Raw genomic sequence first — 71887 nt, 5'->3', positions numbered from 1 at the left:
TTCACAGCTTTGGAATCAGAATGTTTCTTACTATCATTTGTTTCTTAGAATTTTAGTTGGAAGCATCGTATCAACCTTAGCTTCTTCTGCCCTTCATATCTAAGATCCTGGCAGACGGGCTTATCATCGCCTGCATTCCCGGCCCCAACACACCCGCACCCAGAAAAGTGACATCACAGCTCAAACACAAATCCTGCAGATGAAAACATCCGGCCTGCCCCACCATGCCCTGGACTTTGGCAGTTGACAAACCAATAAACACCCACGGAATCAACAGTCGATCTTTTAGTGCCTTCCTCTTAAATAAAAACCAATACCTAAGAGTCACCAGACTTCTGGGGAACCTCTAACAGAACACAGAGCAAAACCTATGGCAACAAAGACAAACAAGAAAAGGAAAAATTACAGAACTCACAAGAAGGGAGAGATGGGAGGGGGCAAAAGAAAGCTTCAAATGAACCATAAGTAACACTTTGAAGGAAGACAGAAGAAGATGTCATATTCTTGAAGAAAGGAAGACAAAGACACGGGTCAGGAGGCAGGATCTGGTCCCGTGGGCTTACCCAGCTCATCAGGACTCACCTGGGGGACTCCCACGTGGTTACCGTCGGACGTTGGCAGAGACTGGAGTCACTGGAAGCTTCAGTGGATGGACACACAAGAAGCCATTTCTCTGCTACAACTGTGCCTGGCTGCTAGTGGAATGGCCTGAGAATGGCCAGGCATCGCTTTCTGTCCACACAGCAGCCCCACATGCTGACTTGCACTTCCTCACACCAGACCAACATCTTCCCCCAGAGCAGGTGTTGGAGGGACTCAGGTTAAAACTCAAGACTCCTTACAACATAGCCTCAGAAGACCCAGAGTATCGCTTCTACCACATTCTTGGTCAGCCTAGCCCCAATTCAAGAGGAGAAAACCAAGAGAAATCATGAAAGCCGAGAGGTTTAATTCATTGGGTGCCATCTTTTTTTGTGAGCTCCCACATCAACCCAATGAAGTAACGCAAGAAAAACGTTGTGTTGGGTGAGAAGGTGTATGTAAACATAATTGCATGGTGGAGAGCAATATTCAGGTCCTAGTAACCAAGTAAACACTAGACACTGATTTAACTCAACAGCAGGCATGCCAGGCTGAGAGAACATGGCTGGGGCTGTGGTGTGGGGTTAGGTGGGGCGCAGAACGCAGGTCAGGAGGAAGTGGTGAGGGGAGGCAGCTCGGGCCCACACAGGTGCAGGGCTAGTACCTGAGGGCAATGTTCTACAAGTCGGCACCCTCTAAGACCTGCTTCGTGCTAACCCCTGCCCAGGCAACAAGGGAAGAATTTCCTTATGATTGCACCTGTCATGTAAGCAACCAACAGATAATGATTACACTCAAAACCCAAGGATGTGGGTACATAGTCTCAATTCTGGAAGGGGAAAAATGTTCTGGAGATGGAAAGTGGTGATGGTTGTACAACAATGTGATTGTATTTAGTGCCTCCATCCCAAAATGTTTAACCACTGAACAATGGTTACAATGGTACATTTAGTTATGCATGTCGTGTACATACATCCTCATATGTAATATTTAAAAATGGTTTTAAAAGCAGCCAACAGAAATTAAAATACAATGAAGGGAAAGAATCAAGGAATAGGTAATGTGTGTTATTTAGAAGGAATAAAGGTAAACAGTAGGGCACCTGGGTGTCTCAGTCAGTTAAGCGTCTGCCTTTGGCTCAGGTCGTGATCCCAGGGTCCTGGGATGGAGCCCCGTATTGGGCTCCCTGCTCCGCCGGGAGTCTGCTTCTCCCTCTGCCTCTGCCCCTCCCCCAATTCATGCTTGCACTCTCTCTCTCAAATAAATAAATAATATCCTTTTTTAAAAAAAAAAGGTAAACAGTGAAATAGTTAAAAGCAGTTTTCTGTGGGGGGAGACAGTCAGGACTAGGGAAGGAGATTATGGTTTCTTATTCTAAAACGCAATGCACTTGTTAAACTTTTTAAACCATTTCCACATATTAATTTGATAAAAATACAAATGTACCCTAAATGTTAAAAACTATGCCATTTTGAATAGTAAGGGAAATAACCTGGTTTACAAACTTAATCCTGAGGGAAAACAAATGTCCTGGATATTCTAGAACAGGACTAGTTTCAGATACGTGGTTCCCTTTTCACCAGAGATCTACTCTTCCTCTTGTGGATGCTACTTCCTTCTCAGGGAAAGGGATCTTCCTTCTGGAAGCACCTCTGTAGCTGGGGGACCCTCACAGAAATAAGCAGATGTGAGCATGCGGGCACAATAGAGCAACTTATAGGAGCCGTAGGGAGTATTTAGAAAAAAGGCAGATCCTTCCCGGGGAAATAAAATGCCTTTGCTCATAAATTCCAAGTTGCACCTGTTCCTTAAAAATGGCAGAAGAGAAGATAACTCTGCATAAACTTGCTGTAGGAGACACCGTTGTGGTCAGTTGCGGGCCGTCGACCAGTTCCCAACACAGAGTATACTCAATAAAATAGAAGTTTCCTCTAATGAACTTGAATTTTACTATATATGCTTGGCTTTGTGAATTACACCCAAAAGACCTGTGGAGGGTTTTATTGATAATCATATTATTAAGTGTCACACAGAGGGAAGAACAAATTCTTTCTGGATTGATTTACCCCCAAAAAAGTAGTATCTTAAAGAGGATTGCCAGTCAGAAGTTGTACGTTATGAATAACTTAGTCAGATTGAAACTTTCTCCATTCACTTAGCACAGTCATAAAAGTTTTTCTTGCCTCAATCTGGAGGACTTAAAGCATAACATCCCAAATATATAAATTTTACGATAGCCTAGCACCATTAATTTTTATTGTTGTAAGAGTGCATTTCCAGGGAGGCATAAACAAAGGGCATAACAGGAAGCTACATTTGGCTGGTTTGAGCGTCTGTATTATCTGCTCACAAACCTGTAAGCATTTTCAATTCCAAGGACAATGTGGTTTTGATCAATAAACGGAAATTCTACTTTTCTTTCATGAGTTGTAATCACTAGAACCCAACGCTGTTCCCGTCCTGGCTTGGATGGGACGAGCACACTCCACTCTGTTTTTTTTGTGGAATGTGGCTATGAAACCAAAACAAAATCCGTGATGCAGTTTTTTGAGGACACTTAATAGTGAATGGTGTCACCTCACACCGTTTAGGATGGCCACTATTGAAGGAACGGGAGACGAGAAGCGTTGGCGAGGGCGTGGAGAACTTGGAACCCTCCTGCACCATTGCTGGAAAGGTAAAATGGTACCGTCATTATGGAAAACAGCATGGAGATTCCTTAAAAAACCCTCTCATTCAGCAATGCCACTTCTGGGTACATATCGAAAGAATTCAAAGCACGATCTCAAAAAATTATTTGTTCATTCATGTTCATTGCAGCATTATTCCACAATAACCAAGAGGTGGAAGCAACCCAAACATCTATTTATTGATTAGCCTATAGACAAAATATGATACATACATAACATAGAATATCATGGAGCCTTTAAAGAGCAGGAGATCCCAACACAGGCTTCAACATAGATGAACCTTAAGAACATTACAGTACGTATGTCACAGAAAGACAGATACTGCAGGATTCCACTTACATAAAGCATCTAAAGCTCGTAAAGTCAGGCTCATAGAGACAGAAAGTGGAACAGTGGCTGCCAGGGGCTGGGGCTGGGAAGGGAGAGTTCATGTTTAATGGGGAAGAGTTTAAGTTTTGCGAGATGGAACGAGTTCTGAAGTCAGCTGCCCCAAATGTGAAATATACTGAACACTCCTGACCTTCATAATGAACTGAAGGCTGAGATGGTTAACTTAATGTTGTGTATTTTTACCATCGTAAAAAAATATAACTAACTCAATAAGTAAAGGTAGTTGGCAGATTGGAGAAGACCAAAATTCAGAGTACCACTGAGCCAGTGGGAGGAGAAAATGGGAGTTTCTATTTCTCCTCTAACATCCCCAGCTTGAAGTCAAGGCATCCCGATGCCCAGACGTGGGCACTTGGGCACAGAAGCAGACCTAGGCCACGCAGGACAGGGTGTTGTCACCACGGCCCCAGCTTTCTGGCCACAGGACACAGAGGGGAGCGATGCAAAGCCAGAGAGTACCAGGGGGACTGGGGAAGGGAGGGAGCACACGAACAAGACCCCACAGAGCTGTTTATGAACTTTTGATCAGCCTCACACCAGAGGTCGCACACGTGTGGACTCAATCCTAATAGGAAAACAAAGACTTTGAGAGTAAATCAAAGGACTGACCAGCACACGGGTCCCAGACTGTCCGGATAGCAATGCAGAGCCTTTCCAAACTGGACCGACATGAGAGCCAACACGCACACAGGCTGGTAGGAACCCGAAGCCTGAATCCAAGGAGGTGGACCATCCACTGGAGGGAACACGGCAGCATTCCAGAGAGAGTATCCACCAGACACAGCTTCGTAACAGGAGACGCAAAGCGTGCAGGATACAATACTGGCTGAGCGTGGATGCGGCTTCAGGATTCTCCACAATGTATCACATCTCACAGCACTGAACATCCGGGGAGAGTCTCTGTTACTGTGTATGCCCCGTAAAGACATTGAAATGCCAATACAATATTGGTCTTAGTCTGTTCCGGCTGCTCTCAGGAAATCCCACAGCCTGGCCGGGGTATCAGGAAATCCCACAGCCTGGCCGGGGTACCAACAAGAGTTTCTGGAGGCTGAACATCTGTGATCAGGTGTCTGCATGATCCAGATCTGCTTCTGGGGAAATGGCCATGTTTTGCCATCACTGCACAGGTTGGAAGGGGCGAGGGAGCTCTGTGGGGTCCCCTTTTATAAGGGTGCTAGTCCCATTCACCTCCTGCACCTCCTAAGGGACATGTGTCAGATTCCGCCTCGGAGCCCATCACCTCGAGGGTTAGTGATGGCAGGATGAAGCCCTCCAGCTAAGCGAGCCCTTGCTTGGAGGGTGACTTCTCTCCGCGGCACTGCCATCCATTCGGAGTAATGTCAGAATTTCTAAAAACTTTCCAAACCAACCATTCGGAGCAATGTCAGAATTTCTAAAATGCTACGGAGGACACGTGTCCTAGGCACAAGTCTGATTTTCTACCTAGGATGCATGCAAACCGTGGAGTCAGGGTAGGAAAAGGCGGTGCTTCACAAAAGAGAGAAAAACGAAGAAGCGAAGCCTTCCTTTCATTACTGTTCTTGGGGGTCTTCACTAAAATTATTGAAATTCCTTAGTAAACTGGCAAACAAATACAGCACAGCCCAGTATTAGAATTTGGACATTATTAACTTTCTAGACTCACAGGGATTCCTGCTAAGCCCCTGAATGTTGCATTTTAACCTCAAGGATGTGTTTGGTTCATCCTGAACAACCTTTCCTTACAGGATATTTGCCTCAAAACCAGTCATGGCTCAGAGAGAAATCATGGCAAGAAAGAAAAATATCCCATGGTTTTTGTTTGCCTGTATTTTAACTGCAGGACGCCATCTGCTGACCATACACTTCTGACTTTTTTTTTTTTTTTTACCATTCCCGTTGATTATATTAAGTGAATTCATAATCAAGAAAAATTATTTGGATTATGCACATCAGCTTCCATCCCAAGATTTGGCCAAGCTGACTTACCATGACACCTTTGGAAGTAAAATCATGAGAATAATAGTGTTTTTAACCTGAAAAGAACACCCATCTCAATTCGGCAAGGGGACAATGCGACGCACCTGCTCAGACACAGGTGTGAGCAGCACCTAGGTAAGGAGGTAAGCACAGACGCAAGTAACTATGTGCCTGTAGATTAAGAGCTCAAAAATGTCCGTTCCTTTTAACCAAAATACACCCATGGAAGGACCAGAGATGTGGGCAAATACCCACGGGAGTGGCTGCTTACACGGGCTTATTTGTAATGCTCTTTCCTACACCTGCAGAGAGGTAAACACATACACACAATATGCAAGCCTTATGGTTTTCGATTAAAATTTAAAAATTCAAGAATGATGTGGGAAAACGTGTATGAGACAATGGTAGGTGAAACAAATGCAGAACCTAAACAGAATTTGCAGTATAATCCCAACTAAGTGCAAAACAGATTTATACATCAACTTAAAAGAAACAATTTAAAAGAAGCTATGTATATGGTAAAAGGATTGCAGTTGAATTATAGTTTCTTGTTATGATGTTTTCATATTTCCAAAAACATATAAGTATCTTTCACTCCTGTAATCAGGTAATGTAGGTATTTAGTGGAAGCATGTGTTTTTACTGAAAACAAATGTTGCAGATGGAAAAATAAAATTGCATACTTTGCTTCCTCCTAGTGGACATGGGAGAAATTGCACCTAGAAGCTAACTTTTTCATAAAAGGTAAACCACTTCAAAGCAAAACCAAGAAGGGGGTGGTAGAGCAGACGGGAGGAAAAGACAACAGGACTGAACACTATGTGCGCAGCAGCTGAACTCAAATACACCAAGCCTCAAATTGTCATTTTAAGTAGAATTGTACTGCTAAGTATTTATGCATACTACACAATCTGTTCAAAAAGCTAAACTCTACATGCTACTCTGATTTGACCCTGGATTCCCTCTACTTTCTCTTCCAGGACCCCCTGCTCCCCACTTCCCAGCATCTGTAGCCCATGCTCCCCACTGGCCGCCCCGGTCTGCCCTGACCTCAGCAAGATTAGCTGATCCTGGAGGATCACATGCTCTGTGTCGTTGGAAATAAAGCCCGTATCTCTTTCAGTTCTGTTTTTACTTTATGCATGATGTGCTCCTATGTCAGGTGCCTAGCTGTTTGTAATTGTTAGGTCTTGGTGGATTGACCCCTTTATCATTATATGATGACCTTCTTTGTCTCTTTTTACCGTTTTTTTAGTTCAAAGTCTATTTTGCCTGACGTACCTAGAGCTACCCCCGTTTGCTTGTTTTGTTTATTTGTTTGTTTGGTTGGTTGGTTACCATTTGCTTAAAATATCTTTTCCCTCCCAGTCTACGTGTGTCTTTAGAGCTAAAGGGAGTCTCTTATAGGCAGTACATTGTTGGATCTTGTTTTCTTAACCATTCAAGTAACACATTCCTTCCCAAGATGTAGGGGTCACGTCAGGACTGAGCCTTTCCCTTGTGTTGCTGAGCGGCCCCCTTCCCTCCCTACACTCGCACCACTGCACTCTCTCAGGCTTCTGCAGCTGGCCACTGGCCATGCCCTTTACCTGGAATACCTTTCCACCTTATCCACCTGGAAAAATCCTAGGCACAGCCTCCTTCTCCTCTGTGAAAACCAGGCATCTAGAGAAATGCAGATTTTTTTCCTTATCGTGATGGAATCTTCAGATATGATCTTTCCAATGACTAGTACTTGGGCAAATATATATGCATATCTGTATGTAGATAAAGATCTCGATCTCGATCTAAACATCCACCTCAGTCTAGAGATAAGATATGGAAGCCAAGAGAAAGGATTGGAAGCTTGGCCGCTGAGAGTGTGCATCCATAGGTATTTTTGGAAAGCTCTTTTCTAATTAGTGCTGCACACGATCTCAGAAATTTGGCATCGTTTATTCCTTGACTTTTTAGTGCAATTCACAAGTACGACTACCTAGGTCTGAAGCGTTATGGTTCTTGTGGAAAAGTTTTAAATGACTGATTTCAGTGTATTTCATAGATACAGGACTGGTCTGAGTCTTTCTGTGTCTTGTGTTCATTTGGGCAGTTTAGATGGGTGTGCTCATCGTCCAGGTGGTAATGCAAATCAGTTCAACCACTGGAAAACCATCGGAATTACCGCGTCTGTAAGAGGGACACTCCGTAGACACAGCCAGTCTCACTCCCCGCGACACGCCCTAACGCTGACTGATGCTGTCGTCTGTCAGACACTCTGCCGGGAGTTGGAGAAATCTTAACTCCTTAATACTTCCTAAGAACCATGTAGGTATCATTTTTCCCGTTTATGGAACAATGAACTAGCCGGCTAGCTTAAAGTCACACTGTTAGTGGCAACAAGGGGAGATGTCAACTGAAATCCACTCAGCATCCAAGTCCAAGGAGAGCACACACTGCTCTCACTCTGTTTGTTGTTGCCGTCCTAACACACGACACGTGACAGGGCTATGGTCCCGCACCCGTGTCATCTGTCCCGAGACCCCTGCGGCTGCACAGGGAGGGCTGTCTCTTGGCCTTCGGGTGGAGCAGACCGGCGGTGCTAAGGAGGGGATGATTTGTGAGCAGCCTGCAGCCACGGACAATGGAAGTCAGAGAACTGTCCCCTTTTCTGTGTCGGAGGTGGATCGCCGGGAGCATGTTCCACATCGTCACCGGGAAGTCCCCACCAGGACTGAGCCCTGGCTTCCTTCTTCCCGCGCATCCCCACCCCACTTTCCACCCCCCTTGTGCGCCTACCTGGGGTGGCCTTCCAAAGAAACCACTTGCACCGGGGATCTCTCCAAGTGTGTGCAGGGGCCCAACCCAAGAAGACACCCTTATAAAAAGAGAGTGGCCAGCTCCCTAGATGGCCATGGAAACGATCTTAAATCACTGCGCATTACCTAAAATTAGTGATGTCAGGACCATTACTCATCATGCATGGAGGAAATAGCAGTCACCTCTCAAGTTACTTCCCTTCCTTCTTAAAATGCTTCCTCTAGAAGTTTGTGAACATGCCTACAATTTCTACTCTTGAAATTTATTATTTTGACCTTAAAGGAGTAGTTTTCAAAGCACCAAGCAGTGGTTTGAAAGAAACACAGATTTGTTCTTTTTTTTTTTAAGAAATTAAGCAGAACCCCAATGTTTAATCTAGAAAAAAGCAGAGATTCTCTGTTGGAAAAGGGGGTGAGAACTCAGGATTCTGTGTGCCAGACATTCACTCCCCTAGTATTTCTCGAAAAAACCCATAAGCTCCAGGGTATAAAGTCAGAATAGCTCTGAGTTCGGGAATTGAATTCCCAAGAAGCTCTTTTTTTTTTTTTTCTTAATGTGGTATGGCTGGGAGAGGAAGTACCTTCACTTGTTAAATATAAAACTCCAAAGGACGGGGCTAGAACTTTGGCCAGGGCGTTGGTGGGATTCTAACCAGGAGCTTGGTTCTCCCTCTGCCCCACCCTGCAGGGTCGGTGTTACCATAACAAGTTACAGATAAGACACAGAGGCCAAGGGCTAAGAAGTGAACACAGGTTAAAACAGGTTCGTTTTAATGAATGGGTTTATAACGGAGGAGTTGAGATTTGGGTCTATTCCTTGCAGTTTCAACACTCGTATGCTTTATATAATCCACTTCCAGGAGCCAACCATCAGTGAAAGCAGAGGGCAAAGGCCATTGGAGTTACCTTTCTGTTGGATTGTTGGAGCAGACAAGAAACAAAGACTGAGTTAGAATGTTTCAGCTGACGAGGACAGTTTCAACCCAGAGCGACAATGATCCTGGGCAGCCCTCCTCCCTCCTCTCCTCCCTAACCTTTCCAGCAAGGAAAGGCAGCTCAGAAAAGCCAGAGGCTCCAGTGCTCCATGTTTCCTTTTCTACCTGTTTGTGTCCACCTGGCTTATGTGCAACTGCTCTGCATGGCCTGTCTGCACCCATCATCTGTCCCCGGACATCCCCGCCCCTTGCTGTGTAGCGCTTGGAATGAAATGGTAAAAAGCAACAGAGACAGCAGGGAGACAAGTGGGGACAGTAGCTGAGACAGTCCAGGCAGGAGGCATGTGGCTGGCTGTGAACACCGGAGTAGAGAGGGGCCTGTGGGAGTGGAGCTGAGAACACCTGCGGATGAGCGGAATGGAGGGGTGTGGGAGGTGAGGCAAACCTAGGATCCAAGGATGGCGTCAGCGTCGGGCTTCTGGCGGGGTCCAGGAGCTGCCGGGTGGTGCAGACAACAAGGTTGGGAGGAAAACAGTGGGGCAGGTGAAGAACAGAGCCCCGCCCTTTGCAGACGCCCCCAGGCGAGGACGGAAAGACACCAGGCAGGCAGGCAGGGGGCTGCCACTGCAGAGAAGGGAGGTGGAGAGAACTGGTCCTTGAGATGAGTGGTATTTAACCAGAAGATGATGGGGAGTCGATGATGTGGGGAAGGAGGAGACAATTGCTCCAGCAAAGTCCCTTGCGAGGGGGCTGAGGGTTTAGAGCACCCAGAGCACGAGGGCCCAGAGCAACCAGAGGGGAGGTGCGCCGAACACGCCCCAGCCTTCGGAGGGACCAGGGGCTCATCTGCCACCACAGCCAGGAGGTAGGAAGGCTGTGAGCCCGGGATGAGGAGGCGGAAGGAGCCGTGTGCAGCGCTGTGCGGGACTGCAGAGAGCAAGCGCCCGGCGCTCCGGGCTCCTGGCAGACTGCACACGCCCTGGAAGAGGCAGGCAAGAATGCAGGGGTGATTCGGTTTCCCTCACCCGCCCAGGGAATTGGATGCAGATTTGGAACCGCGGGACAGCCACCCAGTTGCTAAGAGGAGAGGCACTGCACCCCTGTCGCGCGGCCACCCCCCGAGGCTGCTGGGGCTGCTGGGGCTGCGAGGGATGGGGCCCGGGCTTGTGCAGGGAGGGAGAGCCCTCTGTCCCTCTGTGCCTCCTGGTCCACCTCCTCCTCCAGCCTTCTTGCTGCCCCGACCTCATTCCTCTTTGCTTTGGGAGCCTCTTCGGAATATCCTCATAAATGGAATCTGCCAAAACTTCACCAGTCCTAGGGTTTCCCCTGAACACCACTGGCCAGGCCTCTCCTGCTGGCTTCATCATCTGGGCTGGCCTCTCCCCCATCCTCCCGTGGTCCCTGCGGGTGTGTGAAGTGGGGGACAGCAACGCTGGCCTCCCTGCTCTTCCCAAACGTGACCGTCCCTCCTCGGCTTCCTGAACTCGCTCCATCTTCCCTTGAGCTTTGGAAGCCTGCAGACAGCGTCCCTTTCCCCAGCTCAGAGTTCTCCCTGTCTTTCCAGGTCCAGGTTAAACACCGGCCCAGAGAGCAGTGGCCTGTGTTTTGTGCTCCGAGTTTGCAAGGCACCTGTGCAAAGATCACATTGATGTGCTTCCAGTGCATTTCTGCACGATAGACCCTTATAACTGCAGAAAGAACTCAGCACGGGTCCTATCCAGCTTGGGAGTGCAGGTTTGAAAGGCCTTGATATTTCCAGGTGATCCATCCAGAGGAATGAGCAAATGCAGGCTCCCCAGGGCCTGGGGGGGTGGGGCCGCTGGCTGGTGGACAAAGCCACGGGTCAAGGCTCTGTGGTGGTCACAGAGGATGGGAGTCTGTGAGGCCGACATCTGGAATTCAGTCGTTGTGAGAGCAGCTAGATTGTGGGTGGTCAACAATCAGGAACAAAGAGGAGCAGATTTCTAACCTGACAGAAATAGCAGCTGATAACTGATGAATGATGTCAACTTTGATTTCCTGGGAGATATTGTCCTTTTCATGTGTTGTTTATTGTTTGCCCCCAGAATGCACACCTGAAGACATGTTAAAGGGGATGTTTTTAGAATATTCGGAACAATTTGAAACTGCGTTCTATTTTTGAATCCCTACATCTTTCTGCAACCGGAAAAAAGCTCTCATGTCAACCAGCAGGAGTCTTCCAGATTCAACAAGCAAAGCAGCCACTTTTTACGCAAATTGTTTTTTATAGATCTCAGCTTACTAGTTCTGTGGACGATGAGAACTGTGGTCCACACCAGGGTCAAAGCACCTTGTCGCAGGCAGAAAAGACCTACACGTCCCACTTCCGTCTCCACCTGTGGGGCAGGACAGTGATTGGAACTGTTTCTCAATTTGTGGGGACAAGTCACACTGACCTGGGTGCATCCTGTCACTCTACTCAGCTCTGTATGTGAGACACTGTCCCTGCCCTGTACCTGAGGCACTGGCCAGATTATACTGTTTATCAAACCCAAACCCTTGGTATTGATAACCTAAGGAACCCCCTGAGCCCCTCCTCTCATTAGTGGGGCTTCTCATTCAAGCAGAATAGAGGGACCATTACCAACCCTGGATGGCAGCCGGCTCTGAAATCGCATGCAATCTTCCAGGGCTTAGCCCAGCACGCAGCCTCAAGAATTCAATGTTAGATGAAGGGATGATGTCACTGCAGGGAAGGAACCCCAAACCGGGCCGGCAGAATGGTGGCCCTTGTGAAGCCGTGGGGGTCGGGGAGCGAGAGGGACAGCAAAACCATGAAAATGGTCATGAGAGAGAAAAAACGAAAACTTGCTATTCAAGATGCATTTGCAATCTAGAATCCTGAGCCCACAGTAGAAACAAAGACTAACCAAGACAACCAGCCATAAAGTGTTTTTTCCTGACAGATGAAGTAGGACAACATGCAGGAATGGCTATAATATAAATATGCTTATATCTCTGGAGAGAGAAAGGAAGGACAGGTCTGCACTAAAACTGAATAATTACGAACGAAAGCACTAGGAACACAGGTACATAAAAAATAACCACTTTGAAATAGGAGAAATAGCAAATACAGCCGTGGGAATTTTAAAAAGCTCTTGAAGGATAAGATAAACCTTATCTTGCCCTTTCTGTCTTTGAAAGAAAGAAAATGGGGTAAATCAGAAGAGAAAACTGGGTGATCTCTGCCTAGGACAGAGTTCAGAGAAGATATTGCTTGCAGTTAAAAAATCCACTGCACTGTTTCCACATTGTAGGAAGAACTGAATAATAGAATAAGCCAAAATCAACCTTGTCATATTGGGTTGAAACCGAAGAACATCAAACGTGAAAAGAAAATTGTAAAAGCTAACAGAGAAGACAGACCCACAAAGGGCTGATCATTTGGTGGCAGATTTCTCATTAGAAGCAGCAGATAATGAAATAATGACAGTCTGAAAATCGCAACTTCCAGCCTAGGATTCTGGGTAGGAGCATAACCAGAAGGGAACCATTGAGTCAGAGAAAAGACAACACATCAAGAAAAGACAGGAGAAACTGGTGGCTGCCATACACACACTAGAGGAAGAAATTAATCTTGGAAAGCAGTGAGAAGACAAGGAGAAAGACGGCAGAACCGGGGAGGAGTCTGAATTCTTTAAAGCACAACAGTGATGCCCCTGGCCCCTGACAGAGCTTCCTGACATACCCACTCCTCTGTGTTGACATTGACCTGGTAATTGGACGCCCCACCTGTTGTAAAGGCATTATAGTAAGCAAATTCACATGCAAATGAGCCAGCAATAGTTAGGAGTTAGCTCCACTCTGGAGAAGGTCTAGAGTGAAAATTGGAAGAATTTTATAGCCTAGACTCAGAATGGAAACAGAAAGAAATGACATGATTTATGTCACAAAGCGGTTAATTTGATTTCCAGTGTTTGCAAAAGGCAGACTTGCTTACCTGCTCCATGACTGGAAGAAACTCTCAGGGCTCAAGCCTTGGAAAATCCTCCTCCCTCTCTGGGAGCTCTCCCAGGGACCGGGATCACCCAGAAATGCAGCACAAAGTGTCGACCCTATACCCAGCTAAAATATCACTCAGTAATGCAGGTGAAGCACAGATGTTTCCCAACGTACAAAGGCAAAGTGGTTTACCATTGAAAAACCTTTCCTTCAAATGTGGTGGGTAGAATGTGAAAAATACTAGAAAGCAAAGAATTTGTAAACCTGTTTATAAAATCTAATTAGCTCATTACAGTTAAGAAACTAACGTTTTGTTTGTTTTAATGAAAAGGTAAAATTAAAATACTCTACAATAACAAGGAACAGGAGATTTAGAAAGTAGTGAAAGCACTGAACATTCCTTGTTTTGTTCAGGGGTTCACGGTGTGGGGTTGGTTTGTTTGTGAACTTAAGAACAATTCTTATTGCATGGTGATTTTTTTTTTAAAAAAGGTGTTATAGTGAATAAACTTTTTGAACTTTATTTTTCCATAATCATATGTTGGTAAATGGGGAAGTAGCTAGAAGAGTAGAAAGAGCATTGGGGTCTATGTTATTAATTAATGTGATGGGATCTATTATAGCATGTTCTTGTGCTCAAAAGGAGATATGATTGCACTTAATTTTTTAGAGGTAAAAGAAGCAAGCTTTGAGAGAGAGAGGGAGGGGAAGTTTGGGGTATTTGGGGAGCAAGAAGAATAAGTTGTCTCAGAGAGAGAGTAAAAGTTGATGAAGGGTTGCTAGCAGCCTGGCCAGGCAGGCGGTGTCCCCCTGATCCTGGAGAAGGTACAGGTAGAGGATGGCTGAATGTCATGGCTGTGTGTTTTGTGTGCTTGGATCCTGTTGCAGAATGAGCAGATTGTTTGACCAAAGCTGGGGGTTTCAAGGACAAGTATCCCACAGGGAGAAAGGGGCAAGAACACTGAGATTATTTACAAGGGGGTGCTTACTGTGGGGATCAGAAAGGAGGGAAGTGCATATATATGATCTGGAAAATGGAGGCATGACAGCGAATGGCTTGGGGGGCTCCTGGGAGTAAGACATTTTACAGTTGCTGAACTAGAGAAAGTGGCTTGGAACACCAACAGTTTATGGTAAGAGAATAAGAAGCTCACAGTCGAGATTTTGGAGGAAACGCTGCTGTTGCTAAGGATCAGGTCTAGAATTTAACGGGGGCAGCAGGTTTCCGAGGTGACGTGGTAAGAAAGAGTATTGTCGGGGGAGGAGGAAAGGCGGGGACCAGGCACACGAAGCTATGGTCTGCGTGAGTGCTGAAGTCACCACATCTGGTGACAGAGGGATGGACAGAAGACAGAAAGCCAAAGGCACAACTTGAAGCAATAATGGGGAACACGCGGGATAATTACATCAAGAAGAGCTGGAAGGGGCTGCAATCTTAGCCATGGGCTTCAAAATGGGGGGTTAGTGAGGAAGGAGGGGTGGTGGTCATGAAGTCATAATGAAGAACGAGAAGACGCATTGTCCGCATCTAGGCCTGGGGTAAAGGGGAATGGAGAAAATGGCCACCACTTAAGATGGCCAAAGGGAAAGCAGCATCCTTAACGAAGAAGCTGGTTTCAGTTGGACTAAAGTACAAGACCCACTGACAGGAGAGGTTGAGGATGTGACCCTGACCGTGGTGTCTCCAGGCACAGTTGGGAGTTTGCGGAGTTGGTGTGGCCTCCAACCACCAGAAGTTAGGACTGGGTGATGCCTGGGGTCACCAGGCTGCAGAGCACCTGGAGTGTACACCAATAACCTGTTAGGAGTAGGTGGGTCAGCATTCTGATGATGGCTTCTTTTTAGAAACCAAGCTGTATTGTGGCCAGAGGAGGGACTTGAATGAGTAAGTGGGAACTTGGGTGGAGCCCACATGGGAGACCAAGGCATGGTTCATGGTAGGGCTTCCAGACTGGGGCCTCAGCTCCTCCATCGGAGGCCCCGAGGTCCCCAGGAACGCCGGCCCTGCTGACCGGGTGAGCAGAGATGATCTGCTCGTGCTGCAAGGCATGCCCTTTCCTGGTGTATTCTCTGTGATGTAAATTCCTCAGAATCCAGTGCCGTGTTAAATGTTAGGTCAAATGTTTGGTGTAGCAATCTTTCTTTCCACTGGGAGGCATAGCTAGCCCTGTCTTCTGTCCCCAGTTCTTTGAAGTGCATCACCAGCATACGAATCATGCCCAGCACAAAAGTCCCCTTTACCCCAGTGGCTCTCACTTAAGCTCTGGCCCATCACCTCCTCTCAGTCACAGCTGGGATATGATGGATGGACAGAATGAATGGGAGCCCCAGGAGAGCCCTGGCTGAGCCAATGGGCAGGCAGTATCCCAAGGCCAACAAATGGCCAATTCATGGCATGAAGAGGGGGTAGATTTCACCACGCTTCAATCATCCAAGCTGTGAGGAACTTGTTTCTAGAATACTTCAGACTACTATTATACCTCAGGCCACATCTTGAACCACTGATTTGAGCTACCCTGGTGCAAGAAACAACGCATGCATATTCAGTCCCAGGAAACTGGTAAGTGCAAGAATGCGACACACATGGGTCATGACTTCAAGGAGCTTCCGTAGTCAAATAGGGGACCAGTTGTCTGATCTTTGCCGTATGGCAGAGAACGTAGGCTGGCGGCTTTGCAGCAACGTACAGAAACAGGTGCTAATGTCCAGGACTGGTTGGCCGCAGACAGGAAACCGATGTGAAGAGTCCATGGTAAAAGCCTCTTTCCCCACTTCTAGTCGAGTCAGATAACGGGGACCGTCTCCAGTATTTTCTTATTTTCTCTGTGCTCACTGAGTGATGGGAAGGAGGATTTAGACCCCAAGCTCCCTGCGCCCTGCTTGCTGTAGAGTGCACACCCTGACCTCCCGAACACTGCAGTGTGTCCACCAGGCTCGAGGCAGAGCTCGGGATTCTCTCCACGGGAAGCAAAGACATGCTCGGTGATTTCCTGCGTATCCTTTTGCTCATTCCCCAGAGAAACTATAAATGTTTATCAACTCAAGGGAGATGCTTAAGAGTTGCTGGACTTGCTCTTCCTACACTGATGTCTTTATCCAAAGAGACGAGAGTCACTTTTTCATTCTGAGCTCTCGCGTCGCTACCTTACACCTTCTTGTCGAGCGCTTCACTGGATTGAGGGAGGTGTCGCTTACTTGGTTGAGATGCTGGCAATTATCTTGTGTGATGCAGAGCTAGTGATGTGTTACATTTTCTCCTTGATCTGTCAACACCTCTTTACCTATTTTGACAAGAGCTGCAGTTGGGGGGTATACGATGCACATGTACACAAAAACTTCTCTCTGTCTCTGTCTCTCCTTGTCCCCTTCTCTCTCTCTCTCTCTCACATACACACATGATGCACGCATGCCTCCGAACTCAGAGAGGCACGGGCATGCTCTTGATGACAGATGGTTCCCCTAGAAACTCTGCAAGCCTCTGCACCAAGTGGCCAGGAAATAATTGAGAGAGGGTCAGAGAAAAGGTGTTTACTATTTGTGTCCATTAGAGTCTAGGCAGGAAAGGATTGATGTTCTCAAACAGCCATTAAGGAAGGTTTCCTAAAGTGCTTTCAGCAACATGGAAGAGTGGGTGCCCCGGGCATGGCAGCTCCATCCTCAAGAGGCAGCAAGGGGGAGTAGTTGACACCAGCGGGTACCCAGGTATCCCAGCGGGCGTGGTCGTCTGTCTGCAGCACCCTGCCTGACCGGCTCCCGGCCTTCAGGAGTGGGACACAGACAGCCTGTAACGTGCCTGGCACACATTAAGACATGATAGATACAAGCCTGGTTGACTTGTTTGTTCGCCATTTTACTCTCCTGCCAATAAATGTATTTGCTTTTAAGACATGAGACATCTCACTCTGGATCAAACTAGCCAAAGCTCCAGAGGACAGTCTCGGGGGCACGATGAAGAAATGAAGAACCTTCTGGGGCGCCTGGGTGGATCAGTCAGTTAAGCGTCTTCCTTCTGCTCAGGTCATGGTCCCAGGGTGCTGGGATTGAGCCCCGCATTGGGGTCCCTGCTCGGCCAGGAGCCTGCTTCTCCCTCTCCCGCTCCCCCTGCTTGTGTTCCCTCTCTCGCTGTGTCTCTGTCAAATAAATAAATAAAATCTGGAAAAATAAATAAATAAAATATTGGCAACAAAATAGCTCCATTCTAAAACAAATGCACGTCGGCGCACGTCGGCCTCTGAGGTGTCAGGAAGCACCCTTGTGCCTACAGGAGCCGCGCGTGGCTCTGGGCGGGCGATTCCCAGGCGTAGCTGGGACCCCCGCACCTGCCCCCGAAGGAAGGATCCTCAGACTGGAGTGTCATGCTTCTGCTTCAACAGCGGGAGCCCCGCGTCCCTGCCAAACCAGGTGGCCCCCAGCAGGGGCCCTCGTGAGCTCGCGCACTGCACCACCACCGGGTTCCCGCCTCATGGGCTCACACACCCGTGGGTCACCCAGGTGCAAGGGGCAAGTGAAGGACACTGCGTTGTATTCTTAATTTTAGAAAAATGGAAAATTTAGAGAGAGCTTCAATTTTCATTGTTTATGAGGATCTGGAAGTTGGTAGTAAAATGTGATGAAAATATCTTCAGGATACGCTTGCCTAAAGCCTGGAGCTTTTCGTTCTTGGAAGCCCTTGTGGACATTTTCTGTAGAGGAGCGAAAGGCTGCCTGTCCTCTCGGGATTGAGTCTGGGGCCCACACGGGCAGCAGAGGCCAAGAACATGGACTGTTTTTGAATCCTTCACTAGAAAGCCTGATTTCATTCGAAATTATGCTTGTTTGCTTGCTTTAGGTATTCCCGTAAAGCCACGTTTGAGGGTCCCGAGCACAGCTGGAGTGTGCGGCTGCTCGAGGAGACTCTCATCCACCCCCCTAGTGGTGAAGGGGCCAGCTCGGGCCACTGGATGACCGAAGACCCTCACCGCTGCCAAGGGCTGTAACATCCACATATCATTTAGCAAAAGTGCATCTGTAAGAAATAAAGGGACGATATTAAGGAAATGTATAAATTTGGTGGTCCCCTCTTTTGCTGTCCAAATTTATATCTTATCAAAATAAAAATAACCAGGGTCAGGGAAAGAGACAGGAGATGACAAATATTTGCAGATCCTAAGACAGAGGTGAATTTCTGCAAAGTTCAAAAAATATTCAAGGGGTATTTGGTTTTAGAGATGTGGTCATTTATCCAGGATTTCTATGTCATTTATCATGTGACAGTTTCTACTGGTGCAAAGGAGAATCCTCAAAGTGCTGGCCCTCACAGAGCTTTGGGTCTAGGAAGGGAGGAGAATGCATCTCTGAAGTCAGGATGAATTAAGTGGAGGTGAACGCACGAGAGCACAGATGAAGGAGAAAGAAGCTCGGTGCTGAGTGGTGGGTGAGGCTTCCTGAACCTGTGGGCGTGCAGAGGCAGCATATGGAGTCCCTAGCATTTCGTGAGGCTGGGGGAAGGGGACAGTGCCGAGAACACAGGGCAGGGGCTGGAGAAGGAAGGAAGCTGGGGGAGGGGCGCATCCTAAAGCTGTGGCCCACAGGAGCACCTGGAGTGAACCCTGCAGGGAGCCTGGATACAGGGTACGAGGGAGAGCACACACTTGCGGGGACGAGTCCTCCCAGCCGCAGGCTGCCCTGGTGTAAGCTGGAGCCCGGGCTCCCACTGGGAGGGCGGAAGAGCCGTTGGTTGGGCTCAGAAGAATCCCCACAGAAGGAAACATACGGGCCTGGCAGGGGAGGCTAGAGGAGCATCCCGAAGATGAGGCCCAAGAGATGTGGGGGCAACTGGGGTCCAAGATGCTTCTGCCACAAAGTGGGTGTGAGCAACAGGTTCTAAGCCCTGGGCTGGTGGTCTGGAGAGAATGCACCAGGTGTGAGTGTGAGTGTGGGACAGACAGAGGGACAGTTATGAAAATCCAGCTCAAGTAGGCAGTGTTGGGATCCCCGAGCTGCCGAGCAAGGAGCCGGGTCCAGGACACAGAGGCTAAGTTGAGTTTTGGACTTAGGCGCCTGTGGCCAAACGGAACAGCCATGGCTAGTCAGCCACTTGGATGATGAAAATCTCCTGAAGATCAGATTTGGGCTGGATTTTTAGTTGGAAACATCCCAGGACAGTGCAAGCTTGTACAAAGTCACAGGATCTGCGGGGCCCCTGAGGGTCTGACTCTTGGTTTCGGCTCAGGTCATGATCTCAGAGTCATGGGCTCAAGCCCCAGGCTGGGCTCTGCGCTCATTGCAGAGTCTGCCTGCCCCTCCCCCCGCCCATGCTCCCTCTTTCTCAAATAACCGAATACATAAAATCGTCAAAGTCACAGAAGCTGAAATGAGAAAAGGCAGCCAGGGGCCTCCTGACGGCCACAGCCCCTGCTCAGCGGGCTTACTAGAGAAGAACGAGACCTAGTGCCGTGTCAGCACTGGTCTGTGTCACGGAAGCACTGCTGACTGGGGACAAAGCCATTCCGACTGCAGGAGAGAGAGGGGCCTGAAGAGCGCTGTTTTTCCATTTGTTTTCCAGGAGACCCGTGCTGGGTTGCTAAACAACAGCTCTGCTTTGGACGGCTTTGGCGTCCTATAAATACAGATCCCCACGGGAGGGTCCGGTGTTCCCTGACTCAGCTCCAGAAAGAGCAGGTGCGTTCACTGGGTGAGTCATGCCCCTGGCGGACGAGCCGGGACGGGGCTGCAGAGGTCCTCGTGGGACGAGAGGAGGCGAGGGAGGAGGCCCAGGCTTCCAGGGCCGCACTGACCTGAAATTTGGGGATTCTTGTTTTTCATTTCTGCTAAAATCAGTAGCACCACCCGGGCTTCGGAGGAAAACTCCTGCGTTGATGAATATGATTTTTATCTGTTCATCTGTGGATGCACATTTAGGTCATTTCCACACCTTGGCTGTGGATTAAAAAAGAGACAGAGACAGAGAGAGAGATACTTACAGTGGAATACTATTTCGCCTTAAGGAAAGAAATCTTACCATGTGGAACAGCATTGATGGACCCAGAGGACACAGTGCTAAGTAGAACGAGGCAGACACAGAAGGACAAAGGGCGCATGGTTCCCCCGCCGTGAGGGCCCTAGAGTGGTCCAGCGCAGGGAAGCAGAGCGGAAGGTGGGAGCCAGGGCTGGGGGAAGGGGAGGGTGGCGGGTGCCGTTCAAGGGAGAAAGCCTCAGTTGTGCAGGATGAACGAGTCCGGAGAGCTGCACCGGCCCCGTGCCCGTGGCCAATGGCACTCTGCTCTGCCCTTGAAAGTCTGTGAGGAGGGTGGACCTCATGTTAGCTGCTTTTACCATAACATAAAACCAGTAGGTGACTATCCGATCGACCCCGAGAACTTTCTTCTCTCCTGTTGCATCCACAAGGCATTAGTGCACGTGCACGGAGACATGGCTCACACCAGCCTTCCAGGTCAGAACACCCGTTTTGTCAAAAGCACCTCAGAAGCGCTGACATAAGGAAGCAACAGACAAACGTGACTGTACTGAGGACACTTGAGATTTGGAATCCTTTAAAAAATTATTTTTTTTCATTAATGAGTAGATACTCATGTGGCAGGAATAAGGGCTCTGCATTCTGATTTGGGACACTGTTTTAAAGTGGATTCTGCAGTGGGCGCCTGGGTGGCTCAGTTGGTTGAGCGACTGCCTTCGGCTCAGGTCATGATCCTGGAGTCCCGGGATCGAGTCCCGCATCGGGCTTCCTGCTCGGCAGGGAGTCTGCTTCTCCCTCTCCCGCTCCCCCCTCTCATGCTCTCTGTCTCTCATTCTCTGTCTCTCTCAAATAAATAAATAAAATCTTTAAATAAATAAATAAATAAATAAATAAAGTGGATTCTGCAGTTCCCATGAGCTTTCGATCTCCTTGCACTCTGAGTAAAATGCTACTTTTATAAAAGCCGGGGAAATTGTTCTTAACGGCTGCTAGAAGGACGGTGAAGCCGAGGTAGAGGCAGCTGCAGGGCAGGAGCCGGGCTGGATGACGCGCTGAAGCAGGTTTGCGGGAAGTACACAGCGGGGCTCGCACTCAGAGGTCAGCCCCGCTGCTCTGCACGCCGTCCCGCCTGCCCTGCGGATCTCCGCTTCCCACGCCCTCCGCCCTGCTTTTCCTGGGGTCCCCCACACAGGCACATGGCAGGCGGGCTGTGGGACCCACCCCCCTCCCCGGGCCGGCGGCCACGGCTCTGGCCAGGAAGTGCCCGCCCAGTTGATCGCACCCTTCCAGGAACCCTGCAGAAGGAGACGCCAGAGCTGAGAGCAGCTCCTGGGGACGAAGAGGACAGGCGGTTTGCCCTGACCACGTGTTCCTGTTATAATCAGACAGCACACGGGTTTACCCCGATCAACAGAGGATGTGGGAAAGCATGATGACTCATCCTGTTTGTCCCCAGCTCTCCTTTCACTCATCACCCTACAGAGAATTTCTGGGAATACATGGACCTTAGTGAAGCTCCTAGAAAACAGGGTCAGTTCGATGGGAATATCGTTGTTATTCTTAAGTCATGTTTATGATAACCTATTATTTATAGTAATCAAACTGTTAGTGAAAAGTTACCAAATAAACAGCTGGGTGACTTTCGGTGGGAGACTGCATTGTCCTGTCACTCAGGAAATATGGATCCCCCTTGCCACACCCCCACCTCCCCAAGAAGATGTACAGCCTGGTCTGACAAGCCACAGGCTGAAGGACTTACTTTTGCTTTTTGCAGTGGGAGGGGATGTGATCTGCCTGAGCAAAGACCTAGACACACTTGCTTATTTTGGCTCACTCTATATGCAACTCCTGTCTGCATGGGAACCATGTGTCCCAGTTTACAGCTCTTCCTTCAACCTGGAAAGGCGTGATAATCAGAGCTGTGCTGACCTGCAGCCTGCAGTAGAATACTGTAGCCTACCTGCAGACCCAGGGGGAAATAGTGAAATGTTGGCTGTTTTAAGTCACTGAAAAGGGGAACTGTTTGTTGCCCACAGCAAAAGCTGACTTGCCTGTTTGCTCATTGACTTACGATATCATTTCAGAGTATACATTTTATTCTGCTGATCTTCAGTTGGCAGTTACATCAGCTAGCTATTGCCACAATAATGCTGCGTAACAACCAACCACAAATTTCAATAGCATTCAGTATGTGTTGATACCTTATGCATTTGTGCATTCACGGGAGTAAACTAACATAGGCTGGGCCTGACGGGGGTGAATTCCCCGGGGTAACTCTGCACTGTGTCTGACATCCAATTCCTGGACCAGCAGGTTATCTTAGGCACCAGAACGCAACCGTGCAAGCAATCCTCAAGCTTCTTCTGTGTCACGAATGCTAACATCCCGACTCACATGACCAAGCCAGCATCAGTGGGCCAGGGAGGTAAATTCCTCCTTGGTGTCACCTTGAGGTAAAGAGGAAGGACTGAATATTTCTGAAGACAATCTGATTTACTGCACTAATTAGTCCTAATATTTTACTGGGAGTAATTTTGTTGTTGTTGTTTGTTTATGTTCTGCTTTCTCTTTCCATTTCCAGATAAAGAAAGTATACTAAAAAACATGCTTCACAACCTATATACAGACTGCCTTCAGAGGATTTCTGCCATCGAGCACTTACGTAACGTGACCACCTGTAACCTAATTAACTGGTCATTCTCTACATTATCTATTTAATATTGATCAAGCGTAATGGAACATATTGAACACACTTAGGGCTCTGACAAAAACCTGTTTTGTTCAATATGGTGCCATAGCCACATGGAGCTACGGAACGTTTGAAATGTGGCTCGTCCAAATTGAAATGCTTTCTTAGTATAAAACATACACTGGATTTTGAAGACATCACATAAAAATGTAAAATACATCATTAACAATTTTTGTCTTGATTATATGTTCAAATAAAAATATTTTGGATATGTTGAGTTAAATAAAATGCAGTACTAAAATTAACTTTACCTAGCGGTGTCAAGGAACAAGTAAGGAACCCTGAAAGCCCTCTCTTTCATAAAAGTAATGGGACCACTGGCAAATTGGTCAGAATCAGCTTTTTCAATACTCTGGAAATTAATTAAAGGTGTACAACAATCTAGGGAGCCACTTCAAGAAAAATGGCCAAATCTTGGTAAGAACAACAAGCTTTGTAGCATTTTAACTTGCATTCTCCCATCTCTTCTCTTCCCTGCTCCACAGTGCCTTTGAACACCATCAGCATTTGGTTGTGGTGAAGATCAGCAGCCCAGGAGGAGGCAGAATGGAGGCCTGTTCAGGGTTCCCTGGGAGACTCCACTCACAAGCCTCTCTTTGTTTTACTGATTTAGAGCCTATTCCTACCAGTAGCCTTTTCTCCAGTGGTGTTTGTCTAAAACAATCAGAGGCAATTGTTGAGTATTGCAGTTGCCTAAGGCAGTGGGAAAAAGTTGAACAATCAATAGAATAAAATAAAAACTGGAGAATGACACATCCATAGGATGCTTTAAAAAGTTCTAAGCTATTTCTGGGACTCTGGAAGGTCATGCACATACATATGGTTGTGTGCAGGCTCAGGAAAGTCCTTAAAACTCTGGAAGCTCTGGGGGTACCTAGGTGGTGCAGTCAGTTAGGCCTCTAACTCTTGGTTTTGGCTCGGGTCTTGGTCTCAGGGTCATGAGATCGAGTCCCTCATTGGGCTCTGTGCCCAGCACGGAGTCTGCCTAGGACTCTTCTCCCTCTCCCTTTACCCCTCCCTCCTAAAATAAATAAATAAATAAATCTTTTTTAAAAATCTGGAAGTAAGGGCGCCTGGGTGGCTCAGTTGGTTAAGTATCTGTCTTTAGCTCAGGTCATGATCCCAGAGTCCTGGGATCGAGCCCTGCATCGGGCTCCCTGCCCAGTGGGGAGCCTGTTTCTCGCTCTCCCTCTGCTTCTCCTCCCTCCCCCGCTCATGCTTGCTCTCTTTCAAATAAATAAATAAAATCTTTAAAAATATTATAAAAATTTTTTAAATTAACAAATTAAAAAATCTGGAAGCTCTTACCTCTAGATGACCTTGGGACTCTAAGCCAGTAAGAAGTGCAGGTTAAGGCAGGGTTGCCAACTGCCTGGCTGAGTTTTGAAAGCATTCCCCAACTTGCACACAGGGCCCCTTGGCAAAGGTTAGGAGACTTACTGCTTCCAGGCAGTTAAGGAAATCTCTGTCCAAACATTTGTTGCTCACTAAGGTAATTGAGCAGAGACATCAGTGACCAAATAGAGGGGACATAATTAGTTCAGAAAGGTAGCTAAACAAACAACAGCCAAGTAACAGCACAACAGCAAACCCTGGGGAGAGGGGGGACTCTGATTTCCAGAGTTGCCGCATATTATTACCTAGAATGTTCAGTTTTCAGCCACCACAACAACAAAACTATAAGACAGAATAGGAAACAAGGAGATGGGGCTCACACACAGGGGGAAACGAAGTTGTTGATAGAGATGGTCCATGAGGAAGCCCGGACACAGAACCTACTAGCCAGAAACTTCAAGTCATCTGTTGTCAATGTGTAGAAAGAACTCAAGGAAACTGTGTTAAAAGAACAAAGGCAAAGTATGAGAATGCTGTCTCATCTAGCAGAGAACAACAATAAAGATAAATAATTTAAGAAGAGCCAAGTGGAAATTCTGGAATTGAAAAGTACGATACTGAAGTGAAAAGCTCCCTAGGGAAGCTCAAGCACAGATTTCCAGAATCAGGATTTCTGCAGGTGGGGCGTGAGCCTGTCCCTTTTCCAAGCTCCCACATGAGTCTCACGTGCTCCTCTGACAGCCCCAGGTACCGCACGCTCCTCTAGGTTTCCTGGGACACTTGGAGCATTCAGAGGCCAAGAGTCCAGCCAGAACTATACACGGGCTCCCCCAGGCATTTGTCTTTTGGACAGAGCTTCACAAGTAATTCTGATGTGCATGGCAGGATGATCCCATTGCCCAGTGGGGCCTGGAGACGGACTGAGCAGCCACTTCTGGGGAGAACTGGCTGACAAATGTTCCAAGAAGACAGAGGACATGTGTAAGAGTTTTGCTTAGGATTGAGCTCTCGAGGGAAGCGATGTTTTTCGGAGCCAAACTCAGACACCTGGGAGAGAACAGTTTGGAGGGGCACCTGCTCTGGTATAACATGTACCACTCAGTGGGGAAAGAGGGAGAGGGTCTTAAACAGCAGAAAGTTACTTTCTCTGAGTTCTGGAGGCTGGGAAGTCCGAGATCAAGGTGTGGGCAGGGCTGGTTTCTGGTGAAGCCTGTCTCCTTGGGTTGCAGACAACTGCCTTCCCACTGTGTCCACATTTGCCCCCCTGTGTGTGTGGAGACAGAGATCTCTGGTGTGTCTTCTTATGTCACCAGCCCTATCGGATTAGGACCCCACTCTTAGGATCTCATTACACCCTACTTACCTCCTTAAAGGCTTTGCGTACAAATGCCATCACCCTGGCGTTAAGGCTTAAATATACAAAGAGGGGAGGGCACTGTTCAGTCTAGAAACAGGAGGGCAACAAAGATTTGACCCTTGGGAACAGATACAGAGCCTTCAGAACGGAGATATGCCTTCAGGACTGCACTGTTGAAGAATCCCCAAGGCTCCCTCCCTGAGGTTCCCTCTGGTGCGAAATGATAGCGGCCTGCACGGCTGTAATTAGTGCCATTAAAGGAAAGGGGCTTGAAGGGGATGATGTCTCGCCGTTACGATGAAGTCATCTAAGGGGCAAGTTTCAATTTATCTTCTCTTTGAAAGAATTCGGTATCACATTCGGAGAATTGTGAAATTTTAGAATCGTAGGGACGGAAGGAACACAGAGGTCTTCTGATATAAAGGCGTCGTCAGACCCACCTGCTGCTTGGTCGCTCTTCACAATTCTCCTGCTCCATCTGAAAAAGGAATTGTTACCCCTCGTCCCATGCACTGGGGCACAGCGAAGTTTGATGAAGACATACAAATTGACCAAGCAACGTACTAAAAGCAAAAGGGCAAGAAGTGTGCCTTTAATTAAACAACCTAATGAACAAACAAAAGAACTGATCAGAAATAAAGAAAATGTTTTTGAACCTATCTGCTTTTTTCCCATGTTTTTGAGTTGCTTGTATAAAAGTTTATACAAGTTATTTAGAAGTTGACTGGAATCCTCAAAAGAGAAAGGTCTAATGGTACCTGGAGAAAGTCTCAAGGAACATGGTTCTCCAACCCCAAACTTAGGCATGGTTCTGCACCCTTCGCAGCCTCACACATTGGCCCCCATGTAGATACCTGTAAATGTTATTCCCCGTTCCCTGCAGACTTCATTCAGGACGCGTATAGCAGCACAGAAATGCCTACAACGGTCTTGTTCTGCAAGTCTTCAAAGCAACATTTCCAGAAAAGAGAAGACCACAAATCGCCATCCCCAAGTTGTCGCTCTGATCCCTTCCCGGAGCTGGAGATTAGAGGATGCCGCCGTCCAGATGGTCTACGGCTTCAGGTTGTGGGTGAGGTCATCCCCAAAGCTGAAACGGGGACTTTGCTTCACGATTCCCCGTGATGGAGAAAGAAATAGCTGCCTATCAGATTTGCCATCGAGAACAAGATGGAAGACCAAGAACCTCGTTGAGACTATTGCAGGGCACTGATACCCTGTAGTGGTTCAAAACCCAGCGCAACTTGGCAGTAGACATAGAGCTTCAGGTCCGAGTCAGTGACAGACACCAGGGTTGGTAAGTGGCAGTCCCCGGGGCCAAATCCATTGCAGCCTGTTTGGGTGTGGCCGGTGAGCAAAGAGAGATTTTGGACTTTTAAATGAATGAACAATATTAGAGGAAGAGGACTATTTCATGACAGATGAAAAATATGTGAAATTCAAATTTCAGTGCCCTTTAATGAAATTTTCTTGGAACTCTGTGTGCAAGTATGTTCATTCATTGTGGACTTTGTGGATCATTGGTGGCTTTTTCCAGGCTACACGGGAACAGCTGGGTGGTTGTAACAGAGGTTACATGGCTATAAGGGCTATCAGAGGGCGCTGGCTCGTTCTGGACTCACAATTACAGTGCTGTCCTCCTCCCAAACCCCCGTATGACCCTGGAGCTCTCCTCCAGCTGGACTCCTCACACAAGAACGCCTTCCCAAGAACCACACACGTGTATGTGAGTACACACGTGTGCACAGACGCTGCACACGGGACTCCCACGTGCACACGCACACGCACCCCCGGTGACCGTAGATTCTGCTACATCACGGTGGTAGACCACTTATCCAAGGAACACATACCCCCTTTTCCTAACGGAAAGCTCGCTGGCCCTCGAATTTGAAAAATAAGCAGTCGGAGCGCTGGGTGTTATACGAAAACAATGGATCGTGGATCAGCACATCAAAAACTAATGATGTATTGTATGGTGACTAACATATCATAATAAAATTAAAAAAAAAAAAAAGAAAAAGAAAAAGAAGCAGCTGCCCCTGGACATAGGGATCCTATTTTAATATCTCAAGGTGGCTTCGTTCCTCGATCGACTTCTGCCACAGCTGAACCTGTAGGTGGCAGCAGAAACTCACCGATGACACGCTTCGCGGCGTATTTGTGGATCTGTCCATGTGTATGTACGGGGGGTGTGTGTGTGGTATGTATGAGTGTGTCTGCATACGTATGACTCAGGTGTGTGTGAGTGTGTACGTATGGTGTGTGTGTCTGTTTACATTGTGTGTATGATGTGTGCATGTAAGTGTGTATGAGCGTGTGAGTGTATGAGCGTGTGAACATGCATATGGTACGTGTGGGGGGTGTAGATACATGGAATGTGTGTATGTGTGGTGTGTGCACCTGCGTGTGTGTATGAATATGGTATGTGTGTGTGTGTCTGTCTGTCTCCGTGTGTGTGTGCGTGAAGCACGCCTGCCTTAGGTGGCGAGTGCCCCAGAGAGGGGACAGCTTGGGGAGGTGTGCCCCGCTCTGTGACGCCCGCGGGAGGGGAGGACCAGGCGGGCAGAGGCTGTGGGCCAGCAGAGCGCCCGGGGACACTGTGGAGACACCCAGCACCACCTCCACCCCCACTGGCTCAAGTGTCCGCACTCGGGGCTCTGTGGGGGGCAGGTGCCGTCTTCTGAGGATGCTTCCTGGGGGGCGGAGGGCAGTCTGCTTCTCCACCAGCTCCTTTGCTTTCTGCCCTCAGCCCTGGCCCAGGGGCCACAGGTCCTGCCTTTGGGGCTCTTTGTCTGGATCTGCACCTTTTGCGGACAACGGCGAGCCGCGCCCCTGCAGCCGGCCCTGCTCCCTGGGCTGTGAATGGCGGAAGCTTCCATTCTTTCCAGCCCCTGTGTGGGCACCCTCAGCTCCCCACATCCTGAGCCAGCGGCCAGGTGCCATCGCTGCATTGAACTGACAGGGGAAAGCTTTGGCCCTGGTCGTTTTGCCTGGGGCGTGTAATAAGAAGGTTGGGGAGGGGGATTTCTTTTAATTCAGTTCTTTCAGATTAGCAGACCCAAGAAAGCACAGAAAGGAAGGAAGCCTGTGGACACACTCCCCGAGGTGGAGCGAGAGGACCCGCTGCTCCAAACCAGCCTTGGCCACTGCTTACGTGGCGCTCTGAGCCCCACCTTCCCTATCTGAGAAATGGGCCACGTTGCCCCACCGGCCTCCAGCGCTGGGGGCTTGAACGAGGCAGTGTGCGCGGCCGGGCTCGGTGACCCACAGCACACACACCGTTCCTGGGCGTGCCGACGATTAGCACAGGCTAGGACAGCGTGTCCCCGCGGACGGGGCCAACTCGGCACGCCCCACCGGGCCCCCATCCTGTCTGACTTCCGCCCCCTTCTGCGCGCCCCCAGGAGCCCCGTGGCCACTCCGCAGGCAGCAAAGGCTCTGCCCGCCTCCGCGCCGGACTGGCGCTCCCTGGAGTGAACGGCATGCACCCGGCAGCGGGCAGAGCCCGTGTGAGCCCCGTGCTCTGCTGGGGACGCCAAGGACTTGCCCTGGGACGGTCTCTGCCGCCGTCCCGCGGCCTTCGTTTGTTTCGGAGCCTGGGGGATGAGCGCTGGGCCCGCTCAGCCACATCCTGGGCCGGGGCCACCATACCCGCACGTTGCCCTTCTCCCTCGGAGCAGACCTTCTGGAGCCAGCGTGCCTTCCCCAGTGAGAGGTGCCCGCGGCTCGGCCTCGGGGACGCGACTTGCTCCACTCCCCACTGGACCCGGAGCCACCGTGGCTCTGAAATGGGCCACGCTGCTCTGCCGGACGTGACCTTGGTCCTTAATTACTTGCATCACAGTCTGTCCTCTCCTGTTCTCTTTGTCAGGGCTCAGGCTACAGGCGAGATCCTCCACTTGGGACACACGTACACCCACTGAAGAATTCTTGGAGACACCAGACACGATTTCTAGGGGAAGGGGAGTGCGTTCTCTCAAAAGGCAGCTCCTGACTTCTCGCGCCCCCACCCCCCCCGGGGCTGCCAAGTGTGCAGCGATGGGTCCACTCAGCACGAGGGGCCTCTTAAAGACAGACATCCGTCTGCAGCAGCTGTGGCCATGAAGCTTCTTGTCCACGCCGGTCAGGGCCCAGGGCCGCAGGCCTGCAGCAGCTCCAGGCTCGGGGGCCAGCACTGGATTCACTTCCCCACAAGCCGCCTGGCCATGCAGTGCTTCAGGGATTCCCATGTCCTGCCGTCTTCAACCGTAAGATGACTGAGCAGAGCCTGTCCTGTGGTGTCCACTCCGTCAGAGGAAAGCTCTGGTCAGGCCTTGGACCCGTGCAACTTCAGAGTAAGAACGAGTATAAGGATCGGGGTTTTCAATCGCTCTGAGATCTCATGTGTGTGCACACGGGCCAGAACACACAGGCTCGCTTACCAACGGTGTGCGCTCTCTTCCTATCAGACAAAACACCACAGTCTTGTTGGAAAACTGCACAGAAAAAGAAACTCTGCCCCTTCCTGTTCCATATTTTTTCTCGGGTGCTTGGGTGGCGCAGTCAGTTAAGTGTCGGCTCTTGGTTTTGGCTCAGGTTGTGATCTCAGGGTCGTTGAGATTGAGCCCCACGTCGGGCTCCGTGCTCAGCACCGGGCCTCCATGAGACTCTCCATCTGCCCCTCCATCCACACACGCTCTCTCTCTCTCTCTTTCAAATAAATAAATAAATCTTAAAGAAAAAAAGAAATAGCCCTTCAATGTTTCTCCTGCTTGTTCAAATAATAATGGGTTAACAATACCAGTGTGACCTAACTCCAGCAAACCAATCAAAGCAAAGGTGAGAAAAGGCAGCCGAGGTGTGCCCGAACACAGCAGTCTCCAAGCACCCTGTCCATTCTGCAGGGATGCGCCTGGTGCCTCCCGAATCAGGAATCCTGGGCTTCTTGTGCCAGACCCCATGGGGATCTGCAGGCATCCAAATGTACTCGGAAGGCACTTGTGGATTTGGCTTGATTGGAAGATGCTTCTGTTCCATGTTCAACCGTCGGAGAGAAAGCTGACTTCGCACGGGCCGTGGTCCTCACTGTAACTGACAGTTGCCATAAAAACAGGGGGAGGTGTAGTGCAAATTTTGCCAAGCGTTTATGAAGACCGGGAGAGCGTTTCTGCACAGAAGTCTCTGTGAGGGTCCACAGGTAGTGGGGCGGAGCCGGGGGGAGGGACCTCGGTGGGGGCTCGGCAGCACCTGTCAGACTCGCATTGTCCGCAGACAGAGCAGCAGCCAAGGGAAAATGCCCGCGGCTGCCGGCTTAGTGATTGGTAAATAATGAGCTCCTGGAGGGAGGCCTCTGGTTTTCAGAGCATATGCTCTAACAGATGGAGTTGCATCGGCCCGTTTGGGGTGCACTCCGGGGACCTGCCAATCACTGGCATCTAGCTTCTGGGAGGGAGCGAGCCTTTGGAAAAGGACAGAGGTATTGGATAGCAGCATCGAACCCATTTCAGTGTGGGCCAACCTTAACCACAAGGGCCCTTCTGCCCCCAGGAGCCCAGAGAGCCCCAGCGAGGCTTCAGCTCGGTCTGGAGATTTTGCATGCAGGGAACTCTACAACTGGATCTGTGGTTCTCATAGTGGGGTCCCGGGACCAGCCGCAGTGGTGGCCCCTGCGAGGTCGTTAGAAAGAATTCTGGCCCACCCCACACCTGCTGGGGAAACTCGCAGTCCGTGTGGCAGCAAGCCCCCAGGCAAGCTAAGGTTTGCGAGCCACTGAACCAGCTCATCACCGAGGTAAGGACCAGGATGACAGTCTTTGCTCCTTCCCACCCTTCTTTCTGAGGCCCAGCACATTGCTGGACATGCATGTGATCCAAACAGATGGTTTTGGAGGGAGCCGAGGAAGTGGAGAAAGGACAGGGATATAATCTCAGCTTCCCTCCTTCAACTTGGTTTCAGACTGAAAAGCCGAGACCCAAGGAAGAGCGCGCCTCTGTACGGGTTTATTTCACATGCTGCTCGGGAGCAAGATCCGGTGGTGGGACCTGTGCCCACTCCTGCCGGGCGCCCAGAGAAGCAAATTTCATAGAGAGATGCAGAGCTGCTGCCAGCCCAATCTTGAATTCGGGAGGGCTCCGTTTGAAGCGACAGGATGAGCCCTATGCACCACGCCAGTTAAGAGGCAAAGAGAGCAAAATGCAAAGCAGAGCGGCTGGGGGAGAAGCTCCCGCTCGGGCGAGTGGAGCTTCTATGAGCCACGCTCCCGGCGGCAGTGACATGGAGGGGCTGCCCCTGAGCGGCCGAGCGGCATTCCTGTGGCCAGACCTTGGAAGAGCAGCTACGGCCCTTGGAGACCCCGCATCGACCCGGCTCCGCAAAGCTCCTACCACCCAGCAGGGCTGGTGTCCACTCCTGCCATGGACGCTGAAGTTGGGGAGCAAGAAAGGGCTTTTAGGAAGCCAAGGATTTCTCCAAGTCACTTAGGCTGACTGGGCTTTGAGTTTCTCCATCGGCAAAATGGAGCTATTAATATCTTCTTCAAATATGTTTTGTGGATGTTAAATGAGCCGTGCCCAGCGCCCAGCATCTGGTACGTGATGGTGCCAGTGGTTTGGAAATGTGGGTTGCCACCCATTATGGGGAAAGAAAATCAATTCATAGTAAGCCATGATTCTAAATGATTCGGGTTGTTGTTGATTCTAAATGCTTTATTGGGGCTTCCAACTTGAATCTTCTTGATATTAACTGTTGCATTTTGTTCCTTATCGTATATAGCATGAGTAAGCTTTTTCACAAAACCTTTGTTTCATTTGTATTTATCATACACATGAAGTGGTTTGCAAAGCGTCATCTATTTCTTAGAATTGTAGACAAAAAAACAAAAGGAAAACATTGCATTAGGTGATCAATAGACACTAGTCACTCTGCTCGTTTCTCCCTCATCTGTCCCTCAGGAAAACAGGGTGGCCCCCTGTATCCATCTGGCTATCTAAAAGGATTCTGTACCCAGTGACGATTCGGGTAGCAGGGGCATGGGGGTTTCCCGCACCACCAAGCAACTCAGTTGTGACCCTGTCTCTCCCCAAGGGTAGTGGCAGATTCCCCAGGTTATGGGCTCAGTCCCACAGGACCGCCCCCACGCCCTTCAGACACCGGTCCCCAAGATCAGGCTGTCACCTGAGCTCTTGGGCTCCAGATCAGAGGTTTGGATTTGAGTAATTTGCTAGTGGGGCTCGCAGAACTCAGGGGAATGTTTTACTTACCAGATCACTGGTTTATTATTAAGGGACACAGCTCAGGAGCAGCCGATGAAGAGACGCACAGGGCCGCACCACTCTCCCGGAGTCTCCAGATGTTCACCGACCCAGAAGCTCTCCAAACCCTGTCCTTCGGGAGGTTTATGGAGGCTTCATTGCATAGGCATGATTGATTAAACCACTGGCCTTTGGTGATTGATCCAACCTCCAGCCCCTCTCCTCTCCTCTCCTGGAGGTCAGGGGTGTGACTGGAAGTTCCAACCCCCTAATCAATCACAGGGTTGATTTGTTGATCCGCCAGGTGGCTGAATTCGCCAGATTCCAGTTGTGGCTAGAATTGCCTCATCAACATCACAAAAGGCACCTTCATTGCTCTCCTCACTCTGGAAAACCCAGCATTTTAGGAGCTCTGTGGCAGAAGTAGGGACAAGGACCAAATATATCGTTCTTATGATGAATGACAATATTACAGTATCAATACGAAGGGCCGCCACAGTTGAGGCAGAGGGACAGGGTGCGGATCAGTATTTCAGCAGACTGTACGGCCACTCCACTCCCTGGGGAATCATGGGCCAGCAGGTGTCGCGTGGGAGCAGGACTCCGCAAGCACCCAGCTGCCCCCCAAGAGCCAGTGGGACTCAGGGGGCTCCGGGGTCTGGAGGGACAGATCGGGGTGCTGGCGGGCGGCTTGTGGATAAAGAGAGAACAGAGTACCCTTCTTGCTTGCCCTTCTTGTCATGGTTTTCTACCAGGCAGGTCTGGTAGACCAAGACGAAGAACCCCAAACTCAGAGAGCGGCAGGAGGTAACTCAGAGATGGAGAGAGAGACAGAGAGATGCAGAGACGGAGGCGTGTGCATGTGTATGGGGCAGGGGCAGGTCCCCGCCAGGCCGCACCTACCCTGGTGTTTGAAGGGAAGGCAAACGTGAGTGAGCTCCCCCTGCCTGGGCCAAGGCACCTGCGCCGTGCAGCTGGGCCGCTGTGGGGACATGCACATGTGGGGATAGAGACCCAGCTGCTGCGACACAGTGGCCATCATTCCCCTGAACAATGACCTTGACTCCCCCGGGAGCAGCCACCACATAGATTTACCAGGCGGTCCACCCCTCTCTCGCCGTGCAGGCATGGCACTCATCCAGCCTCGCCTCTCTGCTATCTCTGCTCCTTTCACCTCAAACACACTCCCCTCTCCTGCTGGAACCTTCTGCTCAGAGCAACAGGACAAGACGTGCATTCCCTGCTCACACCCCGCTGGTCCATGGTCTACTTCCCCAGGCCTCCTTCCCCCAAACTGGAAGTTTCCAGCCTGAGATGCTAAGAGGGAGGCATGCCTCCTGGAGGCTGCCAACTCCCATGCTGGGTTCCTGCCCAGGGGATGAGATGAGATGATGAGAGCGAGCAGCTGGGCAAGAGCCTCTGGGCTTAGGAGCACGCCCTCTGACCTCAGGGCAAGCCATGGTTTAGGACTGGAAAGTAAAAAAGGAATCCTACTAAGAAGCCCCCCCCATCTCTCCGGGGTCAGGGAGCACTGCAGAGGCTTTGTGTCACCCCCTCATGGTTGCCACCAGAACCTAGGAGAGATGGGATGTCTGCAGATGCGGAAAAACACTATTCCTTTCTCTCTCTATGTTGCTCTCTTTTTGTTTTATTGTTTTTGGCCAGTGGGGCTTCAGCAGACCTACACTGCTGCTCATCTAAGGACAAAGCGCTTACTCAATACATTTTATTTTTTGGAAAGGCTTTCTGAGAAATATTTTTGGCGGGGCATTGGAGGAGGTACCCACCAAAATGTGATAGATTTACACTAAGGAATTGAAAGAAGAAATGATCTGAATGAGTTAGATTCACGGTTTCCAAATTGCATTTCCTCTTTCCTCATCCCCATCAGGGTGTGTGTTAACCAAATTGGCAGCAAGCAGATTTAGGCTTTGGGGTAGAAGATAAAGCTGGAAGGAAGCTTTGCTGTTAGGGCTGCAAGTGGCCCATTGATACTCTGTCTATTTCTGGAAACTCCCATTGTTGAAACGCCTCCAGCTTTCATTCCAGCGCCATCTTTCCGGAAACATACATTTTTGTGTGGGTGGTATCCAAGTGCTCTTTATTATGAATTCATCCATTCAGCAAATATGAACGGGGTGCCTCTGACCACTGGCATTCCAGCTGGCCTCTCCTCGGAGCAGGGTGTGTGACGAGGAGGCCTACGGCACGTGGGTTTACAACCTTGGCTGCACATCTGAAATGGAAAACCTCACGGCCATGTCAATATGTAGACAATCCCACTTCTGAGTAGACCCAGAATAACGAAGCAGGGAGTCTTCCAGTCGCTTATATGCCCATGTTTGTAGCAGGATTATTCACAATAACTGGAAGGTAGAAACAAATGTCCACTGACAGATGAATGGAGAAACAAAATATGGCATATACACCCAATGGGATGCTATTTGGCCTTCAAAAGGCAAGAAATTCTGACACCTGCTACAACATGGGTAAACCTTTAAGACATTATGCTGAGTGAAATAAGCCAAACACACACACACACACACACACACACGTCAAATACTGTAGGATCCCACTTACATGAGGCCCCTAGAGCAGAGTCGCAGAGAACGTAGATGGTGAGCACAGGGGCTGGGGCAGGGGATGAGGAGGTGTTCAATGGGGATGCAGTTCCAGTTTGTCAAGACGAAAAAGTTTTGGTTGATGGATGGTGTTGATGGTGGCACAACAATGTGATTGTATTTAATGCCTTTGGACGCTACACTTACACATGATTAAAATGGTAAATTTTACGTTATGCATATTAGAGCACAGTTTTTAAAAATCCCTTGAGGCCCAATCTCAGACCAATGTGGTCAGTATTCCTAGAAGCAGATCCCAGACGCTGGGTCCACTGCACAGCTGGGACCGAGCTGGAGTTCAGGCGAGTCCGATGCTCTGCTGTGGATGTCCCAGCTTCCCATGAGCCTCCAACAGAGTGCCCATTGCTCGTCTTGAAGAAGCTGGTGTCCTGAAAATATGGCAAATAGAGAAATTCTGATTACTTCTCCAGATGGCGTGCGGAAGTACTGAGGTTCTCTCTGGGGTCCGCTTCTATTCAACGGACATCTGAACTCACAGGGCTGTCTAAGCTCAGTTACTGGTGCTCGCTTTACGTAATGCGTATGTGTTGTTACCATCATGGGACCCGCACTCTGCTAGGGGCGGGGCTACGACATTGAATAAAACCTTCCAAGTCTTCACTCTTTGAGGATCTTCCAACCTAGTCAGAGAGACACACACAATTTACTAAATATACAAAATTTATTTTATATGTGTGGGGTTTGCAATGGAAAAAACTGAGCACAGTCGTGGGGGGTTAAGAGGGTGAGAGGGGGGTGGCTTAAGGGGTGGTTTACCATTTTTATTTTTTCTATTTTTTTATTTTTTTAAATATTTTATTTATTTATTTGACAGAGAGAGACACAGAGAGAGAGGGAACACAAGCAGGGGAAGTAGGAGAGGGAGAAGCAGGCCTCCTGCTGAGCAGGGAGCCCGATGCAGGGCTCGATCCCAGGACCCTGGGATCATGACCTGAGCCGAAGGCAGACGCTTAACGACTAAGCCACCCAGGCGCCCCTGTTTTACCATTTTTAAAAGAACTTAGCTCACTGGATACAGGAGAACTGTGTTCTACAGGTAATTTGTCAATTTGGAGGAGTGGTGGGCCACTCAGCAACTACTTTACCTTATACCAGGGTTAAAAAATCGGTAAATGCGTTGTAGATAATGAGACCTGGGTTTCTCGCCATAGAGAAAGAAGTTACAGATAAGCAAGGGGCCGGGTGCTAGAATGAACCTTGTTCTTTTGGATTAGAATTAGAGATGTCAGCATGACCTCCTGCTTATTTTAATCTGTGCACAAATGAGTAGACACAGAAATAAATGTGTGTGCATACACGGGTTAATATGCACACACATTTTTTTCTATTTCTGCGTGCTAAGAGGGCCCAGCAATAAGTACGCGCAGCACCTGGAAAGTGCTCTCTGACTCCTTTCTCCAATAAGAGGAAACAGGGCACCTTGGAGAAATGGTTGATTCCAGGACTGGGACAGGGAAAGCATAAGATGAGCTTGGGGCATCTTGTGACTAAAAAAAGAAGGAAGTGATTTTTTAAAAATTGGGGGTGGGGTGGGGGAGGGATGGAAGCTGGTCGACAGGAACCAACCCAAAGGGCTACCAGCAGTGCAAGCTGGAACAATTTCAGCCACAAAGATAAACCGAGATTGTGTTGGAGTCTACCCCAAAGGATGACACGAACAGGTGCGAGTCCATCCTGACATGACGAAATGATTGCACGCGGGAATGAAATGGGACAGGTCAAGTAATTCCAGTCGAGATGCAGGACCGAGAGCACGGGAATCACTGGGAACACCCCAGGGGTAACAGCTGCGGGCAAGGTGGGAGCTTTGAGGGAAAGCAGGATACCAACAGAGCCTCAAAGCCCCTACCCTCCAAAAAAGCTCCTAGACCCTGTGTTAGCTTTACCATCCATCCACAAGTTCTTCTGCATCCCTCCCCCGAGGAAGCGAAGCTGCGTTGTCCTCCTCTGAGGAAGAAAAAAGTGGTGACTTTACAATGGAGAGACCCGGCGGACCACCTGAGCCAGGTGATCAAGGTAAACATCCCAGGTGACAAGTGGCAATGACATCACACACTCCTTGAAAGGATGAGATGACGCACACACATCACCTCCATGGCATTCTCCCCAAATTCATCACTTTCATGTAATCATGAGAAAGCACCTGACATGCCCAGCTTGGGGGAAATCCTCCAAAATACTTGGCTAGTATTATTCAAAAAGGTCAAGGTCATGATGAACACTGAGGAACTGTCATGGATTGGAGATTTTAAAGAGAATGATGCCTAATGCAATACAGTGTCTAGTGGGAAATGTGGTGAAATCTAAAGAGCCTGCGCTTTAGTTAATAGTGTGGTGCTGTGGGTCTCCGCATGTACCCGGGATAGACGCACTATGCTTTTGTGAGGCCTTGACTTTAGGGGAAGCTTGGTGAAGGATCAGGAACTCCTGGGACCATCTTTGCAACTGCTCTGTAAATTTAAAATAATTTCAAAATAAAAAGTTAAATTAAAATTTTCAAAAGAAACCATTGGCCTTCTACACCCTCAGACATCATGTTTAATCATAGCAGACAATTGCCTCAATGAGGCCCAGACCTTCCACATAGGAAAGCACAAAGCCTTGATTCTGGGCGGCTCTCAGTGATATGAGGCCAGCCTGACCACCGCTTGGTGGCTCTTAGTGACAAAGGCTGACCACCATCCCTTTGGGGAGTTGGGGACAGTAATGGAGGTTGAGGAGCAGGGTTTCATATCTCAAGGCTGAATGGTGGCTGAATCACAGCTTCTTCCACTGGTGAATTCCAATAGACCGAACACAATGCATAGATTATTCCTTTGTCTGGAGAAGAATCGGCTCAGATGGAGACACCTGCTAGCTCAAGCTGATCACAGTTCCTAACTGGCTGGTTCTGGATTCTTAACACTGCTGCTGGGGATCAACTGGGTCACCATTTGAGCTTTGCATCTTTATTTGCCTTTCCCTCTGACCCAGTGTCCATACTTGAGCTGGAGAGATCTTTCACACAGTGAAGAGCATGCCCAGATGCACACTGTCTGCTGGTAGAGATGCTCTTGCCCATCAAGTTGGAGAACGGAGGACTTCTGCTACTCTACTCCGATGTTAACTTTCAAGACAGACCATCAGTTTTATCTACAAAGATCTCACATAGACACGACTTTGTAGAAGACTGTGGAGGGAGGGGGCAGCAGGTAGGTTGGGGAAAGGGCTTTTATGACCTTCCAAGAAACCCACTGATGAATCTAGGACTCCGCAAGATTTCCCCTTTCTTCTTTTTAAAGACATTTTTAATGTATTCATGAGTGTGTGTGTGTGTGTGTGTGTGTGTGTGTGTGTGTAGAATGTAGTTGTAGACCCTAACATCAGTGCCTATAGTGGAAGGGGCCCTGGACAGTAACCAGGAGACCTGGTTCTCCCCCAGCTTCACTACAAACCATATCTCTGGATAAACACCTGACTCTGTCTAGGTCCCATTTCCTAACCTATTAACCAGGGGGGGTTGAACAATAACAACTTCTAGAACTTTCATCTTGTTGTCCCAGCGACAGGACTTGACAAAATGGGAAATGGAAGACCCCTGAGTGTATGAAGTCTATCCACCATGCTACCTGAGCCAGCTCAACACAAACACGGAACAGAGGTGGGGTTACTGTAGGGGGTTCTCCATGCACAGGCTCTCAGTGAGCCCAAGCTGAATGTTGACCGAACATTTACAAAATGGTTCCAGATGATGTCAACAGCCATCTCTTTTATAAATGGGAATGTGTTGTGTGCATTTGGACCCCGTGGGCCAGCTGACTGCTGTCTGACCATACCACCTGAGTAATGCCTGGCCCTCTGGTTTCAAAGAATATGGGTCCAAATCGGAATGATCAGTGAGGTCCCCTTTCTTTTCCAAGACAAAAAGCAGTCCTCTAATTATAGCAGACCACAAAGGAAAATCTGCGTAATTAATTCACTTGAAAATTAGCTACCTCTCTCTTCCCAGGACACACAGTGGAAGGCTTTGTGCTCTGGTAACCATTGCATCCCCATCCTGATGACCAGGGCTCCAGAGGGACACGCCTTGCAGCCACGTTCTGCTGGGTCATGCTGCCACCCAACTCCACATGGGCTGGGGTGACCTACGTGGGTGAACAGATGTGAGGGACAGGGACCCAGCTGGGAAAGCAAGGTGGGGCCAGCCTGGCTTTTGAGCAGAGAGAGGTGCTGGATAAAAAGCAGCAGAACCAAAGACACTTTCTTATGACCTAGGCTACCTTCATCACAATGTGAACTCTTGCTCTTACCAAGGGGCTCAAGGACGCTCTCTGACATCAAACACGGCTCAGACAGTAAAAGCACATTTTGACAAATGCAAGGAGAAACAAACCAAAACCACTCTTGGATTTAATTGCTCATAAAACACAGAGGATTGAGAAGATTAAAAGGGAAAAATGTCTGAGCAAAATAAACTTGGAGCTAATAAACACAGCACATGCAGAAACTGTTTGAGATATTGGAAACAAAACTAGGAGGGTCAGATCACCCAGCCCTGCTATGAGGTCTCTTATCTCAGCCACAGGGAGCCAAAGGCACTGTGCACTGCCCATCTGACCCAGGACAGCCCCGGCCTGGGCCCCAGGGGGCAGGAAGGCCGTCCAGCAGTGCAGTGCACAGGGCATGAGAACATTTCCAAATGCGCAGGGACAGCTTTGCACAGCCCCCAACACCTGCAAATCATTTGCGTTGGCTACACTCCTATTGGCTTATGGCCCTTCTAACAAGACAAGAGAGGATCCAATCAACTGCAGCCTGAAACAGGAATTATGTAAAAAAGTTAGGAGAATTTCTGGATTTGGAGCTCATACCTCACATGAGCCTCTTTTGAAATATTGGCAGCCTTCTTAGACATTGTCCAATGTGTCCGACACTTGAATTTCTAATGTAGGCCTCACATATTGGGGCTCACTAGCCTTCATCAATATTTTAACCATTCTGAAAGGGGAAGTGGAGGGCATTTCCCCCAAATCCTTCAAGACACGCTATTTTATCAATTCTTTACTCAGAGAAATTAAACCAAGAAATCATTGCCTTTTTACAGTTCAACCCTGGTTAATGGCAAACATACAGATTCATTCTGGACGAAGCCTCAAACTGCGTCATGGAAAAGCTTGAACACGCTGTTCTCAGAGATGTTAATATTTACCCTCAGAAAATCCCACAGCCCCCTTGGACATCCCGAGTTAGCTAAAACTATATGGCAGCCTACCTTTGCAAATGACTTTTTTTAAAAAGATTTTATTTATTTATTTGAGAGAGGGAGAGAGAGAATGAGCTGGGGGGAGGAGCAGAGGGAGAGGGAGAAGCAGGCTCCCCAATGACCAAGGAGCCGGATGCGGGGCTCGATCCCCCAACCCTGGGATCATGACCTGAGCTAAAGGCAGACGGTTAACCGACTGAGCCACCCAGGCAGCCCACAAATGACTTATTTTATCAACATTTTCCTGCAACAAGAAGGAACCTAGACACAAAACAACAACATAGATAGTCAATATAGTCGCTCAAAACCGATTCTAGAAGTGGGTTAAAGGCAGCTATGACTGCTCTCGTGGTCAACAACACCCTCACCTGTCGCTTGCTCGGGAAACTGCACTGCCATGTTAGTGTCCGTCCGCGGGGCGGTGGCCTGTCGAGACTCTAAACCACCAGTGGGACAAGATGGTGTTCGAGGTCATCAGAACCTCCCCCAGAACAACAGACTCACATCATTCTATCATGTTTTCTTCCTAGCAAATCTCAGATATTTATTCTAATGTGTGGGTTAAAATTATTCTACTTTAAACTCAGGACCGCCTGTCTTCTCCCGAAAGTAGCCTAATGAGACATGGGGGTTCTGGCTGGAATTGCGTTTGATCATAAAGAACAACCCACAAAACTGCTGAAACCCAGCATTCAGGTTTAGGTTGTTGACCGTTTTGTTCATGTCCCTTTACAAATGTCACCTCTCACCATGTGACTCCCTCCATTTTTTAACAACTATTTCTTAGACTTGAAGAAGCAGTTCAGTATTTATTTCTAGGAACATTTTTGTTTGTTTGTTATTTTATTTTTTATTTTTATGTATTTTTTATTTCAAGTTTTTATTTAAATTCTAGTTAGTTAACATATATGGTAAAATGGTTTCAGGTGTAGAATTTAATGATTCATCAGTTACATACAACACCCATACAACACCCAGGACTCATCACAACAAGAGCCCTCCTTAATGCCCATGACCCAATTACCCCATAAGTTAGAGTTAGAGTTTCTAAGTTAGAGTTCCTTTGTGTGCTCCTTTAGTTACCTTACCTTTACTTACTTCTATCCCACTTCTTTTTTTTTTTTAATGCATGTTTTGTTTTGCTTTGTTTTTAATTTGACAGAGAGAGAGAGACAGGGAGAGAAGAACACAAGCAGGGGGAGGGGCAGAGGGAGAAGCAGGCTTCCCGCGGAGCAGGGAGCCCGATGCGGGGCTCGATCTCAGGACCCTGGGATCATGACCTGAGCCGAAGGCAGACGCTTAACAACTGAGCCACCCAGGCGCCCCTTCTATCCCACTTCTTAACATCATTTTGTCATTGGCAATTTACTTGTCTATGTTGACCGCCATTTTAGTGGAAGTCCAAAGATAGATCATCTGTTTCTGGGAAGTTCTCTCATAAATGCCTCTGAGCAGTGGCCGGAGAGTCCCACAAAGGCGGCTATCTTGTTTGCCATACTCATTGAGTGATCTCCTGACACATGACAGACACTCGCCAGATTTTTGCCGATGAATCGGTGAGTTTCAATTCAGTAGGATGAGTGTAATGATACAGATCTCTGGAAGGAGAGGTTTTCCCACGACAGCAGACTTGGCAGCCTACAGCCCACTGCCCGCCTTTGCATTCCCGCCAGCCAAGAATGGCCTTTACATTTCCAAACGGTTTCTTAAAAATCAAAATTTGAACAACGTTTCATAACATGTGAAAATTCTGTGACGTTCAAATGTCTGTGTCCGTAAACCAAGTTGGCTGCAGACAGCCATGCTCTGCCCCCTCCCCGGCGTGTGCGGTCTGTGGCTGCTCACAGCTGGACTGCACCAGCGGCTCTGCACCAGCCGTGGGCTCTGCTGGCCGCGCACGGTTGCCCACGTCTAATCGCAGCCATGCCCTTGTACCTCCGAGGCCTTCCCGGGGCCACCTGTCCCTCCACACTGCCACGTTTTGTTAATTTAACGTCAGTGCGCTTCAGCACGTCAGCCCAGGGACGGGGGAGACGTGGACACCAAATGCCATGCCTTCCAGGCACGGGGGCGTGCGGATGATTTGAGTCAATCACGTTACAGCAGTGCCAAACCGGACATTACACACCAACATTACCAGATGAGGCGCTCATCACCATATTCCCAACCACCACAGAAAAGCTAGAGCATTTAGAATGGAATACCTGTCCACAGAATTTTTCAAAAAAATTATCATCTCTCTCTCACAGATAGACAGCTGGACAGATAGACAGATGGAGATATGGCTACCACCAATCTAAATTTCAAAGTGGCTCATTTGACTCAGCAAGAAAAGCCATTTACTGATGTTCACTTAATTACAGGGTTTTGTTTTGTTTTTTTGGTTTTCTTTGCAGCAGTTGAAGAAATATGTCCAGAAAACATGAACCTACTTAGACTATTAGTGTTTCAGAAAGAACACTTGTTCAAAGATTTGAGGACATTGAGAGAAACCTCAATAGTCAATTTAAAAGCAAGGCATGATGAGCACTGGGTGTTATAGGCAACTAATGGATCATTGAACACTACATCAAAAATTGATGATGTACTATATGTTGGCTAATTGAACTTAATAAAAAAAAACAAAAGCAAGGCAAAATTATAGAACTATTATAAACAATTATACAAGGCAAAATGATAAACCATTAGATGATGATATAAGAAGTTGTCTTTAAAAATAATAATAATAATAATAATAAAGTTGTCTTTATCATTCTGGGTATGGGAGAGCTTTTTTAACTAGACTCAAATATCACAAGCCCATAAAGGGAAAGATTTGAAGTTTCTGCATTAAATTAAAAAACTTAGATCATTCAAAATACATTATAATTTCATAATGAAAGAATGCAAATTAAAATTACACCTGTTAGATTGGCAAAAATCCTAAATTTCACATCTCACCAAGATGGCAAGATTAGGAGGAAATGGGCCTCTGCTTTCACGACTGGTAGGAAAATAAATCGGTCTGGCCAAATCATGTTAGAAAGTGAATTTCGCTGCATCTCTAAAACTCTCATAGCATTTCTATTTCTGGGATTTTAGCCCTCCATTATTTGTACAAAATTTTTTTACTTGAGCTTTTTTAACAGTGGCAGAAATTTTAAACAACCAGGACACCCGTCTAAAGGGGCTTTGTCAGATGAATTAGTGTACACACAGAATAAGGAATGACTGAATAATATGATTATAAAAATTTGTTAAAGTTATGTGTTAAAATGGGTAAAGCTTCAAAATATATAGTTAGGTGAAAAAAGAGCAAGGTTGGGGATCATTCATATTGTATGTCCACAATAGGGAGGGAAGCATGAGAAATAAAATAATAGAGCAACTTCTGTTTTCCTGTGTATTAAAGTGTCTAAAAAGACACATAGGAAACTGACAGGGCTCACTTTTCTGCTCACCTGCTTGCTGTGGGATTCTACGCAGCAGTGAAAATGAAGTCTAGTTAAAGCCACAACACAGTTGATTCCCACAAAGACAATATTGAGTATGAAGGTAAGTCATAAATGCCTGCTGTAGGATCGTATTTATATAAAATTCAAAAATATTCAAAACCAGACAGTATGATTTTTTTAGGGATACACACGTACATAGTAACATTTAAAGAAAAGGAAGTGAAAAGCAAAAAAAAAAATCAGGATAGTGGTTAGCTCTGAAGGAAAGGGAAGTGAGAAGAGATGTGTCTGAGATGGGGTGGGGTCAGAGGGGTGCTTGGGGGACCTCACAAATGTGACGGCCATCATCTGTTCCCGAACTGACCAACGGGAGTGCATTGTGGGTTGTCGCACTACCCTTCACAACTTGAACACTTGTGATTGTTTATTCTATCCATTATTTATTAAAACTACTGAATTCTGAATTCGCCAATGGCGCTAGCCAATCTTACGTTACCAGGATAAAGCCTGTCTGTTTATGGAGAATTATCGTTTTAACATAGCATTGAATTCTGTATTCTTGTCTTTAACTTAGAATTCTGGCAGCTGCATTCAAAAGTCAAAGGTGGTGTCTACTTACCAGGATTATCATCTAGAGCTTTTGGTATTAAGATTATGACTAACTTCGCAAAATAAATTTGAGTTTTCAATATTTTTGTGATCTGGAATTACTTCACTACACAGGGATTATCTATACTCTTGTTGTTTTCTTTCTTTCTTTTTTTTCTTAAAGTAATGATAAACTTTGTCTATTTTAAAAGTTCTTCTATCCTAAAATAAAATAGAAGCAAATGAGTATTCAAATAATTTAGGGATTTTTTGTGAGTATCAAGTAATTGAGGAAGTTTTTGATACTGTTTGTAAAATGTAAGCATTTTCCAACACTTGGCCCCCTGAGTGTGTGAATGAGGTTGCTTCTGAAAAATAATCCACGGGTGGCATGGGACTTTGAGGCCTCTCCACCATCCCTGCTCCATAATGGACTTGGGCAAGCACTTCATGGAGAACATTCCCGGCTGTTCTGTGGACAGAACGCAGCTCGCAGTCAGCACACTCACCACACAGTGAATTCCAGAGTGCCTCTGTCCGCCTGCCGAATGAGCTACGTGAGAGAATGTCTGGGTGGAGCGGGTTGAATGATGACCCCCTCCCAATCTACATCCTAGTCCCTGGAACCCGGGACCCTAGTCCCTTATTTGTGAAAAGGTCTTTGAAAAGAGAATTAAATTGAGGATACTGAGATGAAGAGATCATCCTGGATTATTGGGCAGGCCTTAAATCCAATGACAAATGTCCTTGTAAGAAACAGAGGTAGGGAAGCCACGGAAACAGAGCTGAAGGCAACGCAAAACCAGGGGTAGAAGTTGTGGTGTAGCCACAGGTCACGGAAGCTGGGGACCGACAGATGCCGGAAAAGGCAAGGAAGCGCATCTCCCCTAGAATCTCTGGAAGCAACATGGACTTGATGACTCCTTCACTTAATAATTTGGCCTCCAGAACCGTGAGAGAATGATGCGTTGTTGTTTGAAGCCACCCAGCGTGCGGTAATTTGTTACAGAAGCCACGGGAATCTAAGGAAAAAAATTTTTTTTGTATCAGGAAGCAGCGTGCTTCCGTAACAACTATCTGAAAATGTGGACTTGATTTTGGAATCGGGCAATGGACAGAGCGGTCTGGGTTTTCTTTGCAGATTATAAGGGAACGCAAGGGGAAAAGGATCCGTTGAACAGAGAACCAGTGGGCCGAAGGGAATCGAAAGCAGATGATAAGAGAAACTCGCAGGAGCTGCTCCTCTGAGGAGGTTCGCTGCTAACAAAGCGCGCGGTGGAGACACGTCCCAGGGAGCCAGCTGGACAGCCTTTCCCGGAAGAGATGACGCGTCTCACGGGTCCACTCAATCATCTCGGCAGAGCCAGGAATGGAGATTGCATCATTCAGGAAATCTCTATGGAAGACACTCTTGTCCCATGGGGTGGAGCCCCCGTGATGTACATGGGGACATACATGGGGACCCACCAGGTGCTCGATGCTGTCACATCAGCAGAAACACTGACGGCTTAGGTTGAAGGGGACAGAGGGGGACAAAATGAAGGAAGGCAGTTAGACTTCTGGGATTCTACTGGTGGGCTACCTGGGGGCAAACATGTGCTTCTCTCCAAGAGAAGGTCGGATGGCCCTGAGAACAGATGATGGAGCTGTGGGTGAAGAGAACAGATAGATATCAAGCAGCAGAAGACTGATTATTCCCAGGCCTTGAAGCCTAGTGAAGTTCTCCTTGCTGGATTTCGATGTTCCCCGGGACTGGTGACTTCCTCCTGCTTTCCACTTTCTCTTTTGGGATAGGACTGTCTGACTGCCGTCCTGGGCTGCCCCACCTTTGTACCGTGGAAGCAGACGACTTGTTTTCTAGTGTGACAGGTGCAGAGATGGAGGGAATTTCGCCCGGCACGGGTTATACTGAAAGCCTCCCCCCGTTCCTGATTTACCGGAGCAGATGATGAGAACTGGGACTTTTGAGCTGATGGTATTTACATAAGATTTTGGACTTAGAGTCCATATTTTAATGGGTTGAGACTTTTTGTGATGTGGGGTTAAGGTGAATGTCTGTTGCATGGGGGACAGATGTTAATTTGAGGGGACAGGTGCGCAGACTGTGGGGTGGAATGGTGGCCTCCAAAAAGGTAAGTCCATATCCTAATTCCCAGAACTTGTGAATGGGAGCTTATTTGGAGAGAGGGTCTTTGCAGGTATAATTAAAGATCTTGAGATGTTCTCAACTATCCAGGTGGGTACTGATTCCAATGACAGGTGTCCTTGGAGCGGATGGACGAGAAAGCAATATGAGGAAGGAGGCAGAAATCGGAGTGATGTGGCCAAGAAAGCTGAGGAACCCCAAAACTAGAATAGATAAGGATCCAAATCTCCCCTGGAACTTCTGGAGGAAGAGCAGCTCTGTTTTGGCCGCCAGAATTGCGAGAGGATGAACTAGTGTCGTCAGCCTCTAAATGTATGGAAACCAACACACTTAGGACGTGCTGTCAAGCTGCAAGGAGGAGACCCGCAGGTCACTAAGGCACACTAACCCTGAGAAGGGGTCCCACGTGGTAGCCTTTCTGATGCAAGGACCATAGGTCCCAACTCACCATGAACAGTCCTGGGGGTGTTTCCAGTGCAGAAGAAGAAAACTCTTCCCCTAATACTGTAATTAGCTTACATTTAAACATATTCAATCAGTGAACTAAAATCACATTGCAGGCACTGAACAGTAGCATAAAAATAATAATCACATTATTGGGTTTATTTGATTTTAATTATTTAGATATTAATTTTCATGCACATATATGTTAAAGAAAACAAAACTCAAAGGAGAATATGGTCCTCTATCACATCAGATAAGACACTCCATATCAATGTTTTGCAATACTTACAATATTTTGGGAAGAATATCCAACATTTTGCCCACAAATTTTAAAATGCAAATTAAATGGATTATTTCATAAAGATATTTAAATTGGCAAAATTAATTACAAAAGTTATAGAAAGCCAGAGAAAATGATTAAAATAGAAAAATAAAAAAAAGGAAATGAAAGTCACATGAAAGGTCTATCTTTTTAAATAGAACTCAGGCCAGATTATTTTAATGTTGGTTTCTGATTCTTATAAATTTTCAAGGAACAGATACTTCTTGTACTTATTATATAAATTTATCTCTATATATAATAAATTATATAAATGCACACATGCATATGAAGATAGAGATAGAAAGAGAGAGAGGAAAATCACAAGTTCATTATTTATGAAGCTATCATAATTTGAATAGCAAAAGTACCTGAGGATAGAACACAAAGACAAAATCTATAAGCAAACTCTACATCTTAAAATATATGCAGAAATTATAAACTAGGTGTAAAAATAACAACAAACAACAGTACAGTGAAACAATCACACTTCACGACCAGGGTTTATCCTGGGCATTGGAAGTGTCTCATCATTAGGAATTTTATTCATAAAACCCACTGTATTAAGAGAGGGGAAGATCTTCGTAAGTACCAAACAAAGAAGACGATGGGTACACTTGAACATCTAGTGTTATTGTATAAACCAACTATCAAACAAAGAAATCCAGAATATAAATTCTGCCAAGCATTTGAAGAAGAATTAACACCAGTCCTTCTCAAACTGTTCCAAAGGGAAGGCTTTGAAGGGGACGGAATATTCCCAGGCTCATTTTCAAAGGCCAGCATTGCCCTGGTACCAAAGCCAAATGGGGACATTATCAAAAAAAAAAAAAAAGAGGGCACCTGGGTGGCTCAGTTGGTTAGGCGACTGCCTTCGGCTCAGGTCATGATCCTGGAGTCCCGGGATCGAGTCCCACATCGGGCTCCCTCCTCGGCGGGGAGTCTGCTTCTCCCTCTGACCCTCCTCCCTCTCATGCTCTCTGTCTCTCATTCTCTCTCTCGCAAATAAATAAAAAAAAAAAAATTTTTTTAAATTAAAAAAAAAAAAAAAAGAAAATGAAAAGTCAATATCCCTGATGAATATAGGTGCAGAAATTCTCAGTAAATACTAGCAAACTGAATTCAACAGTATATTAAAATGATCATGCACAATACTCAAGTGGGATTTATCCCTGGAGGCAGGAATGATTCAATATATACAAATCAATAAATGTGATACACTGCATTAATAGAATGGAAGATAAAAATCATAAACATCTCATTAGATGTGGGGAAAGTATTTGACAAAATACAACATCCTTTCATTATAAAGATGCTCAAATGTTTGAGTACAGAAGACGCATACCTCAGCATAATGGGGGGCCATATATGACAGGCCCACGGCCAGCACCATATTCCGTGGTGAAACATTGAAAGGTTTTCCCCTAAGATCACAAATGAGATAAGAGTGCCTTCTCTCATCACTCCTATTCAGTGAAGTTCTGGAAGTCTTTCCCTGTGCAATAGGCAGTAAAGAGAAATAAACTGCTTCCAAATCAGAAAGTAAAGAGTGAAATTGTCTTTGTTTGCAAATGATATGGTTACATATATAGAAAATCCTAGAGGGGCGCCTAGGTGGCTCAGTTGGTTAAGCATCTGATTCTTGATTTCAGCTCAGGTCATGATCTCAGAGTCGTGGGATTGAGCCCCACATCAGACTGTGCTCAGCAGTGAGTCTGCTTGAGATTCTCTCTCTCCCCCTCCCTCTGCCCCTCCCCCGACTCACATGCTCTCTCTCCCTCTCAAATAAATAATTTTTTTTTAAAGAAATTCCTAGAGACTCCACCACAGGACTCTTAGAACTAGTCAACAAACCTGGTAAAGTTACAGGATAGTTAGTTAACTATCTGAAAAAGAAATAAAACAATCTCATTTACCATTGCATCAAAAGTAATAAAATACTTAGGAATAAGTTTAACTAAAGAGGTGAAAGATCTGCACACTGAAAAATACAGGACTTTGATGAAAGAAATGGAAGACACAAAAAAATAGAAAGATAGACTATGTTCATGCATCAGAAGAATTAATATTGTGACATGTCCATACTACCCAAGCAATCTATAGAGTCAATGCAATCTTTACAAAATTCCAATGGCATTTTTCACAGGGAAAAAAAATCCTAGCATTTGTATGGAACCACGAACGATTCTGAATGGCCAGAACAATCCTGAGAAAGGACAGGCTGGAGACATCACATTTACTGATTTCAAAATATATTACAATACTATAGCAATCAAACAGTATGGTAGTGGCATAAAAAATAGACACATGGACCAATGGGACAGAATCAAGAGCCCAGAAATAAACCCTCATGTATGTGATCAGCTGATATTTAAGAAGGGAGCCCAGAATACTCAATGGGAAGAGAACAGTCTCTTCAATGAGTGGTGCTGGGAATATTGAACAGCTGCATGCAGAAAAATGAAACTGGACCCCTAACTTACACCACTCACAAAAATTAACTTGAAATGGATTAAAAACCTAAACATGAGTCCTGAACTGTAAAACACCTAGAAGAAAGCACAGGGAAAAAGCTCTTTGACGTCAGTCTTGGCAAAATTTTTTAGTATGACACCGAAAGCATGAGCAACAAAGGCAAAGATTAATAAGTTGGACTATATCAAACTAAAAAGCTTTTGCCCAACAATCAACAATCAACAGAATGAGGGGACAACCTAGGGAATGGGAAAATACATTTGCAAATCGCCTATCTGATGAGGGAGTTAATATTCAAAATATATAAAGAAATCATACAACTCAATACCCCAAACTACCAATCCAATTTAAAAATGGGGAGAAGAACTGAATAGACATTTTTCCGAAGAAGACACACAGATGGCCAACAGGTACACTGAAAGGTATTCAGCATCACTAATCATCAGGGAAATGCAAAATCAAAACAAGACTGGGAGGTCACCTCACACTTGTTAGAATGGCTATCATCCAAAAGACAAAAGCTAATAAGTGTTGGCAAGAATGTGAAGAAAAGGGAACTTTGCTGCACTGTTGATGGAAACGTAAGTGAGTGTGGCCACCATGGAGAGTAGTATGAACATTCCTCAAGGAATTAAAAATAGAAATACCATGCACTTGTGGTCAGCATAGCATAACATACAGAGTTGTCAAATCACTATATTGTACACCTGAAACTAACATCACATAGTGCATCAACTATACCTCAATAAAAATAAACAAACAAATAAATAATAAATGAATAAAGATGTGGTGTGCGCACACACGATGGAATATTACTCAGCCATGAGAAAGAAGGAAATCCTGCCATCTAGCAACACCACGGATAAAGTTGGGGCATTATGCCAAGTGAAATAGGTTGGACAGAAAAAGACAAATACTGTATGATATCACTGGTATGTGGAATCTTAAAAAACCAAACTCATAGAAACAGAGTAGAGTGGTGGTTAACAGGGACTGCTAAGTTAGTGATCCAGGCTGGAAAGGAGATGCCATTCTTAACTACTCTGCAGCAACAGACATGCATCCTGCATGAGTCCATCGATGTGAAACTCTAGGACATGCAACATTTTTTGGTGACTGAAAGCATGTTAGTGTTTGCCGGGGGATGGGGAGGAGAGCGGGGCCAGGAGGAAGGATTACATGGAGCACAAGGAAACTTTTGGGGGTGATGGGTGTGTTCATTATCTCTGTGGTGCTGGGTTCACAGATGTACATATATGCCAAAACTTTTGCAGGTGTATACTTTAAATATTTTAAAGCAGTTTATTGCATGCTGATTAGATTTCCATAAAGCTGTTAAAAAAAAAAAAAAATCTCCATCACTGCCAAAATCATGTCGTTGACTTTTCTGTGTCTCTTCTTTTAAAAGAAATAAAAATGTTGCAGAAACATCCCCACCCTCACTCCCCTCTCTCTTACTCTCTTCCCCACATCACTGCCCAGAAGCAAGCTCTGTCAAGGTGCAAGGGCACTTCCCATGGAGGATTGTATGTATTTCCGGTGTGTGTGTGTGTGTGTGTACGCGCTTGCGCGCATCCATTCAATTCATTTATTTTCTGAGTTCAGAATATTTGCATAAACATTATCATATTGGGAAAAATGCCTAATTTGTAATCACTGAAAAAGAAAAAGACACATTTCTCCTCTTCCATCTTCTTTCCAGCCTCGGTGTACAAGCTGCTACCCTTGGATTGCTTTTCACGCACACTTGGACTATGATTGTTGTTTCTTGAATGCCATCCTGCCTCCTCCTTTGCTGGATACCTTGTTTGTGTGGTTTTTGCTACCATATATTCTCAAGAAATCTTATTTTCAGGAAGGTACATGGATGGGTAGTAAACTTTGCAATGCATTCTTGCATGTTTGAATGTGCCTTTTTTATTTTGTACTCACATTTGATTATAGCTTGGCCGGGAATAGAATTTTAAGCTCTAAATCATTTTCCCAAGAACATTCAAGCCATTCCTCCAACACCTCCAGAAAACTAGTGCTGATGGAAACCCTTCTGTCGGAATTGGTCTTCTTCCCTCGTAGCTCATATGCCTTCAGCTTTTGGAAGCTCTTATTGTCTTTGTTTTATTCCTAGTTTTCTGAAACTGCTCTTGCTTTCTCTCTCTTGTTCCTCACCTCTTTGTTCTGGGAAATTTCACCAAATCTTTCCTTTAGTTAGTTCTGTTAGATTGTTTTATTGAGGTACTATTTTTGTTTGTTTTTTGTTGTTGTTTGTTTAAGTAGGCTCCACACCCAGTGTAGAGCCCAAAGCGGGGCTCAAACTCACGACCCTGAGATCAAGACCTGAGCTGAGATCAAGAGTAGGACGTTCAACCGACTGAGACACCCAGGCGTCCCAAGGTGCTATGTTTTTAATTCCATGAATTGAATCTGTTTTTCTGCCTTGTTTTTCTGATAGGATCTATTGATTATATCTTCTGAACATTAATCTATTAACTTATGGATTAAGTCTCTGACTGGAGATTTAAAAATATCTCTTCTTTTCTTTGGATTGTCTTTGTTTCCTCTGGGGTCAATTCTGTTTGCTTATGCTGCTCTGCTCACCCACCCCACACTTTTTCTTTCTTTTCCCCCTTTGGTTTTGCTCTTGTAGTGTGTATTTGTAGACAAATTGCAGGGCTGATTAGTCCAGATGGCTCACAAAGATTTCCTCTAACATTATTCACTTTGGGCCTCTCCTCCAAAATTGAGGACTTGTTGCAAGCCTGAGTCTAGGTGAGCTATGTCACCTGGCAAGTTTCTCTAAGGATATATAAATAATGGTGAGGGGAAAGTGGCAGACGTCCCCAGGCCTCAGATGCCAGAAAAGGACCCTATCTTGAACATCTATTATTTTAGGTGTCCTTATCCCTTCTTATGCAGCTATTTCTGGCTTCAGCCTGGGAGCAAATACAGGTTCTGGAAAAAAAGACCACGAATCCCCTACTCTATTTTCAGTGTTACCATGAATTTATTTCACTTTATGTATTTCAGTCCCAGGATTGTGACCTATCTAAACCACATGCATTAAAATCTTTTTTTTTTTTTTAAAGATTTTATTTATTTATTTGAGAGAGAGAATGAGAGAGAGAGAGCATGAGAGGGGGGAGGGTCAGAGGGAGAAGCAGGCTCCCTGCCGAGCAGGGAGCCCGATGCGGGACTCGATCCTGGGACTCCAGGATCATGACCTGAGCCGAAGGCAGTCGCTTAACTAACTGAGCCACCCAGGCGCCCTAAACCACATGCATTAAAATCTGTTCTTAAGTTTACTTTTGGGGGAACCCAAACTAAGTTAATCTCCTGAATTCAACACTTGATCATGGAATCTGTAGACTTCCTTTCTTTGGTTCATCAACACTGTGCTTATAAATATTGTACTCATAACTTCAATTTTTTTTAAAGATTTATTTATTTATTTATATATTTGACAGAGAAAGACACAGCAAAAGAGAGAGCACAAGCAGGGGGAGTGGGAGGGAGAGAAGCAGACTCCCCACTGAGCAGGGAGCCCGAGGCGGGGCTCCACCCCAGGCCCCTGGGATCATGACCTGAGCAGAAGGCAGACCCTTAACGACTGAGCCACCCAGGTACCCCTCATAGCTTTGATTTTAACAGGGAAGTAAAATATGTAGACTCCAATACCACCAGAATCACGTCTATCTATTTTGTGACATCTTTAAATGTAGAAAACCTTTACCTGGCTTGAACTATAATCTTTCTTCTTGAACCTTCCATGCACTAATTCTAAACCTGCCTTCCACGGTGGATTCAGAAGAAATAATTCCATAATCTAATAGTGCCCAGTTACCTTTGACTTCTAGACAACTCTAGTTTTTATTCTTCTCCCTGAACCCCAATAACCAGCTAACTGAAATGGTGCGTAGCATTCTATCTATCCATTAAATTAATTAAATAATGAGTGACTGAACATCTATTTGGTGCCAGGCAATTTAAGAGATATAAAGAATCCATAACCACAGCCCATGTCATCACAAAGTTTACAGTCTAATGAGAAATACAAGCCAACAATACCTATGGAGCAGGAGATAAAGGCCATGAGAGAAGACCATGAGCACCTGGGAAGGACACCAGGCCCAGTCGACAGCCAGGGGCAGGGCCCCTGAGAGGAAGTGACCTCTGTGCCTTCTTAAATCTTAAAGGGTGGAGACTAGGGCTTTGTAAGTCAAAGGAACTGGATCTTTGTAGCGGAAGGAGCGGCATTTGCAAAACATCCCATCTGCATCTGCTAGATCCAGTTTTCAATGGGTTACTTAAGGGAGGCAGAAAAGTCTCTTAAAAGAGAATCTTCTTGGAATGAGAAGTAGGTACAACCAAGATGCTCTGGGGGTCTGAGGGCTCTCAGTTCAAGCTTCCCTGGAACTCTGACAGCATCGCCTCCTCCCCTGACCCCACACAGGGATGTGCCATAGGATGGACAGTGACATGCTGAGGAACCCACTCCACGCCGAGTCCATGTGACACAGATACATCTCCATAACTTGAAATCATTCCCAAGCCCGACTCTTATGAGATGGACCATCTAAAACACTGGAAAGAACCTTAATAGTTGGTGCCAAAATGACTTATGTTAGGGCTGTATTTCCCTGTTAAGTCATGCACACAGCTAACATGAGTCCAAGAGAGGCCAGGATGGCAAGAAATAGGAAAGCAAAGATTGCTGAGTGAGTCTTCTTTGGAACATGAGATTTTTAAACTGTATTTTAAATTGTACTTGTTACTCCTGAGATGTCGGGACCGAGAAGTCAGCAATGGGCAAGAGAGATGAGCCCTTGCTCTGGGGTCCCAGTTGGCTGAAATGACAAAAATCACAGATTTGAAGGAGCACAGATGCATGATATTTAGTTTTAAGTTGTCCGTAAAGTATCCTGCTGTGGGCAGCGGTGGCCGGAGTCTGCTCCCACTGGGTCCCGAGGACCAGTTGTTAAACTGTTGAGAATTTTACAAGCTGGTTGTTAAATTATTCAAGATCCAGTGACAGAAACTCATGATAAAATAAAACATTAAAAGCAAAAAAAATAAAAATAAAAAAAAATTAAAAAAAAAAATAAATAAATAAAACATTAAAAGCAAACGGAGCAAATACCCCAAACCTAGCACTTCCTAATCATTTTGCTACACGATACATCTGCGCTCCTGGGGACGCCAGCACCTGTGCACACATGTGGTGGAAATATGGCACAAGCCCGTAGTAAGGGGTCCCCCAGTGATGGTGCACCAGGATCCCTTCCTGGCTGAGCTGGTCGTCGTGCTGGTAGCTGGAAGTATTTACACTGAAGGATTTGGCAAGCGCGTCCAGCGGGGGCGGTTTTTTTTCTTTTTCTTTTTTCTCTTTTCTTTTTTCTTTTGAAAGAGCAGGTTGTTAAAGTTTTACCAGCACACCCGCAGGTCAGGGCACACTGCCGGGAAGCAGCGGCTCAGAGTCCGCACCCCGTCATTAGCCAGCTGTGTGACCTGAGTGGTTACGTCATCTCCTTCTGCCTCTTTTCTCATGAGGCTATTTTGAGAACTAAATGAATCAAAACACATAAAGCACTTAGAACATTATCTGATGTGCAGTTCCTACTACATAGTCCTTATTCATTATTGGTGGGGTCAGTGCTGTTACTTTTATTCAAATAATAATACACATCTCCTATATAAACGCCTGACATCTTCCTAAACCCTCAGAAGCACACACGCGATCCTGGCTTTCCCCCAGGATCCTTTCACCCAGTCTACACAGTTAAACAAACAAATAGCTCTTAGCTGGGCATACAACCCCTGTAACAAAGGTGACATTCCCCGGCTGCCTTTGGCCTTTCTGAGCAATGTTTTGAAAGCCTGTGTGGAAGAGCTGTTTACAGCCTTCCTTGGGAGGACACTGAGTGGCAGCCTGGCCTCTGCCTCTCCACCCCTTCCTCCTTTCCACCGGCTGGATGTGGACACGATGGCAGGATCTGCAGCAGTCATTCTGACTCTGGGGTGACTTTGGGAATGCAGGCCCTGTGATAGAGCAGCAACATGGAGGTTGCCTGGTTCCCCCAGACTCCACGGAGCACAGTCCTTACCTGGAAAAGAGAACCAAGTGTGTTGTTGACACCCTTCTTCTTCAGGGTATATTCCTTGAACCAGCAGACCTTGCCAGAAATTCCCCCTCAAGTCTGCTGATCTGCTTATTAATAAAATCTGCATTTAGCACAATCATTGGGTGATTCCTTTGTACACTGAAGTTTGAGAGATGCTGGGATAAGCCCCTATTATTTTGGCCATTCTTACTTTCAACTGTTTTTGTCCTTGTGGGGCCAAGCCTGTGTAGAGCAAGCAATGGAAGGGGGGTAGCATACTTGGGCTCTCAGGAGGAAAAGGAACAATGGGATGTGGTGCAGTAATGAAAATAGATCAGAGGCAAGAAACTGGATCTTGCAATACCAGCAGATACAAAGCGCATGTTGGGCAAGGTAGGGTGGAGCTCACCAGCTCTTGCACAAATCTTGAAACAGAGAACTGTGCCCATCTCGCCCACCGGTCTGGCCCAGGGGACATTGAGGTCATAGATTTAACAACTAATTTTGGCTCAGCAAGCCTCTCCTCCAGGAGGAGCCTGGATTTGGAAAGCAAATTCAAAGTGTTGAGCTGTTGATTCTGTAACCCCATTTTGGGGCTATCCAATCTGAGTGTGCCCTCGTGCACTTCCTGTCCTCTCTCAAGTCTGTTATTCGGCCTTTCTAGGGAGTATCCCATTTTCTGCCTTCAGGATAACTTAAATTAGTTATTCTCACCTTCTTACTTCTTGTCTCCACCTGGAAACACACTGTGACCCTCTCCATCATCCTTCTAACACTTCAGGTCTTATCAGGAAATCATGATGCCGCCACTCGGTCGATGGAGTCTTGCCTTCCCACAGCGCTCCGTCTCCTCCACCCTGCGTGCATATCAGCTCTTTTACTCTTTTGAATCCAGACTTTCACAGAACATAGATGCCCAGGAAAGGGAAATCCCCTTCTTCCCATTATTGCCAAAGCTAGCTTGGAAAGTGTTTTACAATGGAGGCGTTATTAGCTTTTAGGTATGGTGAGGCCAACAGATCAGGACATGGTGGCCATTGAAAAGATAGTTTGCTATAGTTCCCAAGAGGATGGGGAGGCAGGGGTAGGATTGGCTAATTTGATTCATTTCTGTGGATTTTGGGGTGGTGGGGTTGTTCCAAACTGTCTGGCACCTGGCCCTGGGGTGACTAGGGCAGAGGAATAAGGCCCAGAGTGTCAGAGCCTCATGGAGGAGGTGTGGGCTCCTGCTGGTCGGTTTGCATATGAAAGGTACCCTCTGGGCACTGACTTGTTTGCAATCTCCAGGAATTAAGTAACCCTAGAAGAAGGAGTTCCCTCCTGGGGAGCCAGACCCCAGAGGCCAGAGCATCATCAACACAGACAATAAGAGACTATAGTAGATCTGGGAAGGTTTAGAGGAGACAATTACTTGTTCTCAAAGGAGAGGGATTTGGTGTAAAGGTACAGGAATTACTCTAAGTCGGGTAAGAGCATCAAAGGGCCACTTTGGGAAAGACAACAGGGAAAGGAGGCCCAGGGCAAGGGCCGTGGCAGGACCTTTGCACACTCTGCATGTAGTGAGTAGGGAAGGAGGGTAATGCTGGAAGTTCGTACCTGAGATCTTCGTGCCATCGCTGAGCTGCTGAAGTAAACTTGGAACGGTCTAACTGCAGACTCAAGTCCATGACATCTCAAGGTGTCTTCTTGCCTAAGGCACAGTAACTGAGCTTGGTTTTGGGGACACCCGCAGTTTGAAAGCATGAGCTCGATGTGCGGAGAGCAGAGTGCTGGGGGATGACAAGAAACAGTCTTGGGCTGAAAAAAATTGACCAATATACTAAGCTGGAGGATTAAGGGAAAAGCTATGCTCACGATATTTAAAGAAATTATTATTATTATTATTATTATTTACAGAGAGGGGGGAGGGAGGGGCAGAGGGAGAGAATCTCAAGCAGACTCCCCACTGAACATGGAGCCTGACTCAGGGCTTGATCCTAGGACCCTGAGATCATGACCTGAGCTGAAATCAGGAGTCAGAAGCTCAACCGACCGAGCCACCCAGGCGCCCCTTAAAGAGATTACTGTAGCAATAAGGCATAAGATGGCCCAGACAGGGAATAGAATGAAGACAAAATATTAAAAAATAAATAAATAAATAACACGAGTGAATGGAGATCCAGGCAGCGAGCATAAAAAAGATCAGGGAAGTCTGGGAATGTTTTATAGGATGGCCACTGAAGCTGGAGCCCCTGTGATGGGGACGGGGCAGGTGCCTGGCGAGAGGGTCAGCCGAGCAGGTGCACGAGGCTGCGGTAAGCAAGCAGACGCAGTCGGGCCCGCTGGTGCGAGTCGGCCAGTCCGCACCCCCATGCCACACGCGGCAGGAGCCGGCGCGAGCCTTTTACTCCGGGTAAAAAGGAAGGTGATGCTTTTGACATCTGAAAACAAACGTGTTCTTGGTTAAGGAAAGCTGCTGGTGGCGTGTCGGGTCCTCAGCTTCCCTGGGCGGCGACTGGCCCCTTCCTGCAGCCACAGCCCATCCTTGCTGCCGTTTCTACTCACAATTTAACTATGGAGACACTGAGGCTCGGAAGCTTGAAGTGGAACTTGCTTGTGGTCACACAGCTGTCGGTGACAGAGCTGGTGGGAAAGCTACTCCGGAGCCACGATGCGCGTTCCCGGTGATGACAAACAGGCTGGCTGCCTTACGGGGACCCGAACGTCTTTTTAAATCTGGCCTCAAAATCTTTACCTGCTGTTGAAATGGTCTTAAAATGCCTCCTGAATTAGCCAGTGGCTCATTTTACTCCCGAATTTATAAATAGCCCTGACGATTTTTTACCAGGATAGAGTACAGAACAGAACAGATAATCTCTATAAACATAGGGATTAACTTTTTTTTTTTAAATCTTTACAGCAGGATCTGGATCAAAAGTTTTCATGAACTTAGGGTCCTGCATTTCAGAGAAAAGGTGGGGCAGGGTGAGGTGGAGAGCTGGTGGCAGTTGGGGCAAGATGGTGGGAGCGATGGGGTGCTTTATGGGCAGGGACGTTGGGGGACATTGACTTACCTCCTACAGCCTTCAACTCCCAGAGGAGATGTGAGCCATGCCCCACGGGGTCAGCCTGGGGCTGCTGGTAAGCGGGACACCAAGTAGCCCAGGCACCTGTCTGTCTGGGCGGAGGGGCCCCGGCACCATGGCAGACAGCACCGCGTCCCGTCTGTGTGGTCCTGTGCCGGAGAGGACGCAGGAGCCGATGTCCGCTTCTCAAGGTGAGTCTCACACGGAAGCTTGTTCTAGGTGAGCATCTCACCTGGCTGCTCACGTCCAGGTCATCCGCCTCGTTCCTCTCTGTGCTGCAAGGGACCTTCCACCTGGGGAAAGGCACTCTCCGCTCATGGTGAGCATCCCGGGGTCCACACACGGAAGGACACTTGCAGAGGCGTCCTGTGGCCTCCGGGCTCTGAGCATAGGTATTGCCAACTTAAAGGAAGATGGTTGGCTTCAGCTTGGCCTCCTTCCTGAATCTGCCCCCAGCCTGGCCCCCTCCCTGTCCATCCTGGCAGGCTCCCCTGTGCTCCCCGCAGGAACCCTTCCCAGCGGCTTCTGTGACGCCCCCGGGGGCCCGGCCCGCGTGGCACTGCCCGATGCTTTCTGCCCACACAGCCGTATTCTCTGCAACCACCGCAGGCCCTACGGTTTCCAGAAGCCCCGGGAAGGTTCTACTGTGTGCCCGGGACGGTCCTCTGTCTCCTGCCCAGCTGTGGGTCAGACCCTGCCTGGTTTCACGTGTCTGAGGACGAGCTTAGCTCCCAGGTGCCTGTTATCAGATTTGCCAATTTTAGCCCTGTGTTTTCTGGGTCAGCTGGATAATGGAGCTCATTTACTGGTTGATCATTACCATTTTGTTTTCGAGGGGCCGCCGTAACAGGGTACCACCGGCCGCGCGGCCTGAACAACAGAAACTTACTCTCTCAGAGGTCTGGAGGCCAGAAGTCTGCAGCAGAGCTGTCTGACCGGCTACAACCCCCGACGTCTCCAAGGGAGGGCCTGTCCTTGCCACTCCCAGCTCGCGGTAACCCCTGGTGTTCCTCGGCTTGTGACTGCGTCCCCCCAGTCTCTGCCTGTCTTCACATGGCCATCACCCCGTCCTGTGTGTCTGCGTCTTCAGATCAGGTGTATACGCATGTACGTGCGTGTGCGCGTGTGTGTGTGCGCGCATGTGTGTGCGTGTGTGTGTGTGTGACCATGTTGTGCGTCTGCACCTGAGTGTCTAGTTAGGTAACAGGTCTGGGGGTGGGGCAGGTGAGGACCAGGACAAAGGCCCTGCGAGCCACCGGCTGGTCCCCACCACGGCCTGCCTGGGAGAGGGTGATGGTCACCTCCAGATCACTGAGCTGTTGTAAAGCGAATCCGTGAGATAAATGGCTTCGGGTGGGACCTCGAGGCCCCAAGTCCTGGTCTGGAAGAAGGAGACTGGGATGCAGAGTTCACATTCTGTGCTCAGGGGGCCAAAGGGACTTAGGAAGCCCTGGGAGCAGTCCTGCTGAGCGACCTTGAGAACAGAGCTGTGGAGTCTCCACCCTGAGTGGGGGTCCCTGAGTGGTGGGACTGGTGCAAGTGAAGTGAGGAAATCAGGTCGCTGTGCCTCTGGGGAGTGTCCCTGATAAAATGCAGGCTGCCCAGCTAAAATGTAAATTTTAGGTAAATGGTTAATTTATGAGTACAAGCACGTCCCATGCACTGCTTGAGACATACCTGTACTGAGTCATTGCTCAATGTCGCTGAAATTCCTATTTAACTAGGTGTCCTGTACTTTTCTTTGCTACGTCTGGCCACCCTACAAGAGGCCCCATGGGGCATGAGGAGGCAGCCAGGGAGGGTGGGCAAATTCTTGGCAAAAGTGGGAAGATGGGACCTCGACCCACGTGAGTGCTTTCAGCAAGAACCAGTGTCACCCCTGTAAGCAAGATGGGCTCAAATCCCACTCACCGCTCGGGTGACTTCCCACAGTTACTTACCTTCTCTGTGAACTCAGTTTCCCCACCTGTGGGATGAGGGGTACCACCCAGCACACAGGGCTGTTTGAGGGCTAGGTGCGGCCCCCTGTCCTGACCCGGGGTCTGCAGTCTCAGACGAGACGTAGAATCCGGGGGCTCGCTGGAGCCCCGAGCCTCGAGCGAGGGCGGGAGAGTTAGTGTTGGGGCCCAGACACTTCTAACTTGCTCTGCTCATCAAACGGAGGGGAATTTGCATCCTCCAGCCATTGTCTAGAGAGTGGAACAAGATAGAGGGAGGTCGGGTCTCGTAGGGAAGAAGGGGAGAAGAGAACAGTCCTTGGGGTTTATGAAAACACAGGCATTGGAATAAAGAGGTTGAATGTGGGAAAAATTAACCCTTCAGTTAGGAAACTACAAGAATCACAAAAGTGTGAGGAGAGGTGGCAAAGAGGCTGGGTCCTGCATCACCGTGATTCGGTCCGCGAGGCCGCCAGTGGAGGTGGGACCCCTGCCCTGGTGCCTGCCCACCAACTGACGCCCCTGGGCGTGTGCGGGCGCCAACCACTCATGCTCCCCCTCCAACACACTCAGACCCACGGTGCCCTCGTGTTTCTGGGGCTCCCCCCACGGTGGGCCTTCTTCCTTAGGGAGCATCGTTGACGGATCACCTCGGTGTGGAGGAAAGGAAGGGAAGGGGAGCAAATTCTCCTGGCTTCGTCCTGCTGCATGTTCCCGGGACGGACGGCTGTGTTGACAACGCAGACACTGGCTGACGTGTTGGGGGCCGGCACGTTACCCTAGAGCACCTCGGAATGGAAGAGCAAGGCACGGGGGTGGCCCTCGCACCGTCCCCGGAGGAGCGGGGGAGACAGACGTCCCACTGTCCTGGAGGCAGAAGCTCACCCGGAGCAGGAAGGACCGGCGCTGCGGGAGCTGGGAAGGGTTCGACTCTGCCAACCTTTTAAAAGAAAAAGGTAAGCGGTTCAGCCGGCAAGATCGTGTGCATTTGGGAAGAGCAGAAGCGTGGCAACTCGGGACAAGTGCAACTCGGGCAAACCCAGGCAGGCGTGGAGAAGAAAGGAGCGTGCCCTTTGCTGGCGGGAAGGAGGAAGTGGGAGGCGTCCTGAGCACAGGTTTGCTGGAGGAACCTGAGAGATTGGAGCAGGGGCTCTTCTTCCTCGGCTGCAGGGGATCCGAGGGAAGGTGGCCTCTCCCTGGCTGCGGGCAGAGGCGGCTTGCTATCGCTGGCCAAGAGGAGATCTTTCTTCTTCCTGCTGGACTGTGCAGACTCCGATGAGTGGTACGTGCATGACAGCCCTCCCGCGAGTTAAGTTTCTTTAACACATTCTCACACCTCCATGATGCCGCTGAGTCCCGAGCCGTTGACGGAGGGCAGGCAGGCGTACAGCCTTCCCCCTTCGGTCTGCGGGACGAGGCGAGCAGCCAGATCTGGCTGGAGGGGAGGAGGGGAGATGCGGGGCCGGGCCGGCTGGGCCCCGAAGGCTGAGATGGGGCCACAGACCACGTTAGGGCAGGAAGCCAAATGCTCACAGGAGCATCTTTAGGAAGATCCGGCCCACGGTGGCAACGACGCAGGAATGTTTAAACAACAAACAAACAAACAAAAACACCAAACACACGATGGAAGACGCCTCTCATCAGGCAAAGATCCAGATTTGGAAAGGGCGGAGGGGCCGAGTACTTTCTCAGGACACGGAGAGAGCGGGGTGCCGGGGCAGACAAGGCCGGGGGTGTCCACAGTGAGCAAGACGGTAACACAGGACGTGGGCTGTGGCATCAGGTGGGTTCTCTCTGTTATGGGGTGATTGTGTTTCCCCAGAATCCATATTGAAGTTCTAAGCCCCCGTCCTCAGAATGCGCTTGTACCAGAAGTGAGTTCTTCACAGAGGTAATTAAGGTTAAATGAGCTCATGAGCGTGAGCCTTAACCCAACATGACTGGAGTCCTTAGAGGAGGAGAGCGGCATGCAGACCCACACGGCTCAGCCGCATGCGGACACGGGAAGAAGATGTCCACACACCAAGGAGAGAGGCCTCAGAAGGAACCAGCCTCACTGGCACCTTGATCTTGCACTTCCGGCTTCTAGAACTTGGAGAAAATGTATTTCTGGTTGTTGAAGCCGCCAGACTGTGATGCTTTGTAACGGTAGCCCCAGGACACCCATGTAGCCTTCCACCTGTTCGTGCCAAGGACCGGCGTGATGTCACGTTGGGTTAATGAAAGCACATTTGTAAGACTTTAGTTTAGCTCAGAATACCCATTTTTAAAATTTGATTAATAAACCACTTGTTTTATTTTGTGTGATGTAACCAATTCATTATTGATTAGATAAAAGTAAAAAAATATATATATACAAACTCCCGGAACATACTTTCCGAATAAAGTAAATAATAAAATTCCCTTTAGGGAGTAGGAGGAGAAATAGAAGCTGGAAAAAATGTCACAGGCCATTTGAGGACATGACCTTGAACAGATCAAGCTCTCTTTATGATTATAATCTCTTCTCTGACACAATCTAATTTATGCCTTTGGCCCCACAAACAATAGCTCCCCGGATTTGTTCAACCTGTTTCACTTCTCCTATCATGATTTCCAGCTACAGAAACACACCCTCGTGGAAATGTGTTTGTGTATTGGGTTTTGGTAGGTTGGATAATTCTGCCGCCCCCCAGTTTCTTCTGCTCTGGGCCATCTTTTGAAACTCCTTTTTTTTTGAGAAACTGCAATCCCAGCATGACATGATTTTGCTTGCTTGCAAAATGAGCTTGTTCAATTTAAATGCTGCTGCTGGGAAGATGGAGTAGATGCATTCCTCCCACTAAAAGCATGAACACGGAGCCGTACCAATTTTAGGACAAAATGGGATGGACTTCAGGATCTAAGACCTGGCAGTGACGTCTTCGACTGGATGCCAGAGCGTGATGCACAAAAGGAAAAATTGTTCCATTGGATCTCATCAAAATTGAAACACTTTTGCTCTGCAAATGACCCTCGTAAGAGAATGAGAAGACAAGCTACACACCGGAAGAAGGTCTTTGCAATCCACACACATGACCGAGGGCTAATATCTGGAAGATAGAAAGAACGCTCAGAACTGAATAATAAAATAATCCCGGTAGCAAATGGGCGAAGACGCGAAGAGGCATGACACAACAGAGAACACGCGGGTGGCAGGGAGGCACATGGAGAGCTGTTCTACGTCATTAGCTTTTAGGGACATGCACCTGAGAAACACAATGAGACCTCATCCAGCTCTCAGCTGGCTAAGTAAAACACAGCTAAGATAAAATGGTGTGAGGGCGCACACAGAGGTGAGTGTGCGGGAACTGGATCACTCACACCTTGCGGGTGGGAGTAGAAAATGGTACAACCATTCCGGAAGACATGCTGGCAGTTTCTTTAGAAAAACGATCATGCAATAAGGTTCGATGCAGAAATCACACCTCTGGGCATGTACCCCAGAGTAATGAAGGTTTAAGTTCATACAAAAATGTGTACACGAATGTTCATGCAGTTTTACTTCTAGGCATGGCTGTGATGTCCTTCGGTGGGTGAATAATTACATAAACCGAGGCCCGTCCGTACTGTGGAGTACTGTGCCTCAAGGGCCTGTGCATACAGCAACAGCCTGGATGGATCACCGAAGAGGTCAGACTGAAGGAGACTGAACTCACAGGCGTTCCACGACCTGAAGTAAGAGGTAGCATCCTATCACTTTGACTATATTCTATTTGCTAGACGTGAGGGACTAGGTGCAGCTCACGCTCAGAGGCAGGGGACCTCACAGGGGTGAGAGTTCCGACAGGCAGGATCACTGGGGCCGCCCTGGAGGCCACCCAGCACGGCAGAGAGCTGCAGGCCCCTAGGAAGTTTCCCCAGCCTCCCTCCCCGGCCTGGGTCCAAGGCTCAGAGCACTCCTGGTGGAGCTGAGCTGACGCAGGTGGACAGGGCCTGTCTTCAGACGGTGTAAGTGGTCTGAGAGGGGCTCAGGCAAGCGGCGCGGGAGGCTGAAGGTAAGGGTCAGCAATGCAACGGCACCTGGCACCCTGGGGCCCGGGGGACAGTCGCAGCCAGCCTGCCGGTCACAGCTGTCGGCCCGGCCTGGAACGTCTCTGGAGAGCCACAGAAAGCGCCCTCCCGGGAAACTCCAACTATACCTGCCCCGGAGGCTCCATTAGCAGACAGAGAACGCACGCACACACCAGGCGGAGACTTCTTCCTTCTCTCCCCTCGCCTCTGCTCAGCCTGCAGGGTCCACACCTGCAAAGTAGGAGGGAGAAGAGAAAAGCAGCAGGGAGGGAGGGGGATGCTCTGTGGCTCCTTCTACAAGCAGCCCGACCGTAGTACCATGTAGGTGCGTGGAGCTGGAGGTGAGGTGAAGCTCCTTTCCCGTCTGGGGTTGGACAGCCTAGTGTGGGACCTGAGACCATGTGCATGTCTCAGCTCACTCCAGAACCGTCCATTAGATGAGCGGGAACAGAGAGATCCTGGGGCCTGCCCAATTTTCATCTAGTAGAGGGGGAAAGACTATCCCCATGCAATGAATTTCATGGGGACCACAGAGGATGAAAAGCAGGTGCATTTTGATTATATTCTTCAAGGACTGCTTGCTCCTTGTCCCAGATACGTTAAGGAAAAGCCTGCCGCCTGCTTGGCCGTGCTTTATGCAACCGTTTCTTGTAGCCCTGTATCCAGGTCACAGGTGCATTTTCTCCGTGTGCGGCACCTTTGTCCAGCGTGGGTGTTGCGTTGAGGGACGTGCCTCTCAGAGCACATGGAGGGGTATCCACAGTTCCCAGAGTGTCACTGGAACCAAGCAAGGGTGAGAATGGAGCATCAAGAGCCTCCCCAGAAGGACTCTAGGAGGGCCACTGCCCATCCTGGCACCTGGCGCTCCACTCCCCAGGGACCCCCCTTCTTCTGGGCACAGGGTGCTTCGGCTGAGAGTCAGGGTCTCAGTGACCACAGCTACTGGCTGGGGCATAGCAGAGACCTCAGAGAAGCCGAGAAACTGCTGGTCAACCCTCGGTCATGGCCAACTAAGAGCCACCTGCTTCAGAAATGGCTGTTCTCCTTACCTCTCGTGGAGATAGATGCCTTGGGATTTTTTCAGCGGAGAAGGGAAGACGGTGTCCAGACCAGCCATGGAATCTGGGTTCTTCCCCCCACGGGTCCCAAGCCCTCTAGCAGAGGGCTCCATCCTGCAACCTCACTTTTCCCAGATTTAAAACCAGAGGTAAAACCGTACACCCTCCAAGGAGCTCGTGTGGGGGTTAAGGGCCATGACACGTGGAGAGTGCCCAGCCTGTGCCTGGCTTACAGGGGCCCCCCGAGGTCGCTGCCTCCTAATGAGGCATCCTGTGCAGCCACGCTGGGCTCGCTGGCTGAGCCATCTGCCTGTGGAACCCAACCCGGGGGCAGTGGGCTCTGGATAGCTCTGCTCGCCTCCCTCCGTCCCCAGCCCTCACACCTTTCCCCCTGAAGCTCTCCCAGGGCCACCCTTAGAAAGCAGAGATACAACGCTTGATGGAGATGAAGACCCGCATTTGTCCCTGCTTGCAGCAGAGAGGGCTCTGTGCAGTCAGGTCAGGGTTCTGTCAGGAGGACCGTGTTGTTGGGAACCCAGACCCTCCCCTGCCACCCCCTCCCCTCTACCTGCTACAGGTGACCCCCACATTCACACTGCTTGTCAGAGAAGGGGGAAGCCAAGCCCCAAACATGTTCCACCTGTTACAACTTCCCGTGAACCTCTGTTTCCAATGATGTCAGCTAGCATCCTTCTTCATCTTAATCATGATTTGCAGCTTCTACAAGGGCCCCCAGGACCTGCTGGAATCCACAGCCCCGTGTGGTCCCCTCTCCTTGAATGAGAGCTGGACCCAGGGACTTGCTTCCACGGGTAGGGGTGTTGCTCCATGATTAGGTTTCGCTCCCTCTCTTCCTTTTCACTGGTCACTCCGCAGGAAGCCGGCAGCCCTGCGGCGAGCTGCCCATGGCCAGTGAAGAACAGAGGCCTTCGGCCCATCATGCGCCAACATGGGAACCCTGCCCATGGCCACGGGAGTGAACATGGGGAAGAGCCTGCCCTCTGTCTCTGTCCTTGACAGAACTGCAGACCCACCAACACCCTGACTGCAGCTTCTGAGACCGCGCCGGAAACCCCCAAGTGAGGTGCACCTCCATTCCTGACCCACAGAAACCGTGAGCTAATAAAGGTCCGTCGTTCGAAGCCGCTAAGATTTATTATGCAGCAATACACAGCTAATACCACTGTATCTGATCGTAAACCATCCTAAAACCCTTCTGAAGTCTTCTAAAGTTCATCCTTTATTCCCATACTGAAATACTCTCATTAGCACAAGTAAATAACACGTGAGAGATTGACATGAAATTCTTACCCGCAAGCGGAATCAGGAGAGTCTGACATTGCGACCCAGGCATCCAACCGTCACCATCTGATTCCATTTGCAGCCCAGGCAACATCCTACTGCTTCTTAATCTACTTTTCTACATCTCTCTCTCTCTCTCTCTCTCTCTCTCTCTCTTTTTTTTAACTGGGCTTGGCTTTTGAAAAAAAGAATTGAGTGGTGCCTCTAACTATTTCCAGCTGTCAATGCGTTAGAATCGGACGTGTGTTTTCCGGTGCCTGTGCATTTCTGTGCGCGTACCAGCAGGATGCAGCAGGGTTTCTGGGAAACTGCCTTTCTCCGAAGCCTCGGGAACAATTGTGCCAGCAGGCTGATGAGGGCGAGTGTCCCCACTCCTCCAGGCACCCGGCAGAGAGAGGCTTCGTCTGGATGCCTAGCACACAGGACCCGTCATGGCTCATCTCGCATTGTCTTCCCAATCTTGGGCGCTCCAATTCATCCTTTTCATGAGCTTCCTCCCCCGTTGTTGGCCGTCATTTCTGTCACTTCCTCTTTGTTGTCCCAGCACAAATGAAAGCACAACAGTCACCAGGGGTCCCTGTGTGTCTCTGGTCACCTGGCGGTCCGCACCTAACAGACGTTGATTGATTTTCTGTTCTCAGTCGCAAAGGAGGACAGGAGAGATCTCAGTCAACGTGCAAACCAGTGTCCAAAGATGATTTTCACAGATGATTTTTCTTTAATTGTGGTAAAATTGGCATTACATAAAATTTACCTTTTTTAACCACTTTGGAGTATACAGTTCAGTGGCATTAAGCATATTTACATCATTGTACAGCCATCCCCACCATCCATCTCCAGAAATTTTTCATCTTCCCAAACCAAAACTATGTCCCCATTAAAGACTCCCTCCCGATTCTCCCCTCCTCCCCTCCTCCAGCCCCTGGTGCCCACCAGGCTACTTCCTCTATGAGTTCAATGACTCTAGGTCCCTCATATAAGCGGAATCATGTAGTATTTGTCCTTTTGCGACTGGCTTATCTCATTTAAAATAATGTCCTCAAGGTTCATCCACACTGCAGCGAGTCAGAACATCAGTCCCTATTCAGGTTAAATGATAGTCCCTTTCAGTTCATATATGTGATATTTGTATGATGTATTTTGTTTCTCCATCCATCAGTGGACACTTAGGTCATGTCTACTTTGGGGGCTACTGTGAACGATGCCACTATGAATATGGGTTATTTTCGCAGCCAACTTGATCAGTCCCACACCCCACCATTCCAGGGACACAGAGTCCCCCTCCAGACCTCATCGCAGACTGAGGGATAATAGCAATAAGACTCTGCCACTTGGAAGATGGGCTTGATTTGACTTTGCTCTTCCTCCTTCTTTTCCTTCTCCCTCTGTCAATTGCTCACATGTGGTCCAAGGCAGAGGTGGGTACAGAGACACAGCGGGAGGGGAGAACCCCCCACACGCATGCAGGGCTGGTGGGCGCGTGGTGTTGGGCTGAGCTCTGCAGCAAGGAGGGCCCTGCTCAGGCCAGGAGAGACTGACCAACAACCAGCAGCTCTGGGAAGGCTTGGCCCAGAACCTTGACAGGCGATGGGCAAAGGCCTTCCGCATGGATTTAGAACCAATGTGAGCATCCTAAGGCACCAGAAAGGGGGGGGGTCCCCCTTAGAAAGGGAAACTGAGGCACACAAAGACTAACTCTATGTGTCTTGGAAAAACGTGATGAGGTCACTAAAGCCACTTTTTACTTTATTGCAAACATACACTGAACGAATGTTGAGGCCCTGAAGACAATAGAGAGGTAACAATCACATCACAGCCCAATTAAGGTTTACAAAGCCCTCATAACACAACAAAACACTGCGTGCTTCCCTAGGTTGGATCCTGGAACTGGAAGAGGATTTTAATAGAAAAATCGGTGAATCCAAATAAGAGCCTCGGTTTAGTTCATAGTAATGTGCCCATGTCAATCCCTTAGTTCTGACAAGTGTACACAGGAAACTGAGATGCTAATGATGAAGGACTTGCTCAAGGGTATTCTATGGGAACTCTGGAATAGTTCTGTAACTTTCTTGTTCAACCTAAAATTTTTCCAAAATAAATTTTATTTTAAAAAAATGAAGCCTTGGAAGTCCACAATTTTATCCTTTCATTGAATCAATGTGTTTTCCTCTGTTTCTTGTATTTTGCTCTAACTACTATGCATATTCATTTTCGTATATGTAAAGAAATCTGCTGAATGGACCCACTGCAATCAGCAGTTTGGGTTAGTACGTGCTTATGTCTCCCTGCTTTGTTTCAGTCTCTATATTTCTTGTCTCTCTCCCCACTCTTCTTCTAACACCGTCGTGGAACCAGCATGAACAGCCTGGTGCATATCTGACAAACCTTTCCGTGTTCCCAGCCCCTCACCTACAGACATGTCCAAACATACACATGGACGGCAAGTGTCTGCTGAGGTTGCAAACAAGTGGTCGTGTGTGTGTGCGCACGCAACTCCTTTCCTTACTTCACAGTATGAACATCCCTACAATCCAATAGAAGTGGATCCAACACAATATGTTTAATATCTGAATAATATTCCATAGAAGGTATGTAGCCAATTTATCCAAGCATTTCCCTTTAGACGGACTTGTGGTTTTGTGTTGCAGGACATATCATTATACCTATGCTTGTGTGTAAATGGTTTTGCTGCTGTCATAGTGAACAGAAATGGGACAACCATGTGGAAGAGAGTGTGTGTAACTATGTAATAGAGGAAAATGTATGAAATGCTCTTTGCTTTATATCCTCACCAACAATGGATGTCATTCATATAATTTTTGCCAGTGAGATGGACAAAAGATGATTTCCTTACTTTCATTTGGTTTTTCATGACTCAGTGGGAGGTCTGGTATTTTTAAAAAGATGTTTATCAGTCATTTGCATTTATTCTTCTGTGAATTATTTATTAATATGCTTTGCCCATTTTCCACTTTCTTTGCCCAAAGTCAAAGTTATTTGACTTTCCTTACCAGCTCATGAAAGTTCCTGACATGGTGCTGATAGGAACTCTTTGTTTTAGCTAGAGTAGTGTTTTTTCCTAGTTAATCTTTGCCTTTGACTTTGTTCGGATTATACTTTGTTGTAAATTTTAAAAAAGAAAAGAAAAAAGAAATCCTGTTGTCAAACCCATGTAACTTGGAGAGCAAAATGTTGAAATGGATTTACACTGCACATGTCAAAATTTCTCTTTTCTCAGATTCCAGAAGATATCTGGGGCAGCTTTGAGGACCATTAGGCTCACCCGCAGGTGTCAGTCACTTGGCTGATGATCGGGCTTGTTCTCAAGCTCAGCCCACCTCTTACTCCAGGCAGGGCTCTCCAGCATCCTGGTTCCAGGACTGATCCTCAGAACCCACCCTGCGGAGGGGGTGAGGCCTCACCTATTTCCTCTTGCACATTCCCTATGTGGCTTAGGTTTCCCGGGGTGGGCTGCACAGATGCCCGAGTGGAGAGGGAGATGCCTTATCCTATATTTCTATCACTGATAGTGGTCTAGTGGGATGTTGATGCCCCTGGGTGGCAGATGCCCACATTCTGCCTCCCTCTTATTTTAATTATGATAAAATATGTATCATACAAAAAATTCTCTATTTTAACTCTTCTTAAGTGTATAGATCAATGTCATTAAGTATATCCACAAGGCTGTGTGACCATCACCTCCATCCATCTCCAGAACTTTTTCATCTTTCCAAACTGAAACTCCCCGCCCACTACACATAACTCCCCACCCCTGCAGGGCCCCTCCTGCAGCCCCTAGCACCCATCGTTCTCCTCTCTGTTTCTTTGGATTTGATCCTACTCTCTTTCTTATCAGGAGTCCCCCCAGGTTCTCAAAAGACAACCCTATGTCCCTATGACCCCGGCAGAGGTGCATGGGGCAGTTCCCAGCTCTTGGGCATCCTCTCCTGGAGGACACCTCTCGTGGGCCCCCACCCGAGATTCCCACTCAGTCTCTCCCACTCTGCTCTCAGGACGCCTGGAGCCAGCTCCGGATGCTGAGGTTCCAACAGCCAGGGGCAGGCAGCAGCCCAGGGGCGTACACACCCAGCCTCCGGGGGATTTTCCCAACCCCCACCCCCAATTTGGCCCTGGATGGGGAGAACACACCCTGCAAAGGGAAACTA

At 47.9% G+C, this 71887-nt stretch overlaps 3 long non-coding RNA genes across 3 annotated transcripts; 1 reads left to right on the top strand and 2 right to left on the bottom strand.

The window, feature by feature from the left end:
* Window positions 1-16496: 16496 nt before the first annotated feature.
* LOC118524748 (uncharacterized) lies at window positions 16497-33390 on the bottom strand. The gene is made up of 3 exons (XR_004911817.2): window positions 32952-33390; window positions 20094-20235; window positions 16497-18322 (listed from the first exon to the last, which is right to left on the bottom strand). It is a non-coding gene; the product is annotated as an uncharacterized LOC118524748 (long non-coding RNA).
* Window positions 33391-53690: 20300 nt separating this feature from the next.
* On the bottom strand, window positions 53691-58422 carry LOC144380154 (uncharacterized). Its single transcript, XR_013443976.1, has 3 exons — window positions 57924-58422; window positions 57042-57184; window positions 53691-56431 (listed from the first exon to the last, which is right to left on the bottom strand). It is a non-coding gene; the product is annotated as an uncharacterized LOC144380154 (long non-coding RNA).
* Window positions 58423-61702: 3280 nt separating this feature from the next.
* Window positions 61703-67553, top strand: LOC144380020 (uncharacterized). Its single transcript, XR_013443687.1, has 3 exons — window positions 61703-62285; window positions 64859-65025; window positions 67296-67553. It is a non-coding gene; the product is annotated as an uncharacterized LOC144380020 (long non-coding RNA).
* Window positions 67554-71887: the final 4334 nt, after the last annotated feature.

The sequence above is a fragment of the Halichoerus grypus genome, chromosome 14 (genome assembly GCF_964656455.1).
Source record: "Halichoerus grypus chromosome 14, mHalGry1.hap1.1, whole genome shotgun sequence".
NCBI classification, from domain to species: Eukaryota; Metazoa; Chordata; class Mammalia; order Carnivora; family Phocidae; genus Halichoerus; species Halichoerus grypus.
The sequence above is the reverse complement of the archived record's forward strand: the minus strand, read 5'-3'. Positions and strand labels throughout refer to the sequence as shown.